Source organism: Strongylocentrotus purpuratus, unplaced genomic scaffold (assembly GCF_000002235.5).
Source record: "Strongylocentrotus purpuratus isolate Spur 01 unplaced genomic scaffold, Spur_5.0 spur5_scaffold_9, whole genome shotgun sequence".
NCBI classification, from domain to species: domain Eukaryota; kingdom Metazoa; phylum Echinodermata; class Echinoidea; order Camarodonta; family Strongylocentrotidae; genus Strongylocentrotus; species Strongylocentrotus purpuratus.
The window spans coordinates 5,355,745-5,416,692 of record NW_022145615.1 but is presented as its reverse complement, the minus strand read 5'-3'; the positions used below and the strand labels follow the sequence as shown (position 1 = coordinate 5,416,692).

General features: G+C 37.0%; 3 protein-coding genes across 3 annotated transcripts in view; all 3 read right to left on the bottom strand.

Moving 5' to 3' along the window:
* Window positions 1–795: 795 nt before the first annotated feature.
* LOC590654 (tyrosine-protein kinase CSK) lies at window positions 796–25,168 on the bottom strand. The gene is made up of 13 exons (XM_030977312.1): window positions 25,058–25,168; window positions 15,644–16,067; window positions 11,723–11,857; window positions 10,478–10,578; window positions 9,855–10,074; window positions 9,054–9,159; window positions 8,205–8,270; window positions 7,551–7,653; window positions 6,725–6,809; window positions 4,149–4,222; window positions 2,916–3,111; window positions 2,353–2,439; window positions 796–1,859 (listed from the first exon to the last, which is right to left on the bottom strand). Exons 2-13 carry the CDS (start codon window positions 15,650–15,652, stop codon window positions 1,689–1,691), a joined length of 1,353 nt encoding a protein of 450 aa, XP_030833172.1. The 5' UTR covers window positions 15,653–16,067; window positions 25,058–25,168; the 3' UTR covers window positions 796–1,688.
* A 7,848-nt stretch (window positions 25,169–33,016) lies between these two features.
* LOC100889271 (G-protein coupled receptor moody-like) lies at window positions 33,017–34,141 on the bottom strand. Its single transcript, XM_003723789.3, has one exon. It carries the CDS (start codon window positions 34,139–34,141, stop codon window positions 33,017–33,019), a length of 1,125 nt encoding a protein of 374 aa, XP_003723837.2.
* Window positions 34,142–57,415: 23,274 nt separating this feature from the next.
* LOC589257 (neuroblastoma-amplified sequence) overlaps window positions 57,416–60,948 on the bottom strand; it is a 54,205-nt gene continuing 50,672 nt past the window's right edge. Inside the window, exon 58 of the mRNA XM_030977029.1 lies at window positions 57,416–59,877. Within this exon, the coding sequence (XP_030832889.1) occupies window positions 59,602–59,877 (276 nt within the window). The 3' untranslated portion in view covers window positions 57,416–59,601. The remainder of the gene's footprint in view (window positions 59,878–60,948) is intronic.

Below are 60,948 nucleotides of genomic sequence, written 5' to 3'. Positions count from 1 at the left end.
CTTTATTTATAATAAATGTTCATCAAACCTAGTAGCACAGATGGGATTAAAAGCATCTAACACTACATCTGAGTATGGAATTAATATATATTTCTGAGCAGTCTGTGATAATTCTTGAAATTAACTTGACCTACAATCCAATATTGATTACAGAGGTATGGATCCTATTAAACTAAACCCTAGATCCTGTCTAATCATTATCATCATCGTTTAACATCTGTTTTCCCCTCACTGTGTGGTTGGATGTTTCAGTTCCCTTATGGCCCTTTTCAAAGCCTTCCAGTCTTTAGCATCCACCTGGGTGAGGCCAGGGACCCTTTTCACAGAGCCGTTTTTCAATGACAAATGACAAAAATCAGTGACCAATCTGCTGATAACCAATCAGAAGCAAATATTGAACTGGCTTATAACAAAAACTGTCATTTGTCACTGATGACTAGTGCAAGATATGCCACAGGGTTATGATTCATCTAAGTTACGATCAAATTTGAATTCGTCGTGCATCCGCTTACAGTTGAGTAGACAGGGGTGGTTTGAACACACAAACACAGCAGCCACTTTCAACTACATAATTAATTGGATAGAATGCTGAAAGGTTTTACTGAGTGATGATTGGGAATCAACTGATAGGTCTCCACATCTTTGAAACAGTCAAGTTGTAGAACAAATAATCCTGTCAATACAGTCATGATGATTATATAGCACTTAATACCATGACGATTTCTCTTTGCACTTTACAGATATTTTATTACCCCGTCATTGGATTCAGGCTTGCCTGCTCACAATGTACACACATTCTCCACTCCCTGGGGAGCATTCCAGCCAGGCACCAATTCACAGAATCTCACAATGCTGAGCAAACTACAATACTTTCGCATCCTACCGGGTATCCATTTAACACTGGGAAGAATGGTATATGTAGATGAACGTCTTGCCAAAGGACATTAGTGCCGGGCTGGGATTTGAACCCTGTATCTTGTGATCTACAGTCTGGTGACTTGTCCACTAGACCACAACACCTCTATCAATCTACATGTATATGGTTGGTGGTAGAAACAATAATTCTACAACAACTACGTGATACATGTATGCATAACCATTCTAGAAACACTATCATCACAAATATGCAAATGACCCAACTACAGTAAAATGCCCATTGACTTAAATTCCATAAAAAAGGGAAGATTTGAAGGTCATTTGATTATCACACCTGCAATAAATAAACACAACTCAGATACACGGATTGCTTTTTAATGTAGAAATGGCTTTTAAAATAAAATGAGTGTGCATGTGCAATGCCATTTTAACCAGGTCAATGTTTCAAACTCCTTTTTCCATTGTGACCGAAATGTCCTTGTATAGAAACGTCCTGGTATAGAAGCGTCATCCTTGGCCATAAACTTTTGTCACCAGTTTACAGCACGACACCTTTGCCTTAATACCACTAATACTATTGTTCTGCAGTTTGAAATGTAACTCTTCAGATGGTCTTTCAACATCAACAAATCACCTCTTCATTTTAAAAATTCAACCTGTAAGCAATTCAAAGACATGAAGTGCTCAAATTCAGAGCCGACATGCTTGGATGTACAGACGAAGCTAGCGAACAAAAGCTGTGCAGGGAAGCGACTACAGCATACAAAAACATTCCATGAAATGTCTGTTTCTTTGTCTGAACGATCACGATCTCATCGAGACATAAAGAGGTTGAGTTGAGAGCGTACATGCTTAAACGTCGGCCGTTTCTTAGGATTGATATCCCAGCAATCCTTCATCACCTTGTACACATGGTCGGGGCAACCTTCGGGCGACTCCATCCTGTAGCCCTTCTCCACATGGGCAACTACTTCAGATAAGGGCTGTAGAGAAGGATAAGAAAAAAAAGACAACTGTAAGAAGTGTAAAGTAGTTGCGAAATTGGCATAGCAGGTTATATTAAGTTATGTATCATTCTCCTGTTAGTGCCACATAAAAATAAAAATCAGACTCATCGCTAGATGAACAATTCATTTCAACAAAAGAATTTCATCTAATAAGACTAATACAATAAATATGAACTTTTCACTACACATGACATACACTATAATTAGCTGGTGACTGATTCAACTAATAATCAAGCATCTTTAGTATTCTATTAAAGCCCCGCTGCACTACTTATAGCTACATGCACCCTCTATATAGCAAACAATGCCTAATTGGTGCCTGTTGGTCCCCCATGATCCTCTTTTTCTTATGTTAATTGAGAGCTGATTTCATGAGATAACCACCTGTCAGTGACCTTGCAGGGAGGTCTAATTCCCCTGGCCAAACTAGAACAGGTGGGCTATAAGTATTTAGACTTTTATTGCTTACCACACGTGGATATGGCACTCTGCCGAATGAGTAGAGCTCCCACATGAAGATACCGTAACTCCAAACATCAGACATGGAAGAAAACTCCTGGAGTAGGAGGAAGTGGAACAATAATCATACAGTATGTTTCAATGCCAGATAATATGAGAAATCTTAGTAGTCGCTTAGTCCCTCTCTGGTTATTGCCTAAAATATCCGATCCCCATTCATAAAGGCTTGTTCAGAAATGACAAGGTAAAATGCCACAAAAAAACCTGCCATGGTTTTATTTACATGTAAATGAATGACAACTGCAACAAAAGTCGTACACACACTCACTTAGCTCTGCGTTTCAAGAGCTATTAAAGTGAATTACAAGATAGAGAAATGTGAACAAATAGGAAATAGTCCGATATAGAGCCATTTGAGTTTCACTGAATTGGTTTCACTAAATTTGTTTCACTTGGTCACAACATGCCATATATGCTTTTGTTTTTTCGCCATATTGTAACCCAACAAGCACTAGCACCAGGTTGTCCAAACTCTGTATATAAAATTGCTCTGGTCCCATAGATTCAACCTACCTTTTTCCTAAGAGCCTCTGGGGAAGTCCACTTGATGGGGAACTTGCCTCCTTCTTGATTGAGTGTGGCCTCTTGGGATAGACCAAAGTCGGACACCTTGGCTATGTCCTGTTCCGAGACCAGGATGTTCCTGGCCGCAAGGTCCCGATGGACAAACTCCTTCTCCTCAAGGTAAGCCATACCATTGCACACGTCACTGAAAGCAGAAAGGATGGAAAAATAACATGCAAATTGATTATGACTTGCATTGAATTGAATTGAATTTATTAACAACACACCACAATAATGACCGTATATGAATAATCATACGAAGAATAATACAAAGAATGATAATAAAACAAGAATGCATTTAGACAGAGATCTGCATACCATTAGAGTGAAGTTGTTAATGGGAACTAGAAGTTAGCACAAGTGCTAGTCAAGCCTAGTTCCATTCTTTGGCAAGAGGTTGTTATTGTCCTTTTTTTGTTTGTTGTCTAAAGCCTTGGTTGTACATGTCATAGTAACCTCCCCCACCCCATCCCCCCTCCCCGAAAAAAAGCTACGGCAAATTAAAGTGACGTAGGCAAATACACCTAAGATTTCTATATCTTCTTACACACAGGTAACTGAGCATGTGCAGTGTCCTTTGCCGCACAAAGATGCCATTAATTTACAATTAATTTTTTTTTTCATTTTGTGGTGTATCTTTTAAGTGGTCATAAGTTGGCAGGTGATCTTATTGAAACAATACATGGGACACCAATAAAAGAAAAGATGATGGAATCATAAAAGTTATTTTGGTACAGCACTGGTCCAATTACAACTTCCTGATCCAAAATACTTTACAGTGTAATATTACACAACCAATGGATTTAATTTCAATTCGTTACTTGCAGTGCATTTTATCTATTCGCTTGGGATCATTCCAGCCCTTTGCTATCTTACAGGTAGGCTTAATACACTGGCTAATTTAAACCACAATATCTTCCCATCCTATAAGGTAGCCATTTATAAACCCGGGCAGAGAAAAGCAATGTAAACAAAACTGCCTTGCTGATGGATCGTTAAATGTACAGTCATATCTGCTTTAGCGACCACTTGTGTAGTAAGACCCCCTGTCTATAAGGACCGCATTCCTTTAATATGGTTTCTCATTGAAACCTGTACATAAAGACCACCTGTCTAACTTGAGGACCACTTTTCATGTTTCCCTTGAGTGGTCTATATCGGTGTCACTGTATATGTACTTACCTGGCAAATTTAAGTAGATGTCTTGCTGTGATTACATTTCTTCCTCTCGATCTAAGGTAGTCCACAAGATTACCCTATAATGGAAAGCATGATTAACACATTAACACATTTAAACTATGCACAGCCAGGAATACATAAAAGTCTTTATCTACATTATTCATGTGAATACGTTCAGTTATCAACTAAATTATTCATACCCTTAACAAGTTTTGTAATTGTTCATGTATGTCAAAAATTGATTTGTACCCATTTACATGTATGTTTCTTGAAAATATGACATATTAAAGGTACTATGTCCCATTTGCAGGCCAAAAAAATGAAAAGGTTAAATTCCAACGGCATTTGAAATATAATACTAATTTAGAACTTCTCTGAAAAAGGTAGGGCTTGAAAATTTCTTCAAGTGGGAAAACAAGGACTATTAGTTGTCAAATCGACTTAGGAGCTATAGAGCCAATAAGTAATAGTCTCGATTTTCAGACCATTGTACCGAATGGTCATTGGTTTTATGCTGCGCAAAGATTCAATCAGTTTAATTTTGGCCATCACAAGAAGTGGGTTATTGATGTAGACAAATGCTCATGTACCCTTTACAGCTCATTTTGTGTATGTTATTACCAAAGAAGAAAAAAAGCCAGTCAGTCACTCAATAGTGTCTGACAGTGAAGTCTAGCAAGTAAACAGGTTCCCTTGCACAATTTGAATATTAGGACACTGCTAACGTTTAAATTTCACAGATAGGACAGACATGACATATCCATAATTCCTGCAAAGTTCTACAGAATTTGAGGTTGGCTGGAAAAGGGACATACCTGTAGTATCTTTAAAGCCTACATCTAAAAGTGTTCAACACAGGCCCTAATTCAGCCAGTCCACCTTTCAAATGTATGTAAACGTATATCTACATGCACTCTGTTCAGGTCATTTATGATCTTGGAAATTAATGAAAACGGAAATTCAATGTTTTCTAATTGAAGTCCTTTTCTGAGGAAATAATCAATGTCTCACAAGGGGCACTCATACAACAACTTGATTTTAAAAATGAGATTTCCTGCATTTTCAAGGACTGTGCTCTTTGAATCACGTTCTTACATCTTCTTGCATGTCATTTACACTACGCATCTTGAACAATTTCAAGTACTATACTATAGGCTAAATAATACTCTGGGAATAATCGTGTATAGCATCATTTCAATGTCCTTGTGTAAAAATCTGGTTAAAGATTTTGAATTGAACGAGCAATGCTTTTCTTAGATTTAGACACAAAAACAATAGAAGAAACAAAAAGAATACTTTTCAAGTTTTCACAGAAGGCTCAATATGCCATCCTACTATATATCCATAGAACAGGTCGCTTCAAATAAAACAAGAGTCCTCATTAATAAGGATACCTACAAGTAAAGTAAAATAAGCCTAAAGTACTTCTTTTCCCTCTCGCTTCTTTAGGAGAAGAAAAGGAGGAATGAATTAAGAAATATATACCAGTATGTATGTATGTATGTACATGTATATAGGCCCTGTATATTGGAAGAAAAAATTTCATATTTTATGCATAAATACTAACAAAAAGCCCACTTTAATGTTTGCTTACAAATAGTGATAATGTGATAAGATGTGTATAACAATTTACTTGAATGGATTGGAATTTTGGTTTAGGAGCGCCCCTGTATGATGTGTCTCAATTTAGTTTTTTCCATGTTTCTGAGTGGTCTAGGCACCGTGCGTTTCAAAATAAAAAGATCACTGCGCACGCACGCCGAGAAGCCTGGTTCAAATCGGGCAAAGCTAGATTTCCATGCAATCGAAACCGGGCTGACCAGATTAAACGTTTAAAAAAAGCAGAAATACAAAGTTGTAAACCATCCAGAGACTTGTTACTGATTAATTAATTATATCATTACAAATTGTTGTTCTCAGTTTTCTTTATGGATAACTGATTTTTTTATAAAACTGAAGCTATGGCGTATATATTCAATACTGAATAAACGCCATTAAACTAAACAAACAACAACAACAACAACAAGAGAAACTCAATTAAAATAAAGAAATGTGTAAATATAAAAAAAGGGAATATGCAACTGATGATGTTCTTTGACTCCTGGGAAAATGTGCTTTGAACCATTACTATTAATACTAATTATAATAACAAAGCAGATTTGTATAGTAGATAGCCCTCTCTAGTCCCAATGTACTTTAGACATAGAGAAGGAGACAATAGTATAGCAAAAGCAAGCAATAAGATATTCCTAAACTAATTAATCAACTTTAATTGATGTACCAACAAATATCGCAGTCCTATTGTATGTTTCATATCGAGGGTTCAGTGACAAAAAGACTAAAATCCATATTTTGCCAAAATGAGTATTTGATATCAAAATGTTCAGAAAAATGTGGATTTTCCAGGAAACACAAAGACTTAATTCCACCCAACACCCCATTGAAGTCAATAGCTAGTGAAACATGGACTTAACTCCTTAAGGCCCAAGTGCTCAGTGACACATAAACTACTTTTTCTCAAGATGGCAAAAATGGAGTAACGTCTCTGTGTCACTGACCCCTCGGTATTTTGATCTTACCTTAGACATGAATTCCAGGACAATATAGAGAGGGTTTCCAAGCACTACCCCTAAAAGCTGCACCAAGTTGGGATGTTTTAACGTCCTGGAGAAAAACAAGGCAAGGACATTTCAAACAAAGGAATTACAGTGTAGGAGTAATTTTTGCTAAATCATTCATACATCTTCCACATACAAAATTAATAACAAACTTGCAAGACTCGCAAGTAAGCAAGACTTTTTCTTTGCTGTGATTTCAAGTGTTTATTTTCGTTGAGCTCATGCAAATAACATCAACTTGAAAAACTTTACCCAGCATTGTACTGGTTATTCGAAGCAACCCTGGCACAAGTATGGGGAAAGTCAGACTTGTGTACACTACGCTTGTGTATGTGTGCATTGACTAATCTATGCATAAAGTGCTTTCACCTTCATTTGAAATGCTTAAAAACCTTTGAATCTCTCTTCAAGAGAAATTGATAGCTTCAATAGAGTACACCGGCATGAACTCCACCAGAGCAAAATACTTTTTTTGTGATTGATGGCCTTTAACCCAATATCAACTAGAGATTTTGTCAAAATGCCCTTTCACCTTTCTGGAAGATGTTGCAATATTGCTCTCATTTTGACATTTTTCTGAATAATATGAAACGTGTGCTATTTTTCTATGCAGAATCCTACTGTAGACATCATAAGGATTAGGCACGTATAACATTATTACGGAAGACCCTAGAACGGATACTATAGCGCGTTGAAAACGGACGAAAGCGAACGGGCAGTTTTGGACGGTTTAGTTGTTAAAGGGTTAATCCACATTTGGGCGTATGTTTTGAGCCTGGATACTCACGTCATGACGGAGGCTTCTGCCAGGAATGCTTGTGCGGCTGTACTGTTATCTTTGACTTGCTTGATGGCTACCTTCCTACCTTGGTAGGTCCCTTGGAGCACATCTACAAACAAAATCAAGAGAAAAATAAATAAGAGTTAATATTAACTCCTTCACATATTAATCAGTCAGAGTTATCAAACACAAGCTATAAAAAAACAAGCCTCCATTAAGCATCCATCAGTGGCGAAAATCCTCCAACGACAAGGAAAAACGCCATAAAAACCATTAATATACATTTAGAAGGTTATTTCATCAGGTGTCATCATAATCCAGGGGCCATGTTGGTGTGAAGGTTAACCGTTATTAAAGGAAGTGATAAAGTATTAATAACTTATCTGTGATTTATGGCCAAATTGTAAAAGGCACTATACCTATTCATTCAACCGGTTATTTCATGTTTACTCTCATACCTACAATACATAAAAAAGAGACCTAATTGTATTGTGCATTATAATTTAAACACGATACTGAAACAGTGTCCAAACAATGTGACTTGTCTTCTGACTGTATAAAAAATGTATTTCATACAAAAATGCTTAGAGCGATCAAATGAGCCCTTGTGATTCCCTGAAAGCAATATCATGTTAAATTTATTTTGAATTTAATACTTACCACCAAAATTTCCAGCTCCTATACATGAACCTAGATGGATATCTTTGCTGTTGATGGCCCAGCCACCTACAAAATACACATCAGATTACAATAAATAACAATCACATTGTATTTGCACTGTACCTGCAGAGGTAAACCATATATTTGCTGAGTAAACACACTATTGACTTTGTCAGATAGGGCATGACTGAAGAAACTACTCAAAAGGTGCATGTACGGGTAGATACATGTAGTTGTCAGTACCGGTATGTCATTATTACTCAACAGGACATCATTTCTCATTGCACAATGCTATCATATTTCTCACTTCTAATCAAATAGAAATTATGTAAAATCTAACAACTTAATTCAATGATTTTTCTTCCTCCTTTCATTTAATTTACCTGAGATTCACATGCAAACAGTCATTGAACAACTTTTTTTTTAAGGACAAAAATAGTAAGAGTGGATAGATTCAATAATGATTTATTCATGACTCATGCATCATTACATTCCCCATGAAGAGCAGCTCAAGGATGGACAGATCATGTCTGAACACAATGAATTGGCATGACTATTGGCATGGCCATATGCTCATGTAGGCAAGCATGAAGCTATCATTTTGAGGGAGATTGATAAAATGGGTTTGTTCACCAGGACAGTGCAAATTGTAACACAAGATAGTCCAGAATACCTTTATTAACTTTTTCTTTTGTACACATACTGTACATCCCTCAACAGTGCATGATTTGACAAAACTTGTCCAATTTGGTATTATTTGTGTTTGTATGGGTATAAAAGTTAATCAAAACACACAGCTAAAATCTGAAGTTGTTCAACTTATAATGAAGAATGATGTAATGGGCTTACTCTGTATAAATGCATTTGAGTCGACCGATAAATTGAGTTGTCCCCCTTTCTTTGGTATAGATTTGGTCAGCCTTGCACACAAGCCGTCTGCTTCACTTTGGTAATGCTACAATATAGAATGTTAGTAGATTTGTTGGGATACCAGGGGGGTGATTCACAAAGATCCTAAGTTGAACTTATCTCAATTAAGACTTAAAAATTACGGAAAGCCGGTAGCATCTACAAAAATATTTTGTAAAAGTTATTTTAAAAGGCATACCCGGTATAAAAGTGTTGATTCAAATCATTTGTATTACTATTATCAAGGAGATTTCATGTTCTTGATGTGGAATTTATGAAAAGTCTAAAATACTTCAATTTTTGCTTTTGAATGTATTTTATGTTAAGGTTACAAATGGCTCTCCATAATCTTTAAATCCAACTAGAGTTAAGTTTGACTTAGGATCTTTGTGAAACACCCCCAGAATCACATAAATGCACATGTGGGGGTACTATAATTCAATTAGTTGAGAGTAAGACCAACATTTGTTGATAAACTTGCAAACACTAATCTGTAGTTACCACAGGACTGGGTAAGAGTTGTACAATAAAACCATGCTTTAGGTGTATGCATTAAACTGCAAATGAGAGAGATTTATCTTCCAATCAATTTCACCCAGAATGTATTCTAAAGTAAATACATGTCAACCTAATCAAACTAGTGTTTCATTCAAGGCAATATGAATATAATCATTTATCTTACAGCTACAGAGCATTGTAATGTTTTCTTAGAGTGGAAAGGGGCGTAAAACTATCACTTACCTCTACAAGCTTAGTGAGATTCTCAAAGAACTCTTCGCTGTCGATGGTGAGTTTGTTCTTCTCGTAGATGACCCTGTAATGTTCGACCTTAGTTAGGAAGGCTACACACAGTGTGTAGTCCCCAGGGTAGTTGGTGCTCTCTCGCACCAAGAACAGACCATCCTCCCGAGGCTGCAGAAGGTCTTCTGCTTGTTCTCTTGTGATTTTACCATGGAACCATCTAAACATAAAAAAACAAATAAGCTACAGTGATGGTGAATCCAAGTTTAATTTATTCCAATTATTATGATAAATAATAATATAGCAAATAATTGTATCAGATGTTTAGATTGAAGAAACTTATTTGATCATTTTAGTTTCATAATGGGGTGTCGCCTACCTGAGTGAAAACCTGTTCTAGACAAACATAGCGTTTTCCTCGACAAATTCGAAAAAAAGCTCTCTTTATCAAACATATGTCTGAACGAAAACCACTTGCAGAAATCTCCTTGAAGCAGATGATGATAACAACAATGGTAATAAATATTTAAGAAGGAACACAAGCTTTTCGTTGTCCAACAATATTGGATGGAATATCAAAACGTACATGTAGTGCTTATGGCACTGAAATGGTAATAGCTTACGGCATAGTTTGTAGTTTGACTCCTTCTCGTTTCTTGACATAGTTGGCTGGTATCATCCCTTCCGAACCTTGTTCATTCTTTGCCTTGTACCAGTTAGGATCCTGTAAAGTATCAATAGAAAGTACATACAGTACAATGAACCAAGGTTGTTTTTTTTTCATGGAGAACAAGGAGGGCGGTGCTCAATAAATAGTTTATTTTACACAATTTCCATCATTAAAAAAAAAAATCAGAGACATTAGTGGCACAGCAGGAGCAGGGGGTATTTTAGTAGTGTCAGGGGAGGGGGGGGGGGGGGCTACTCTCATTTTTTAATGTTGAATACAATGCTCTGACATAAAAAAATCTCTGACAATGCTTCATTGGTAGAAGTGGTGTCAGGTAGGAGTACAATCATCTGCGTTGTAAACAGTGGTAGATGTACTTCCTTGTCAGAGCTGCATGTGTATATGGTTTTCAATGATAAGACAAGGGCAGAGCATGGTATGGATATAGACATGTAATAATCAAACTACATGTACGTTGTTACAGCAGTTTTGAGCTATGGTACACAGGCTCCCGTTATTTCAAGCATTATACAGTTGTATATGTCTACACCTTTTCATCATTGTGAACATGACACATCATTATGTTTAATGATTTTGAATTCACGATGCCAAGCGCAATACATTGAAATGAAACCGATAAAGAAACAACAAGGAAGAAATACTCTAAACGATTTGTTTCAGGGCAGGTCCAAGCTATTTGGATTGTGACGTACAAATGTAGGAGACATTCAGAGACTTTAAACAAGAAATAACAACAGATGAAATTATTTATATGGCTATCTGTTGGTATGAGTCTGTGGCTATTATGGGCTAGTTCATGTAATTATTATTGATGTAATTAATGTGCTGCATGGCATACGGTTTGCAGCGTCCCGTACGTCACGCAGCACATTAATTACATTAAGAATTAATTAAAGAATTGGTCAGAACTAAAAATTTCCACAAATGAACTAGCCCATAATAGCCACAGACTCGTACCAAAAGATAGCCATATAAATAATATTATCTGTTGTTATTTCTTGTTTAAAGTCTCTGAATGTCCCGTACATCACAATCCAAATAGCTTGAACCTGCCCTTCAATGTACTAAATAATGTACAGTATCAGTACATGTATATACTTGTAAGTCACAACTAATACATACATGTATATATTCATTACATGGTTTTAAAGATTTGTCAAAGAAATAAACTAATCACCTTTGTTGCTTTGATAATAGTTATGACCTCTCCCTTCCTGAAGGAAAGGTCATCTGCTGTTGTTCCTTTGAATTCAAACCTAGCCAGACACTCTGTCCCTGGCAACCAGGACATACCTGTACTATTTGTATGTGACTGCAAGATGAAAAGAAAAAGGAGAAGGGAAAGATGTAAACAGTAGGGCAATTCCAAGGTAACGGAAGGACACTCAGACAAGATTTTTGAACTTCAGGTTCATACTAAAAGAAATGTTTTATTAGTATGTATTAAACTATGGGGAACAAAATGTGTTTCAGTCAAGTGGAAAGCTTCATCAACTTCACAAAGTTTGGATAAACACTAATTAACTGGAAAAACCATGTCCATTTTTATGTCCTTCCGTTACCGAGATAATTAATATGCACATTCTTAAACTACTTAACTATAATGACAATTTTTGGGGGGAGAATTAAAGGCACTTATATAGGTATTATATCTGTACTGTTTCACATCTTATACTAATAAAACAGTTCTTTTAGTATGAACCTGAAGTTCAAAAATCTTGTCTGAGTGTCCTTCCGTTACCGTGGAATTGCCCAGTATGTGATTACAGGATTAAAACAAATGGATAGAGATAAGCATTACACTCTAAGCTCGTCTTTATCAACCTGAGTTTTCAAAATAGCACGTTGTTTTTAATGACATGAAAAACTCGAGACAAATTGGCATTTCACTGATGATTCTGTGACCTCATTTGCCTCACTATCCACTATTTGTTTTCATTACATGTATATATTGATAATGTAAATTTCCAATTTTCCCCCTAAAAATCTTATTTCCTCACACCAGCAACCAGGATGCACTAATATAGAGTAATTTTTTTTATTCTGTTAAATCATGAAAAATGTGAATTTTAATAAACTATTTATTTGAAAATTAATAATTATGAAACAGTATTCCAAAAATACTATCAATTTTTCAAAGTTAAAAAAAGGTTGTGAAATATCATGCATGCAATATGATACAAATCATATAACCTGGGCAAAGGCATAGGGAAATCAAGTTCTTGGGGATAAAAAGGGAAATTAATGGGATAAAAATAAGAAAAGCAATTGATATATAGTGAGACAATGAAGTCACAAACTGATAAACAATTCCACAATTTGTGTCATGAATTTCATTGTTCCATAGTTTTTCATACTTTAAAAAAAAATTCATAACTTCCTTATTAGTGATCCGATTTCCTCAAACATTTTTTTGCTCTGTTTCTCCTGTTTTTCTGCATCTATTGAAAGCAAGCTTTTTTTGGAGTGGACTTAGCCTTTCAAGATAGAAAGAAACGGGAAGACCTCTTCCTCTCTCTTTATCCCTCCCTCCCTCCCTCCCTCCATCCCAATACAATCAACATGAAATCTCTACAATTGTTGCTCATTTTCCTAGAATTTTTGATTTCCTGAACAGGTGTCTACAAACAGCGTTCTATTTTTAAATATAACTGAGATGGTTAAGATTTCTATAATGTATTGATGAATACATCATATTGATCTATTCTTTTTGAATGAAACTGCGAATCGTAAGGTCATAGAAACTTTGAAGACAATGGATTTTAAAAAAAAAATCTTTGGAACATGTGCATGTAGACCTAATGTACAGTGTACATGCACGCTACCTATACAATGTACATACTGTTTGGAACATGTGCGTGCGGACTATGTACGCTATCTATACAATGTGTACAATATGTATATTTGTGTTCTGCATACAATACGTATGCTTGTTATATTTTGTACTTTTATCAAATATAAAAAATATACTTTTGCAATGGTTCTGGCAAAGTTATTAAAAAAAAATTTCCCATGTTCATGTACCAGATTATCTCAAAATGTCACATTCCAGTTCTTGATTTTCAGAGAGTATTTTTCACAGATCAATGTTTACCAGTCACAAAGAATGTAACTACCGGTAGATATCGCAACAAAATGTTACATGACCCAAGTTGAATTTGTTTATCTTGTCTTCAAAATAAAATATACATGTACTTCACCCCACAGTCCCCATAAGATAATTTAGGAAAGTTGAAAATGCACAAATATCTGCATAAATTCCTCAACACTGCAATAAAAGCTTTCTTGATCTCTATTTTTTTAAGGTCATATTTGTGTACAATGCACATTATAAAATAGAGGGCAAGCCTGGCATATTTTTCACCCAGCATGATATTTACACACCACCAGTCTACCACTCTCAATTCTCTAACATCAATGTTTAGGGTCATGCAGTATTAAAGCCTGTCCTCATCAGCTCAAGATTGCCAAATAATCTGCTATTTCTGATTTGGAAAATAAGCCTGAAGTTACAAATCGCATCTTAATCAGCTTGAGACTTGACCTTGAAACAAAAAACTCGAGCTCGAGCTCGAGAAATTAGCTCAAGATATTTTGCTCAGCGTTCGCACATAGTGCAAGTCTTCGGACTGGCGAAGTCGCACTGTACGAATAGCGGGATATCTTGCAAACTAGCCCAAGATATCTTGGGATGATTATCTCGACCAAATATCCCGCTAATTACAACTGCGGGCTGAAGAGGACACAAATTAGCTGGATAATTTTCGATCAGGATAGTTAAAATAGCGGGTTATTTGGCAATCTCGAGCTGATGAAAACAGACCTAGTGTATATAAACCAGGAAGATGAGGAGGGAATTCACTCAGCATGAAATACCACTCATATCAGGGCGATACTTGAACAACAAGATAAGGAGAATCTTCCATCCTTGAGGCGGGCAAATTGGCAACCTTGAAGACAGAAATATTATTGCAACGCTCGGATGATTATTGGCTTATCACTCAGTAGGCAATCCGATTTCAAGTGACGGTTCAGTTCATAAGGTGTAACCGGATAGCATATGAGGCCAATATATCTAATTAAAAGGGATCGGATATGTACATGTCTAGGTATTTGTTTATGTTCACTTGGGAATCGAGTGGAAAACGCCCTATAGCCTGATGTTGCAAACACTGCATGTACCTGTACATGTACATGTACATGTATGAATAACATTAATGCAAATGATATTGTTTTATTTACACAGTGAAATAAGATCCCATTTAAAAGCTCATATACATTTCATTTATCACCATTGAAAAATAATGATCATGTGATACAAATATATGTAAATCTTTGGCATTCAAGATACTGTACAATGCTATGGAAGTATTTCCTCCTTGTATTAGAAAGTGTGTTGGATATACTGGTAGCAGGGTCTGAAATTCAGAAAGGCTGGTAATCACAAGATTCCATAATAAGCTAAGATTATAAATGGAGAACTCTGGGCGAAACAACATTTCTTAAATGATAAAAGCAGAAAACAAGAAGAAGAAAGAAAAAAGAGTGTAAAATAACATAAATTATGCACATCCCTTGTCCATTGGCATACTTCCTGGTCTATTATTTTCTACTACATAATGTAGAAATGTATAGAACCCATTGTTAGCTTTATTTTTGTTTTATTCTTGATGTTTTAAAATAAACCCTTATCATATGACTAAGAACTTTAAAAAATGTATATATTTGCATACATGTCTGCAATGTACTAATACTACAGCCCATTCATTAAAACAATGCAATCCCATTGCCCAAAGCATCACTGGTCCTAGGCATAATAGACCCGTTTACCAACATATTACAAATGTGCATACTCGTAAAACAAAAAATGTTCTTGACCTAACCTGAAAACTTGCCCAATGCTTGCCTGACATAGCAACATGTAATATATATATGCAGACTGGATTCTGAGTATTATAGTTCACATATTACTAACAGGTTAATGGAACTTGTCACTACTGTAGGTCCCCGGGAAAGAACCATCTATAAATTGTAATAAGTTAGTAAAAGAGTCTATTGGTGAAGTCAAGCCTAATGACAGATGATAAGAAATACTTACATTTGACATGCTGCCTGCTGCACGTCTGCGATGGCTGTCACCGCATCAAACTCCAGATGGATGCCTCTTCTGTCACTCTCCTCCGTCACTCATGAGCCCAGCTCACTCCTCCTCTCCCTTCTTCCTCTCTCCTTATCTCTCCTTCCTTGTCTTTGTTTCCCTCTCCTATCTCTCGTTCCTTATCTTCCTTTCCCCGTCTCCTTATCTTTCTTTCCCTCTCTCCTATCTCTCCTTCCTTGTCTTCCTTTCCCTCTATCCTGTCTCTCCTATCTCTCGTTCCTTAAATCTTCCTCTCCCTCTCTCTCTATAATCTTGCTCCCTGTCTCTGTGTCCTATGAAGCACCCTCCTCTGTTTCCCTGCAATGCACCTAGAACGCACTCAACTTTCGGGCTTCCAGGCACAGCTTGTGATCATCGAACCAACCTGTGTTTGAGGAAAGAAAATAAACAAGATGGGATAAGGACGGAGGATGCGGTAGGCATGACAACAGCAACATTCAGGTTTCTGGTGAAGATTTTTTAAACTGTCCCTGCCTATAATATTAAACAATCTTTAAATATATTTTTGTAGATACTAGAGTGCTTAGCGTGACTATTAGTGTGCTTTTAAAAATATTATTTGTGACTACCGGTACATACATGTAATTTATGGCATGTCAATACAGAAAAAGAATCCTGGTCATATGACTGCACATACATGTACATGTATTGAAGACAGACCAACGTGTTTCCTTTAACTGAAGTCCGAAACAGATCGTCCAATTATGCACAGATCAGCAATATCAATCAAGTACAGATTGCGTGTATGTGTCCAATTAGACATCCAAATTCAAAGCTATTGCAGACTGTATTAGATAAATGTACTTGTGGTTAGATGTGTACAGTGTAGATATTAACATCTTTTTATTATCCAACTGAACATATTTTAGTAATTAGTCACCAACAAGGTTTCCCATGCTAAATTACTGTACTTGAGACAGGACCTAACAATGATGTACAAAACATGTGGGTACTTGTATTTTAGGGCTTCATTTTCTCTAAAAATTTAAGTACCGGTAAATGATAACTCAAAAAAAGGATATACATGTACAAGTACTTAAAAAACATTTTAAAAAGGTGTTGTGTATTTTCAGAACATACATGTAGGTAAACATGAATATTTAACATTTAAATCAGCCACAAAAAAAAAATTCAACAATTTTTACCCTTCAAGCTGCACTGCTAAAGCTATGGTAATTATGCTGCATTATTGAGCGTTTTGATAAAGTACATGTAGTGCTAGGCGCTATATAAGCAAATATAATTATTATAAATTCATTTAACAAACGAAAAATGTACAAAAACGTCTACCTCATGTGAACCTTCAGAAATCTAGCGGAAAATTTTCCAGAAGCCGGAAATCAATACATGAGCTGACCTCACTAACTTTGCGCATTGATTTTTGGCAAAGCAATATAATCGCTCATTACGGGATGGAGATATCGACAATTTATGACAGGCTGCAATCTCCCAGTGGGATTAACCTCCATCTCAATGTAAATTATACTGCACTTGTACGTGATCTGCTTCTAATACAGACTACCGGTAGTCATCTTATTAGCATCGATGGGCATATGATTTTGAGTGTCGGTATCCAATCCATGTGTTTCTAGTATTCATATCATATGGGTCAATCACATGGTTCTATGCTTCCACCCTTTTACACATTAACATCTGGGGCTATGAGCCTATGACTCAGAAAAAAAATCAAAGTTTTAGACAGCACAATACATCTACAATAATACAGAAAAAGACACATAATTGGAGGGAATTTATGCTGTTTCGATTTTAAAAAACATTGGCAGGAAAAAAGAATGATTCGTCTTTCTCTTTTATACCATGTTTCAGTAATATCAATGTATTAAAACATGCTTATAATTACATGTACATGTACAGTGTGTATCCTTTTCAAAGATATTTGTGTAAAATTCAAAAGAAATATCAAAATGAAATAAATATACTATGATCATGACAACTGCTTCTTGCAAATATCCGGAAGAGGTGTTTTTTATTACTAAAAGCAACATTTGTAAAAACAATGCATCGTAAATGTAGAATCTGAAGTACATGATTGACGAGAGAACGGATGGTTGTTGATTAATCGATATTGAAATACATTCATGTATGTGAAATACAATGTATGTTTGCAAAACAAAACACTTTGAATTTGAAGTACAGTTCATGTCAGGTCTTTATGGAATTTAACAATTGATGTTGACAAAACTGCAGTTTTTTGCAATGCCTCCTTTCACACATTCACCTCTAGGGCAATCCAACATTTTCTCCTGCGATAATCACTCTGCACTCCGCATTGCCAAAGACATAGGGTTAGGGTTACTGAACTTCAATTAGGCTTTAGGTTATGTTTAGGTTTAGGATCAGCTTACAGTCAGGCTTTGGTATTGTGGGGTCCAGGACTGAAGCGGTCATTGCGGTTAGTGTAACAAATTGACCATAGTCTCCATTGTCACCAGAGCATGTGTGGTAACATACAATCTAAAGTTTATCTACAGTGTACACATACATTAAGATAATAGATGTAGATGGACACATACCACCAAGCAATTAACTCTAATTGGAAAATACATTAACTATACGTCAAGTCTATAATCAAGCCCCCACTATAGAACAAAATACAATGGGTACAGGACATGTACATGCATTTGTTAAGCATCATGTACATGTAGATTTGCAATTTTAAATTTTAAATTTTAGCAATGCTAAATGGTCCACAGGCTCTGTATTTTTGCATTTCAATTGACAAAGGTTTGGGTTAATTGGAAAAACAAGATAATGAGGTATGTTCATGTATAATGTACATTCAAACCATACTTTTTGTTTTGTTTGTTTGTTGTTTTCTTTTCTTTTTATATGCATATTTTTTGCTGCCTTTTGCAATTTTTTCTCAGCTACTATTTAAAGGTACTATGTCCCTTTTGCAGCAAACCTTAAATTCTGTAGAACTTAACAGGAATTATGAATATGTCATACATGTCCTATCTGTGAAATTTAAATGTTAGCAGTGTCCTAATATTCAAATTATGCAAGGAAACCTGTTTACTTGCTAGACTTCACTGTCAGACACTATTGATTGACTGACTGGCTTTATTTCTTCTTTGATAACAACATACATAAAATGAGCTGTAAAGGGTACATGAGCATTTGTCTACATCAATAACCCACTTCTTCTGATGGCCAAAATTAAACTGATTGAATCTTTGCGCAGCATAAAACGTATGACCACTCAGTACAATGGTCTGAAAAATCAAGACTATTACTTATTGGCTCTATAGCTCGTAAGTCGATTTGACAACTAATAGTCTTTATTTTCCCACGTGAAGACATTTTCAAGCCCCACCTTTTTTTAAGGGAAGTTCTAAATTAGTATTATCTTTCAAATGCTGTTGGAATTTGAAACCTTTTCATTTTTTTGGCCTGCAAATGGGACATAGTACCTTTAATATTCAAAAGTTGACTATTACCTTTAATCAGACTCGAATCAGGCTAGTGAGAGCCTGGCTATCTATCAGCTGCATACATGAATGTGTGAGAAAGTGGTTCTATTTATAGCGGTTAACTCACAACCAGGAAGTATTGCACGAAGAGAGACAATTTAATCCAAGCAAATTGAGCACCCATTTCCACTCCTGATCGTGTTTAATCCAACACATTGCATCGCCTGCTCGAGGAAGGATGAATGTTATAAGTGTCTGGAAACTCGAGATCCAAATCAACTTGAAGTAACTAAGTGTGTAGCTTTACTTGACAGTTCTTAAAAGTCTCCTGCCAAAAAAGTATGAATAATGCATATTGACTATGTACATGTATACATGCTCAGTGTGAACATTTCTATGTAAGGTCAAACTTTAAATTGTGCTATGGTGTATTAAAAGGAAATTAAATATATATATAACAAACATTAATTACATATTTTCTGTTGACCTGCCCCCATCCTTTTCAATGACATTATCTAGTCCGAATGTTTGTTTTTTGTAAAACAAAAGAGATAAGATTCATACATTTGAGTGAACTTTCTTGTAATGTACAAGTTAAATTAAATAAACACAGCTCTGTCTTATATTATAGCCAGTTACTGTACCCTTGCTTCCAGTCAATCAAAAATCTTTGTACAATCAACAAAGTTGCAAATTACGTGAATTTAGTGTGTACAGTAAAATGCTGTGTATCAGTAGTTGTGCTCTACATGTACATTAAAATCAAGTATAGAGATTGACATACTTTAAGTCAACTTAAGAATGAACCTACTTCTTTTATTCAAATTATCCATTGATATCCAACAAAAGACAGTATGTATGCAAGAAAACAGCTTTTATTTGAGGTACATAACCGTTCATGCAGATTTTAAGTATACACAATGGCAGACTCTATCAAAATACTTTGAAGTCATTGTTGCCTATAAATACACAAAAGCCATTCTTTGAATGCCTTCTATACAATGAAATAAACCTTTGATTAACTGGGCTAATTGGATACTTTGTGAGTAATGGACCAAAAATTTGCTCAGTCCTATTCATTGATTTACAGGTACTACATGTACATGTATGTCATACCACTAGAAGGGTAACCTAAAATTTGAAACTATAAACAGTATACAAGTACTCTGTAAAAGCATCATGCAGACTTTATTATATTCTATTTTTTATCTCAAATCAGAACCTACAGGTATGCTTCACATTTATCCTTGTTGATGTCATCTCATATTCAATGACATTATTTAAACAACAACTACTTACTGTTACTTTGTCATGTACTTCATATCTGGGCCCCTTCTTATAAAGAGTTGCGATTGATCCGAACCAACCGCGGATATTAAATGTAGCAAGTCCTCTTATCAACCGCAAGCTTGCAGTCTCCTATCTCTTACCTACAGAGTTGTGATAAATATCAACTCTTTATAAAACAGGGCCTTGGTCATGGCCTATTTGCAAAAGATCATTCTACCTGGGTGAATCAAGAACTAACATGTACACTGTACATGTAGTTTCCTTACTGCATTCATTACACATTATGTACCCAGCTGAAGCAGCAGACCTCAAATATCATGAAACTATAGGTTGGGCAGGCGCACCCTACAATAATCATAAGTATTCAATTGTTACAAATAAGAGTTCTACCCACACGTTCCTTAAAGTTAATCTATTTGGAACAAATTTATATAGCATTTGGTTGGGTCAAATTTTACCCAACTATTCCCACTTCATTGTTTCCAGCTCCTTAATTGCATATCTTTAAAAATCCTCACCCACCCCTTGTGACTAGTCCATCACTCAAAACTTCAAATACCTGAGAGGAAAACAGCAGGCTGTTACCATGTACATCCAGCTTTAGTTTGTACCTGTATTTAATCTAAGGTACTGTAAAGCAATCCCAAAACGTTCCAATATGATACATGTAGCTGTAAACTAGTCTACTGTAACTTGCAAACAATGGACTTTCAAGGAGGCGTGATAGCTCAGTGGTAGAGTAATGGTCTCGTATTACATGTAGGGACATGGCAAAACTTTACCTGGACCACTCAAAAAATTATTTTAAAGGTAAAGACCAGTTATGGTCATGCGATTGCATTGTGAAAGAAACGTTTTTGATTAGATCAGAAAAGGTTGATCATCTAGCATCTAGCATCTGCAAGGTTCTGGAATCATCAAAATGATAAGAAATTTGGCCCATTCTTCGTAAAGTTACAAGCACTATACACAGAAAGACGTATATGGGGCTACCCTATATCTCTCACAGACCATGAGAGAAACAAATTTACCAAATATATGAATTAGTAGCCGTTTTCCCTGCAATTTTTTTATCATCATGTATTAAACAAAACATATTCTTTCACATGATTGGTAATGAGAGCTTCCATTTCATTTTTTGAAATTGGGGCGTTTCCAATACTGGTCTTTACCTTTAAAAGCATGGATTTTTATTATGAGCAAGCTGTTCAGCTAAATTTAATTCATCATGGGCATAGAGATTTTCAAATGTGAAGAGCCTAATGAGTGGGCATATGTGCACCTGTGTGATTCTGTATTATTCAGCTAAATCTTCTTCCTTTTAATCACTGCATAGTTTCGCACTGAATTCACAGCCTTTGGTATTGACTCCGTACACAGTATCTGCCATTCATCAGCACCTTACAAGTTTAGTTTCATATGTCTGTAATTACAGATAAGAAACTGGGAAAAAAGTACATGTACTGTACAGGCAATAAGGAAGTAAAGAGCGAGAAGAACAGATTGTGCATGTGGTCACCGAAAGCCTTTCCCTGATTAAATAAATGAGGCATTTCACCATGTACATGTATCCTTATTGATTGCCTTAATGACCCAATTAAGACCGGTACAGGGTGTATGTAAATTTGTCACAACTAGTATGGTATTCCTCTGTTAATATTTTCTTCTTTTAGATTGTACTTGTACATGTATTTCAGAAGTTGTATTTTATCTGTAAATTCAAGAAGAATTAGCTTGTAGCAGAGATGTTGAATATTTCCCAATAAGCATTATTTATTTTAATAATCCTCAATAAAAACTGGTACATGTACCTTTGAGAAAAAGAGAAAATGAGACATGGAATATGTGGTCAAGGGTATATTGAATTTGTATTTGTTTGTTTGTTTTTGTCTCATTTTGTTTAATTCAAGGCTCTTTTCCAATCCACAGATAATGATGTAGTAACCAGTCAGTAACCCATACTGAAGAGGAAAAGAATTGGATAAATAACTCAAAAGATAAGCATTGGCACTCCTAAATCGGCAACAATATTATTTTTGCTTTTCTCTTACTTCCTTCAAGACTTCCTGTAAGTTTAATATGTATCATTTTATATACTCCCCAGGGTGCGGAGCATGTGAACTACCATGTGTAGAATAGCAATTGAATCTAATGACAGGCATAATCATAATTGCAATGTAAAGCACTTTTAACTGTATGAACACAGCATTATTAAGCGCTATACAGATGTGACTATCGTCATTAAATTATATGTTATAATTGTGATATTTGTTTGCGTCTTCTTTTTGTGACTTAATGATTGCCATACTCATAAATTGGTCAGACATAAATATAGACATTTTCTGAGATAAAAGTTTCATAATATTTTTTAATTCTATGACTGAAAACTGACGTTGCTAACTGAGACATTTCACACGAGGTATTATATAGTTTGAAACATCACAGAAAATGACTACATTAATTTGTACACTTTTCTCTATGGAAAGATTACTTTGAATGCAGTCTGACTCAAGTCCATTACATTATCATTGTTTTTAAACATTTCACAGCCATGAAATGGTCTTCTTGTGGCTGCAAAATCTGAGTGATGAGGAATTAAGGATGAGGAATTAAGGATTAGCATCAGTGTATGTGGAAAATTGCATGTACATGTACATCCATTTCTTCCTAATTACTAGAAAGAATAATTAATCTTGAAATAAATCCTCACGATTCCTAAAATAAAGATAGCCTATTGTCAACAAAGAATTGATATGTACAGGCTTTTCTGAGGGTACCACTGGTGTCATTCAGCAGAAAATCCACAAAATGTGATATATTCTTTTACACATAAAATTACAAGTTAGTATGAGGAACACATAACAGTACTACAGTACATGGACAGTGACCTTGATTAGAAAGTTAGATAGATGGCTAACTCATCCATCACCAGGATAGTAGAGTGAAGTTACTACATGCACATTTGAAAACAAGTTCTACAAACATCTACCGAAACCAGAAGCTTTTGCACATTTTAATTTTTGAGTGGTCCAGTCTCACAAGTGTTTGAGGCAAGTACAAAACAATTGCATGATAACACTTACTGTAATCTATTGTATGGAAATCACAAAACTAATTCGACTGTGGTCAAAAATTTATGTTATATTGTGTATACATGTAGTAATATTGTGTATAAAAATATGTAGTAACATATTTTTTTGTATCTTGGTTTTATATTTTCTGAAGATGACATACTTTTGTGGAAAAAATCCGCGTAAACAAGGATGTCTTCATAAATGCGAACAAATCAGGTTCTAAAAAATGTGTATCTTTTTTTCTTTGGCGCTCTGCGGGTGTAGGGTTCCCCGATCTGTGCGCTGGCAATCCAAAAAAACGGATTCCGCATAATGAAATACCCCCAGTTCACCTTCTTTTTTATGAGTTCTCCGTCTTCTCAAGGATTTATCACTCACAACATGAAAGTCTCTGTACAAAGTCAATGTGAAATGCATCAAGAAAATCATTACAGTATCCGTTTTTCACTTTGCTAACGCGCGGATCGGATATAAGAATCGTCCGCAAAAAAGTGGACAATCCTTATTCTTGAGGACGCATATTAAGGCTGCGACAGGTAGTCGAATGCTCGAGTACCCGCACGGTTGACAACTACTCGGGTACAATTTCTCGTACCCGAATATTCGGCCGCAAAAAAAAAAAAAAAAAAAATGTCCAGGCCCACGCTTATCCGTGCCAGGGAGAGCGGCAGCCGCTGGCATGTTTCCAAACTCACCTTTCAGAAACTGGGACCAAATGTCCAGATTTCTGTTTGGACTTGGAGGAAAATGGATTATTCTGCCATCTTTGGTTTTTAAAACAGCATTGTTTACTGTTATTATTCTTATTAAATCGGCGCCTTCAACTGCAACTCGAAGTAAAATTGCATGCATTTTTTGGTGAGGGACCTGGGAAACTGCCGAGCGGTATGGTAGTGGCAAAAAAAATCAAAAATCAAAAAAATCAAAACATTTTTAAAAAATCAAATTTTTTTTTAAAATTTATAAAAAAACATGGCGTCCGAATATTCGAGTATTCGCTTGTGAGCCTGGGAGTGTACTCAGGTACCTTATTACACTGTTGTGCACAGCCTTAAGGCATATGTCAGCGTTTACGACGACAATCTTATTTTATGCGGATGATCCTTATTTTTAGACCAGCGCCTCTACTGTCAATATTTTAATTTTCAAAATTTTGTTCGCCGAGATTCGAGGCCAGACCAAGTCAAGGCCAGGTCTAGGCCTAAGCCATCACAAAGACAATTTCTTCACAACACGACAACAATAACCTTTTTTACAATGGCAGTGGCAGATATATTTAATAACAAGTCACTTTTTGGAAGGACCTTCCCTTCCGCAATGGCTAAGAATTTAATTTTGGTAATTTTGGTCACGCATGCACATCAGTCATAATAAAGGCACCCACTTTACAGCACAGAAAATCAAGCACATGGGACCAGGCTAACCCTTTTCTACCTGATATAGAAAATTACATTGCATGTTTCACGATAATGCTACCACAAAACAATACAGGCAACATTAAAATGATTCACATATTATTAAAAATATCGAAATATAATAATGATTTCAACTCTTACCTTTAGTATGAGTTCTAAAAGGTGGATTTTGATTGAACTGACTACTGGGAAGCCGGAAATATCATCAGCCCAAGATGTTGATCGTTCACTGCAATCGCGGGTATCGGTTAGTCACGACAATGCGTATTGTTGATGTTCAGTGCACCCATCCACAAATGGAATAAAATATAATTTAAAGAAAAAGAAGAAGACAAAAATAGCTGCTCTAAATTGTCCTGAAACCAAAAGGACCTTCCCCTGGACACTCCCTATTTCATTTGACAATATAGCCCTAGCTACTTCGGACAACTATTCTATTCGAAAACTACCTCCTGTGAAATTCAAGCATCCAAGCATCAATGATGCTATGGCAGGGCCACACGTCCAGATAATAATTTTTTTAGTAAGACATTTTTTTTTGTATACAGGTGAGACAGGGACCAGCAGAACACCCCTTTCCATCGAAAAAAACAAGTGGCTAAGGCCTAGACTAAAATCATTCGCAGGGGGGGGGGGTGGCAAACTTAATTAGCACCCTCCCCCACTCTCTCTCTCTCTCTCTCTCTCTCTTCCTCTCTCTCTCCCTATCACTCTTTCTCTTTCTATATCTCTTTCTCTATCTCTATCTATCTATCTCTATCTGTCTATCTATCTCTCTTTCTCTCTCCCTCTCTCTTTCTCTCTCTTTATCTCTCTCTCTCTCTCTCTCTATCTCTCTTTCTCTCTCTCTCTCTCTGTCTATTTCTCTTTTTCTATCTCTATCTATCTCTCTCTCTCTCTCTTTCTCTCTCTCTCTCTCCCTCTCTCTTTATCTCTCTCTCTCTCTCTCTCTCTCTCTTCCTCTCACTCTCTTTCTCCCCCTCCTATCACCTTTTCTCTTTCTATATCTCTTTCTCTATCTCTATCTATCTATCTCTCTCTCTCTTTTTCTCTCTCTCTCTCCCTCTCTCTTTATCTCTCTCTCTCTATCTCTCTCTCTATCTGTCTATCTCTCTCTCTCTCTCTCTCTCTCTCTCTCTCTCTCTCTCTCTCTCTCTCTCTCTCTCTCTCTCTCTCTCTCTCTCTCTCTCCCTCCCTCTCTTTCTATTTATCTATATCTAACCATCTTTCCATCCAAAATAATATGTAGTTCAGAGGGCTTTGGAAAAGTGAATATGTGCTGAAAATGTCAAGTGTCTTACCCCTCTACGATTAAGGTTATATCATTTTCCTATCCTTCGTTTCTTATTTTTGTTGCCCCGCCCCCGCCCCCTCATTCCCGAGATTCCGTGGTTTAATTACGACTCACTCTTTCGTGACATTATTAGCTTTAAAAACATTATTCAAAGATAATTTTGTATTAATTTGTAAATAAATTGAAGTGTACCAATTTTTTCAAGACAAAATAACTAGCGGAAGAATAAAAACAGTGGATGATAAAAATTGAGATTTTTTTTTTGGTGTAATTTGTATCTCTCTAAACGATGCTTTCAAAGTGGTTTGAAAGTTAATTCAGTCTCACTAATATTCATTAGCTAATATATTCAGTTTTTGTGAGGAAAACAAAAAGAAATCGCTGCACATACCCATATGATTTCGCCAAAGCTCATTATCCGAGATCATCCTGGTCATCACAAAATTACAAAAATATTTACACATTTCGACAGTCTTCGTTTTATTTATCACAACTTTGCTTCTTACAACGCACTTTATGAATTAAGTCACAATCGAAAATTAAAATACACAATAATTTCACTGTAGACATGATAAATAAGACAGCAAAATCATGAAATTGAACAGCATTCAAAGTTTTTCCGAAAAAAACCCACGAGATTCTTTTAACTACATGTACATCGAATATAAAAAATAAATATTTTCTGTACAGTGTTATCACTGTAGGATAATGATGTAACTTCTATAACTTAGTATGTACAGACATTGGTATAGCCATAGGAGTGACCTCCCAATCAGATATTGGGGGAGGCCAAACAAGAGAGAAAGGGGGAAATAAGGAGGGGGAAATAATGAGAAAAGGAGATGCCTGGAACATTGCCCGCACCCGCCCTCTAATAAGCCTTGGAATTTGCCATTTCATTTTCTGAGAAAGATCAATGCCCCCCCCCCCTTAGGCCTTAAAATAAAATCAAAAGATGTTGTATTGCCCTTTAGGTGCCAAAACATGGCAAAACATCCTTCTTCTTTTTTTTTTTTAACTTTTATCTTTTTTAAACTCCCTCTTTAGGCTTATATTTTTCAGTTTTGAATGCTTTTTTACATTTTTTTTCTTCTAAAAAATGGTTTTAAAAAAAACTTTGTTAAAAAGCCGACCGTAGATTTCAAGATTTTGCGGCCGGTCGCGAAGGGCAATACAACATCATTTTTAAGGCCTTATTCTAACGCCCCTAAATGGGTTGACTCTGCTACGCCACTCTATACATGTACAAGAACAATTTTCACCTTCCATTCACAAACTATTTAATTGTTCCCTACTATATCTTTATAATTATTATCACATACAGGGCAAGCCTACCCTGTTGATTTTAATAGAAGCAGAAAATTAGAGAAACAGGTCCGTGAGAGTTTTAGCAAATTCCAATTAATAAAAATAATTAAAAAGTTATGAATTGTTGAAGTTACTATCAATCAATTGAATAAAACTTGGCAGCACTGTGACGTATCTCACGAGCTCCTCTCCCATTTGACCTGTACATAACATTTGATGAATTTAATGAACTTTTAATGTCTTCGTTATTGATGACTGAATATATTTATTTCATACAGGAATTTGATGGAAACATATTCCTAATATTTTAGTACAGAGCAAATAGGAGAGCAACTCGCAAGATACGTCACAGAGATGTAAATTTGTGTTTGATTGATCTCAACTTAAAAAAATCATAACTTTCTTATTCTTAATCGGAATTTGCCCGAGCTTCCACTGAACTGCCCCTCTCGTTTTTCTGCTCAGTCTATTAAAACCAACTTAATATCAAGGTGGACTTACCCTTTAATGTCAGATTTGAAGAAATGGTACAAAATAATCATGAGCCATGTGTAGGCCTACCTGATAAACAATACACTTAGTCATCTCGTTCGTTGTGAAGCTCGTGTCATAATCTGAATATGGAATGACACGTAATGATTATTTCCTTTCTTTCGTTTTGGTTGTACATTTCTTTTTATCTCTTGTATTACTTTGTTCATAGACGATATCTTCATTTCTTAATTTTCAGTTTGCTTGCATGTTTGGTTGACTATTATTTGTTGGATTTTGCAGTTAGTTGGTCGTAACTCGGTCAGATACCCCCCGCCCCCCCCCCAATAAAATACGGTCGGACAACGCCCATACTTAATTACTTAATAAGATAAGATCCTGAATCTTTGGCTTCCCGCTGTCGGGACACATCCTAATGCATGCGTGACACCCATGGATGTTAGTATTGCTCATTAAATCCTACAATGATATTTACATCCCGCATGGAATCGTTAATAATAATAATAATAATAATATGTCTTGTTCACCCAGGGTAGCCTCATCAGTATTCATACTGTTCTCCCTGAGGGCCCTGCAATCATATTATTACTTCACGCATCATCACGGATCGACACATAGTTACGTCCCATATCAAAGGGGGAATTAATTTTGCACTGAAAGATGTAGTTACCTAGCAACCCTTTTCAATCAGCCTCGTGTGTTACTTTCTTCTTTACGTCAACTTGCGATAAACAGGAGAGTCGTCCTAACAATTTGAAAAGATGTTATTGGGATATGGAATGTTGGATCCATGCAGTTGGCAGAAATATTATGTCTCCCGAACAAGCGAATAAAAGTGGACCATTGTTTGTCAACATTTGCTCGTAATCAATGACAAGTTTCCTTGCTTTTTAGATTGCTGGCAAGTAACAGGGCCTTATAAATCAGTTGAATTTGCTAACGGGTGCAGGTAGTTATTTAGCCGAATTGCAGATTAGAGAAATGATTTTCTTATTTTTTCGGGATACACCTACTATCAGGGGCGGCGATTTCTTTTCATGACCGGGGGGGGGGGGGGGATGTAATGCGAGAAACGAGGGAGGAGTGACGTAATAAACAAAAACAATTTTTTTTTTTTTTTTTTTGGGGGGGGGGGGGGTAGAAAAAAAATCCGCATCATCACCGCTCTTACATGTTACATGCAGGCCCCGCGGAACGTTTTTCAACGTGGGAGTGGGGGGGCTAAAGTATTTGCGAACAGATAGATCAAAGCAAGTGGGGCGTAAATTGGCGTGGGGTCCAGGGGCAAAGCCCCGGCGGGGGTCAAGGGGCGGAACCCCATGAGGCTTAGAGTTTTTAGGCAATTAATAAGGGTCAGATGAGCATATTTTGGTACCTTAATTATGACACTTGCATGGAGGTCACTAATCGGAGTGGGCTCTGCAGGGGGCGAAGCCCCCAGAAGCTCAGCGGTTTTAGGCATTAAATTACGATCAGGTGAGCATCCAGGGGCCGCCTTAGGCCCTTGGTGTGATCTAGGGGCGTAGCCCCCGGAAGCTCAGGGTTTTAGGCTTTTGAATATGGTCAGATGAGCATCCAGTGGCCCGCTTAGGGCCCTGGTGTGGTCCAGGGGCGGAGCCCCCGGAAGCTCAGGTGTTTGAGGCATTTATTTATGGTCAGCTGAGCAACCAGGGGCCGACCTTAGGGCCCTTGGTGGGGTACAGGGGACAGAGCCCCCGGAAGCTCAGGGAATTACCATGCCATTTCAGCAACATTTGTAAATTATTCACTGGTATCGAATTAGAAATAAACCACGTTCGAATTTTATCGGGAGGGGGATGGGGGACTGCCCCAGGCCCGAGTGAGTGAGCATAGTGAATGAGAGGGGTGAAGGGGACGAAAGTGAGTACCCCCTCACAGGTTTTGAAGTTTTGTTGTATTACAAAATTATATTCCTTGGCAAAACTATAGTATGAAAACAAACAATGTACCTTTTTCACACTTCACTTTTCTACAATATTTACTTGTACATTTTGAAGGATATTATGCGAGGGAGCATAGGAGATTGCATTTTTATTTGTCTAAACGCTGCACTCTTGGGCCCTCCAAAGCCTAATAGTGTGTTGAAGTCTTTAGTCAGTTTTTGCTGTACATTATTTTTTTGCACTTTTTCAAATTTTCCGGGGGGACGATCCCCTCCTACAAAAATCGAGGGGGAACGTGTCCCCCGTCCCCCCCCCCCCCCCCCCCCCCCGGGATCGCCGCCCCTGCCTACTATCAACATTCCTGCTAGAACTTTTTGCATTTTCAAGATTTTATTTCTTAGATTTTGTCCGTCACCGATAAATTTATCAGACGGCTGAAGCGCTAAGTGTTCATGATCCCAGTTTAAATACAAAACAACAACATTCGTTTTAACATTATCATAACTTACATGATAACTCATAGCATCATGATAACATTGATAACATTCAAAGCACCATATAATTTGAAAATGTACACCTGATGGCTGGTGCATAAGGCTAAAATTTTTACTCAGAAGGTTCAACATAATTTTTTTTTTAAAGAACGTAATAGTATACATGAGATGGAAAAGATAGAACACAACAATTAAGCAGTTAAGGATATAGCAGTGAATAATTACCAACTTGTATCGAAAGTGATTCAAATGAAGTGATTTAGAATAATAGAAAAGAAAACCATAGACCAGGCAATATACAGAAAATCAGAGTGAGACATTTTCAGTCTCGTTTGCTGAAATCCAAACTGTCAGCATTAAAAGGAAAATCCACCCTGATATTAAATTGGTTTTAAAAGATGCAGGAAAATGAGATGAGGTCGTAATGTTTGAGCAAATTCCGAATAAAGGTGAGAAAGTTATGAAATGTTGAATTTGTGATCAATCAAACTCTAATTGGCAACACTGTGACGTATCTATACAAGCTCGTCTCCAGTTTGCTCGGTACATCAGATTCCATGAACTTTCATTTTCTTAGTTATTGATGACGGAATAGATTTTCTTTTTTTACATATAGGGGTTGTATAGAAACATTTTTGCAATAATTATATTTAGGGTGCACGTATGATTGGAATTTTTTTTGAGGGAAAATAGATATTTCTGATTTTGTTGTAGTATACATAGCAAATGGGAAGGGACATCGCAAAAATTCCCACTTGCCACTGCCACTTCATTGAGAAAGAGAGAGAGAGAGAGAGAGAGAGAGATAGAGAGAGAGAGAGAGAGAGAGAGAGAGAGAGAGAGAGAGAGAGAGAGAGAGAGAAAGGGTGGAAGTAAAGAGAAGGCGGAGAGAAAAGAAGAAAAGAACTTTAGTGAATCATTAACACAAGTTAAATATGGGAGGATGGTGGACAATTTAGTAAGTGAGGCTACGCACTGTATTGATATAATGTGCAGACGAAGTTCAACAATTCACAATAGAGACAGCACAGTGAGTCAATTGACTTCGTTCTATACAATTAGCATCCGGGGTCCGGATGTCAAAGTTAGAGATGAATGGAGGAGAGGCCGCTGGAAGTCGAAGAAAAGTGAAAATAGAAGCAGAGAGAGAGGGTTCAAAGATAAAAGAGATCGAGGCAAAAGAGATAAAAGCTAAACGTAGACGTTGCGAGCACTTTTCCTCTTAAATTTATGTTTTTTACGAAAATAATATATGTTACGATCTAATGGATTTAATATCGAACTTAAACATATTATTATAGTATTCCTTTAAATTGCAGTAGAGTGTAAATATCATTGGAAATAGCATTATTGTCATCATATTCACATAATTATATAAAAAGAGTAGTGATCTCGTGCATTTTGTCCAATGATCTGTAATGGCAAAGGACTTCTAAGTTGTGCTTTATTTCAACGTTTCTTCTTTCCAGGGGTGAGTTCTCTGTTGCGAATATGACTAGGAAAAAGTGTTATGACATCAAACACAAGAATTGATATTTCTACCCCCAAAAAATACGATAACATGTCGTTTTTCTGAAGGTTCATCATTCCGCAGTTTCGTCGGGCCTATATTTCCGATAATGAAACAGGGTTCATAATTTCAAAGGCTCAAAATTCCGAAAATGACAGTGACCCCTGGAAGTTTTTTTAAAGGAATTATGACTATTCGAAATATCGAATCCTATTTCATTTTCAGAATTATGAAGCAACTGGTATGGGAAATTTGTGTTTCAAATCTTGCCTTCGGACAAAACAAGTGCTTCCCAGAATTACATTAGCAGTAGACTTTTGACACCGTGCCATTACTAGCTGACGTATGAAAACAAGAAACAAGAATCACATCCTTAATAACCCAAGAACATGGGCGTTTCCTTTCCTGCGATCCAATATTTTAAAGCACATGCAGGATAACTCTGGCAAACTCTATCTAATTTCACTTCCACTTAAATAACTTAAAAACAGTACTTACGAGAGTCCTTTTCAGGACTCCCCAATCCCCCCCCCCCTTCTCTCATAGGAGGCAGACGCAAGCTTACTGTATAGTACCTAATATGATGCAAGTATCAATTGCCAAAGTTTGGACAATTCACATCTTTGGTTGAGATGTTTAAAACGACATCCGGGCGGATTTTTGCACTGCCAGTATCGCTCAACAGATGTTATATGATATAGGCCTACATAACCGTTTACCGAAAATGATAGTATCATAGGCGAAGCGATGCTAAGTGAAATAAGATTTCGCCATTTTTAAATCCAGCACTGATATTTGGAGTTCACGGTGCACTAGAATATAGAAGTTATCAAAACCTTTTGATTCCGTCGACGACTTTAAAACGCAATTCTGTTTAGACATGTCAAAATTGCTCTCCGATGTTAACAGATATGACATAACATGCCAAAGACAACTAATGAGCATTCGCACTCTCATACAATATCATGTCTTATATGGTTTTCGTTTCTCGTTTTCTTCTTTCCCTCTTTCATGTTGCAGCAAATATGGACACATGTGGTGATGCGCTCTAATGGCATAATTAAGATCGCGTGATCATGCTGATCTAATAATATGAAGTTAATGTTCAGGTATCGCGCCAAGGAGCGAACGTACCCATGGTAACGGCTCAGGAATGGCTGAAAGTCGGAAAGTCAGCATGCACCTGAGTACCTCATTAAAGACAGGATGCTTACTGGCGTATATGAAAGGATTAATGGCACTATTAGCCACAAACATGATTCCTGCGTACCACGGGTACACCCCAAGGTTGTTAAGGGCCAGAGCAAATCCGTAGGGTATGATGCAGAGGAAGAAGAAACAGACAATGTAGAAGAGATTCTTGGTGATATCGATCTCTCTCTTGGTGACTTTGATCTTGTGCCGACCCCCTGCAGGTGCGCCTGTTTCCATGGTGTTAACATCGTTGTTGGTATGGTTTAAGCTATGTGCTACCGCTTCGACTTGGTTGACCTTCCCTGATGGCCCAGCTCGGCTACCATTAACATGGTTCTTCATGACAGATACATGTAACCGAATAAAAATATAAATTGTGATGTAAGATGTGGTTATGATGGTGGTTGCGATGAAGATGGTGATGGCAGCAAGGATCTCGTAGATGTGCGCATGGTCATCCGATGTGTCCCACACGCATAATCTGAAGTACGGATCGTAACCGAGCCTTCCGAACCCAACGAGTTGTGGAACTACGAAAGCAAAAAGAGGGACGACCCAAGATATCACTGCGTAAAGCAAGTTGCGTTTCTTGGAGAATACCCTGATGTATGTTCTCTTTGAGCGGGTGATGAGAGTGAAACGGTTTATAGCAATGAGAGCTAGAGAGAGGACCCCGCAGGTGAGGGACAGGATGGCCGACCCACCGACCATTGCGCAAAGGCCACTGTTCAAAGGCCATCCATGCTCGCTGAGGATCGCAACGGCTTGGAACGGCAGTCCGAGACACGTGAGGAAATCGGATAAGCTGAGACTGACGACGAACACGTTGGTGGGTGTCTGAAGTCGTCGCGACATTGCGACGGCGAGGACGACGAGGCTGTTGCCGGTTAACCCGATGCCGCCAATGATGCAGAAGAGGCAAGCCACGGCAGTCCTCTGTGCCTTGTGAGTAGTGGCAGGTTCTGTTGGAGGGATTTGTGTCGTATCGTTCATAGTAGAGAACCAGGTTATGATTTCAGTTGTAGCCATGGTTGTTCAGCCAATCATTCTGAAATAAAGGACAAAAATGTTTGTTAAATGACAGTCGAAAATGAATGTTTAATTGTATTACATATATATTGTGATAGAGGAATATTGAGACATTTTTTCTTCTTAAGTGCACTCTTCCACCCTGTAAATGAATTAATGCCTATACTTACTTATCTACTCATAATAAATCGGGTGCCAATGACTATCATTACCTCATCACATCAAGTATTTTTTTCTTCAATTTTCGCGAAATTCATCTACGGTGGAACGATTGTGAAACTGGGCAAGCAAGACACAAAGAACTTCAGAATGATTCCAAAGGCTCATTAAAGTTCTTGACCTACCAAAGAAAAGTAGGTGGTAATGCCTTCCTATGTGGAAAATTGTGGTTAATTCACCTTCTATTCTAACCACCTGAATCCAATCCAATACGTTTCCATCGGTCACTCTCATCGAAGCTTTCGTAATTTTTTTCATTGCTTATTAATCAGTGATGATTTTGAACGAATTGCTTGGATGAAGTCTTTTCTTAAGCAATAGAATTTCCTCTACTTATCGAGTCAGGTCAGTGGAGCACCTTCATTCCTCCCTGGCACAGAATGTAATCAATCTTACTTTATTTGCCGTCTTTTTGAGGTGGGAGGGTGACCTTCATAATTAAAATCTGATCGTCCGGTCATTGTAATAAGTAACTACTGCAAGGCAAATCTCAGTTCTCAGAGGTCAGCATGAAGTAAAGAAATTAAGACAACGGGAGGGATCATAATCAGAAGGTTCATCCATTGTCTGGTGTTTGAAAATGTAGGCCTGTTGCATGATCAGCATTGTCATTAGAAAGACAATGAGCCTACATATATATATAGAGAGAGAGAGAGAGAGAGAGAGAGAGAGAGAGGGGGAGCGCGCGCGAGAGAGTGAGAGAGAGAGAGAGAGAGATGTGAGTTGGTCTAGCGGCCCGTTCACTTGGTCTACAAACTGGCTCAGGCGTTCGAGACTGGATCACGTCTTTCGAATGGCGACGTACGCTTAAGATAAGTCCCCAATAAGACGTAAATAATCATATCTGATTGATAAAAGTTTGTAAAAATCCAATTAAAAAATAATATAGATTTTTATGACCGAAGTGACGAATAGCGTATGATAGTTTTTCTAGATGTACATGTCTTTGTCTGTTTACAATTCATTCTCTGTCACTGTTTACATTTGAAAACAAATCAATAATAAACATCCTAGTACATAAGTGTTATAATTGTCTTTTTGCTGGCATTTCTTGACAAGGCTAATGTTTTTTCCCACCTGACGTTACCAATTACGTCAAAAATAACCCTGCCACTGGCTCAGATCAAATATAAAGGAAATTAAGTTATGATTATCGAAGTTTAAAAATTTCAAGACTCTATTATATTTTGTCTAATTTGAAAATACCTTGGGTTTGGCCAGTTGAGTTGAGTTGAGTTTGAGTTTATTTTATTTATACACGGTAAAAGCCCGATACAGTTCGCAGACTGGTTTCAATCAAGGCCGTGTTGATAAAAAGCAACATAATCATGACATATAAACAAAAGTAATATAACACTTACAAATTTACAACCATAACACAACAATATATAGAAAATAAGCTAAAAACACTTAAGTTACCATCGTAACACGTAATGTGAAAGCAAAAGCAACAGTCACGTAGGGCCATAAAGAATAAATGGAGGAAGACGGAGAGAACGTTGTGGAAATTGGGACAAAAAAAAAGGTTAAGTAATTATGGCAAACATGTAATTTATGAATCCAAAATGAATATCCTATGACTATGTCCGCTGGTGACTACGATGAAAACTATGAATTGGAGAGATTATGTATTTATAACAGATATATTTATAACGATGTCAATATGATGATAGCCAGAACAAAAAGTTTTGCCATGATGACTTATTGGATGCACCACACGCAAACAGAGTTTGCATACAAAGGATTAAATCAAAGTTGACAGACACTCTACATTAAAAATAATACTGTCGATCAATTACAGATCAGATATAGTTCTTGGTGAGGGAGAGAGGGACAGAGAGAAGGGAGAAAGAGAGAGAGAGGAGGGCATTAAGATGCGTAGGTCCGCGATACCCCCCCCCCCCATGACGAAACGAAAATAGCAACAAAAAAAGAAGAAACAATAAAATAAAGGGAAAAGATGATACCACCCTTCCACGCCCCCTTTTACCTCCATTTTGTTCTCTGATATGGAAAGGAAATACGGTGCCTCCATGACAACGAAGCCCCCTCATTGAAGTAGCTCGGCGTATTGCTAATAACTTTATTTACCATCCCACCCATCTTCAAACAACATGAATATGTCACAGGCAAACATATTTCTTACGAGAAACAAAGTGTCAGAGCATAAGAATAATTATTGTAATAAATCAAAAATAAATGATAATAATAATGATAATTATAAAAAAGAATAAGAATGGAAAATAAACTGGCCGAAGTAAAAATGACATTGTACAGCCTGACTTCAATTCAATTCAATTCAATTGATTTCGCAATATGAAAATCAAAGTATACAAAGTAATAGTAAATTTTAACTATATTTACAGAGGTTATATGCGGGGCTTTCCATGAAGGTTGCGAAAAACCTGTGAAGTTGAGTCGCCCATATTGACTTATGTTGAACAAATTCAAAGGCATAAACTGTAGCGATGACAGTTTCAAACTATACACTATCATAAATTGTAGGAACAAAGCTTTTTAACTTCACTCACTAAGCTTTATTTCCGACCTTTTGACAGGCTAGAGTACAATTTTTGTGGTATATAACTGGGTCGCTGAAAAGCTGTTAATATCTGTGAAATTAGAGTAAGAAAATTGCAATCAAACCACCATCAATAATGAATTCGTTGAAATGTCCAGCTATATTATACGCAGTTTCATGGCTGCCAAATAGTTTCTGGCCTTTCCTCGTACCAACACGCATTTAGAATTGATTGGAAGAGGCAAGATTAATTACGAGGGATGAAAAAGGTGGTTAATCGTACAAGCGATAAGAAAGAAAATGATATAAAAGCCAAGTAAGACATTGTATTATGCGTTTGGCTGAGCGCTTTTTTCTTCATTTCTACGACCATTTTTAATTTTTTTCTCATGGTATTGACTCATGGTATAGGTGCGTGTTGAAGGTAACAAAGCTACGGGGTCACCTTTATAAACGTTTTCAGAATTTCAGGTTCAGGATCGAGGGATTGTTGATTCTGATGTTTTTTAGTAATGTTAAGGGGTTAGGATATTCTTCAATTCAATGTACATGCAACGTTTGTATTCTTCCAGGATTTATGTTTCTTTTCATCGGGTATAACCGAATACCCGATGTAATGTATAATTAGAGACGTAGACAATGATAATAAATAAGTACTTGATAATTATGATAATAATATAGCGACGATGCCACGATGGGTTATTTAACGCTGATATCAATACCAAGGAAATGCTCAAGGCGCCTATTATTCAAACTATATACAAAACAACCATAACTTGTATTATCTATCTATGGATCATCAATCAATGACTCAAACTTGCAGTGTATGGCACGAGGGGCTATACTTTTATTCCAGGTACGCCCACGGTCAAGAGAGGATTTCCATCTCTGTGATCATCTTTTTTTGTCAATACATTGCAGCCATTACGATGGACATTATGCATGAAACCACAACTTATTTGCGCTTAAAAGCCGTCTGGAAATGAATTTGGCAATATTTTCAATATTTATTCAACGATAATCAAATTTATTTTTCATATATTTGACCCCTTACAAAGCCGGGTTACATGCCTGAGTTTGCTTGACAAGCGATGTATATATAGCCAAATCGTATTCTCTTGAATTCTCCTTCTCCGCGCTTTCTTTATCTTTTTTTTTTCTCTTCTTTTTCTTTATTCTTCTTCCGTCTTCCTCATTTTCCTTTTCAGGAATAACGTCGATTTTGTGAAAACCCAATATTAAAAATCGCTTGACTCTGTAATTTCAGATTCAAATCATTTTTGATATTTTTAATAGATTCAAGTGTCTTTCTTCCTTGCTCGCTCGCAACAATTATATACAATTTAAAACGCAAAGAAACGTAATATCAATTGCTATACAAATGTGATTATAGTTATTATTTAGAAAGATATATAATATTTGTTTTAATAATATTTGGGCAACGAGGTGCCCGAATGTCCTATTTCACAGCTAAGTGCCAGAATATTTTTTATCTTATATGTTGTATTTAGAAATTACATTTTTACCACGCTCGTTCGCTTTACTCACTTTCAACATTATTTTGGAAACAGGATAATTTTGGGCTACGAGATGACCGATCATATCCTCATATTAGTGTATCGAGGTGAAGCGAAACTATTTAGCGAGACTTTAAATAAAAAAATGAAAAGCTTTGTTCTAATGAATCTCGACTGAATTAAGGTCCCGATTCATTTATTGTCACAAAATTGATTCATTGCACGATCGCAAACAAAAATCTAAATATCAACCTGAGTCGATTTCAATGTCCTTGTCCATCATCAATTGAAATGTGCGTACGTGATAAATAATAACGCATTCTACGTCATTCGAACATGATTTATACAGGCAATATACTATGGAGTTGATTTCTCAATCCCTTGCCATTGTGCTCCCGTCGCTCTAAGCAACACGTTCTGCCATCTGAAAGGATAAACAGCATAACAACATCTCATGTAGTTAATTAGCGAGTCAAACTATAGAAAGCTCTCGATCCCTCGTCAAACTATAGCCATTATAACATGTGGCGGCATTAGAGGCGCAACCGGACCGTGCCACCCCCCCCCCCTCCCTGAAAACACAATCAGCATACCTTACTCAATGTGTGATTTTCGGTCTTGTGTCCTCTATTTACACACAATTCTGGGTCCATCCTGAAATATGTGAAACACACCGTTAGTATACAGCTACACAATAAAATGCCCTCTCAATATTATTGTGTGATTTTTCGGAATCGTGTCCCTTTTGTACAAAATCATGGATTCTTCCCTGAAACACGTAACTGGTGAAAGTGTGAGGACTAATTAATCCCGCACCTAGTTATATAATGAGGTAAGAATGTCCACATCCAAATTTGCACCTGGTTTCATCCGCGCTCCGAGAACCAAGTTTTATTTTTTGTTATTTAATACATTGATGGTCGCTTGCAACCGTACAGTATGATGAAGTTGCTTTTGTCATGTTCATAACACAATGATGGATCTCTCTTTTAATGCCTTTATTTTGTGCAATATAAGTTCAATGGGAGGCTTTATAATAGGGGACATCTTGGACCATGAACGAAAATGGAGGCTTCAATTAAACAAGGAGTTATGCTTTAAGATACCCCCATCACAATATGGTTCATTGTCGAGAAAGTGATATGATAAAGCTTAGGTTTAGGATAAGAGTTAGAATTATCTAAGAAACCGAAGTTTTGTTATGTCTTGGCTTCATCAGCAAAGTAATGGTCAAACTAATGGCATATGGTCAACGTATGTTGTAAGGTATTCTAAAAAATTAATGTCCAAAGTATGTCTACTTATAGTGAAATACTGGCAATACATATATAGTTACGCTTCTATCATCAAAGACACAATGGAAAACTCTATGATATTTAAAAAAAGATTTGTTGGACGCGAATTGAACATTCTATCTAGAACAAGGCTGCATAGACTTCTATAGGGCGATTTCAGGGGCAACTTTAAAATACCACCAAACGTTCGTAGGTTAACCAACGCTTCACTGATAAGCCAGTTCACAGATACAATATATGCGCATGGCCAGATACAGGTCATTTGTACCAAAGAGGTAAAAACCCACAGAGATGAATACTGGATATACGCTCTATGATACGCAGGTGGAAGTATTCTTTTCAAGAGGGCAAACAAAAGGTATTCATGAAGCACATCTAGGACTTTGGCAGTTATTATTCTAAGATGCTCAAAGTGGAACTTCTCCATTGTGTAAAAGATCTGTGGATATTTGGGGTCATTATTTTGTATTATATACCTCATTTTAAGATTCTTTACTAATCCTGTCTTCTGATTGGTTGAAAATGCAGTCATGTTCTTAACCATGCCCGCTAATTGAAATTCATAGTCATTTTCCCCGGCTCTACCGGTTTATATCCATTTTTCATAGCACTTTTTCCATGGCTGTGAAACGTGACGTCATTTTGCTGCGATCCCCATTTTGGTTTACGTGTTACCGTATAAGTTTCTTTTGTGCGATGACCGATGCGCAATACCGTTAACGGTGTTTGAGTGCAATTCGATTTTGGTCGCTGCATTCAGGCGACGAATCTACCAATCCACGCAGCGCAGACGACCGATCGCCATTTTGTGTACTAGTCTCGATTATTATTATTGTTGGTGTTAATATTCATGACTTCAAAGAGATGGAAACCTAAATGGGTGAGTCAACATTTTCCTTTTTTTTCGGTATATAAAATATATATTGACTGCTTTTAATATTCGAGGCATAGTGGTTTCTATAGGGTCGAGGGAAACTCACAACCTGCTATGACCCCGCGGCGCAAGCGCCTTGGGGTCATAGCAGGTTGTGAGTTTCCCTCGACCCTATAGAAACCACTATGCCTCTCAAAGCAGTCAATGTATCCTTTCTATGTACTATCAGGTTATACTATGTGTACTATCTGTAAACTCCCTTATAGGCAATAAAGCTAAATCTAAAGACTTAAGTATCTATAGGTAACCCTTAAGGGAGATGTGAGTTAATCGAGCAGCACATTCACTTGGTCAGCTCACTGTCTTCGCCTTCAATCTGGCTCAGGCGAACCCGGTTCGAAACTGAGTCACGTCTTTCGAAAGGTGACTTTAAAGGTCTGTCCCCAGACGTTAATAATCTTAACTGATCGATAAGCCTACACGTCTGTAAAAACCCAATTTACACAGTAACCCTTAATCTTACCACGGGCCTACTCTAACCCTACAGGTGTTGGGCGTTCATGTATATTGGTGGCGGATTCCAAAGTTGAGCCCATTTTCAATACTATTGTCATGAATGTATACCCCATAGAAATCATATTCGGATTACGTTCAAGTCCATAAACCCTATTGGTGGGGGATTCCAAAGTTGAGCCCATTTTCGATACAATTGTCATAGAAATTATACTGGGATTACGTAATACGTTATCGACATACATCTCAGTAGATGATCGACAAGGCCATTGAAATTACTTGGATATTATGTTGATTTTCTGAAAGATTCATTGCAGTAGGATTTTTGTCTATTAATCAATTTTGCTTTGGAATCTACGGCAACAAAAAACACTTAGTTTTAATTTCAAGCAAAATATTAAGTAATGGAAAACGAATGAACATTTTCAATAAGCCAGGATTTAATTCCTACTTCTGTTAGTTAGTCCCGTTATCAAAATCTCTAGCAGAGTGAAACAAATGAATTTCGTACCACTTTGGAAACGTTTCCCAAAATATGTAATTAAAATGAATTAATGCAATAAAATTCTTTATAGGCTACACAATTATTTTAAAGGCTTTAAAATAAACTGTTTTTGATAAAGCGGGGCACGTCATGCTGAGTTAGATGCAAAGGCTTAGCTTTTCCAGTATTGATATCACTGATCAATCAACTAATTATTTCAGTTCTGCTTTTCAATAGCGTTATTTCCTGTTCCATATACCATGACGATTATCATTGATAGTGATTTGATTGACGGTATGGATTTTGTTGATAATATTACATTTTCGCGAAGGCTGTATTAGTTAAGGGGCACATTGAAATGTTAACGTATTTATTATACAGTGAACTGTAAAAGCGTATGTGATTTAATACCATGGAAGTTATAGCAAATGACGCATGAACTCTATCGGAAATTAAATGCAAATTTGTTTGATTCTTTGGCTGTTTTTTCTCTTCCTGGCTTGATTTTTTAACTTGTTTGAAACGATTTACGTATGATTTACGTCAATACCTCGCCTTAAAACTCAAAGGCAAATAATTATAAATTCAGTCTCGTAGCGTCTGAGAGGGCAGAACCGTATACGGCGGTAACTAATACGTTAAAAGAACTCGTTCGTCATTCAATAAAGAACGTGTTCTGTCATATTAACAGGATAAACTCCCGGGATAAACTGATCTAAATTTGTTAGTTTTGTTTGAAATCTGTAACACGGAGACTGGTTCGTGACTCTCATAAGCACGTATCCAATTAGGCCACGACACAAGGACATTCAATGTATATTTGATTTGAATTTTAGTACTCATGTAAAGAAAAACTGACAAGCTAGCGAAAGATGATTGTATGCAGAGCTGAGTTTGAACAGGTTTACTCCAGATATGAAATATGATTTGATATTGCTCTGTATTGTTACAGTGACAACACAGATTGAAGATATTATTGTAGTATTATAAACAGAATATCATGCATTAGTCGGTTTGAAAAGAAATCACTACGAATAAAGGATATGATATGCCATTGCTCTGCATTATCATAATGTAATGCCTGTTTTACTGACAGATGGCTACACATTGGTATAATATAGTCCAGTTATACACATTTTTGGAGGGGAGGGGACGTTGCCATAGAGGTATACCTTTTTACATGGTGTGAACGGTTTGCATATTGTATCGCAAAACTGAAAAGCTAGCATATAAATCACAGAAACACTATCATCACAGAGACATTAATGGAAGAGCCAATTTGAAGAGCCCATACAGCGATTCAAACTTTCAAACATTCATAACTTTCTCATTTTGTTGTCCGATTTCATTCAAACTTTCACCAGTCTCCTTCTTTGATTTGTTTCTTTTCTTCTAGAGGAGGTTGTCATCAAGATTGTGTTTCCCTTTAAAGGGATCTCTATCATAATTCTAAACGAAACGGAGTATTCCAGACCTAAGGATGTCATCTCACGGCGCTTTGTATCCAGTGTATGATGTAACAGGCTGTAATAAACACTATTATAATGGGTATCTGTAGGGATATCAATACAGTTATTATTGCAGTCCACACTAATTTCTTTCAAAAATGCATGGTTGCTATGGCAATAACTGTCGTCTGAAAGCTCATTACTATTTGTTTTGTATTTTAATATGGGAGTGACTTTATTCCCTTAGGCCTGATTAGAATTACACGTTCGTAGTTCCGATTGATTATTCTAATCCCATTTTACACGATGGAACTTTTTCAACTCAAATAAATGGCATTTTCATATACCTCTCAGATCAAGACAAAATACTTCTTACTAATTTAATCAGACAAATTTACGAATGCGAGACGGCTGCGTAGTCAGTTCTCTTACACTTTCATAATAATATTAAGTGGGTCGAAACCCTATCCATCGAATGTGCTGACGAATTGAATTGGAACAGTATACAAATAATGCACTGCAGTGAGGGCACTAGTAAGAATTACCCACACAAGGTACCTTTGGAACAGTCTAACATGCCCGAGGCGATAGCCGAGGGTGTTGTGACTGTTTCAAAGGTACCGAGTGTGGGTAATTTTACTAATGCTCGAACAAAATGCTGTGTATTATTTGTTTTATAAAATTATTACGTTGATGGTTGTTAATTGATAAATCGCCGTCATCTCAGTCAAAGTCCGTACATTACTAATTCTGGGTCCACATCTACGACTGATCTAGACCTAAATCTAACTTAGATATCATGCATTTTAAATTCCGCGGCAGCCATTTTCGTGAGTAAAAGTAATACGATAAATCTCAATGATTGCGATCGCAAAACATGATCGCTGATGACCGGTCATTACCCAAATTACGGGTTAGGCAAAATAAATGCCTGGTCACGTGTAGGCTTTCAACCAACCATTTGATTAGGATCTACGTCATCATCTTATAAACAACACTAAAGCCCTGAGACCAACAGCAAACGAGACCGATGGTCCACGAGACTGACAGCACACTAGACCCACAAGGGCAATCACAACCAATGAGTGGTGAATAAATAAAGACCGACATTGTCAATTTGGGGGCCGTTTGAAAAGTTCTGTGAGGGGCTACGAGACCGATAGCCCTCTCATGGATGGTCTCATGGATGGTGTGACAACTTTATGTTTTTTGTTTGTTCACTAGACCACCATTGTTAGTCCCGTGGGTTGTATGTCCACTTTGGCATCCCTATTAAAATATTACATCCAAACTTGCCGACAGTTCTTTCCCTAATCAGTGCGCTGACAACATTTCTAACTATCTTTTGATGGAATTATTCCCGCCCACATCTCTCCTATCCAGGGTACACAACGTTGACACAGCGAATCAACATCGTCGATGGATCAAAATGAAAACCTTCAGGGAGCGAAATACATTCGATTTGTGCATTAGATTTTTTGCAAAGGTTACGGGAATTAGTAGGGCTTCGATAAATAGTATGGAAATTGCATGATCGAAAACCCTGGTAAAACGTTGATATGTCTTACATTCAACTAAATAAAACGTAAGAAAAGAAGTTACCGTGGGAATAATATCCAGATTTGCCCGGAGGCTAAATTTTCACTTAGCAGTATAACAATTTTAATCGCGAATGACAGATAATTACGCTTTTAACCCCTCTTAACGGGTACTTTAATGCAGATTGTATTACTTTATTTATTTGTATATAGTGGATATAGCTAGAAGCTCAACTGCAAGCTAAAAGCCTGGTTTTATATGGGGTCATTTGAAAAGAAGTAGACTAAAATGTTAAAGAGGTTTCAGAGTACAACGATAAAATAGATGACTGCCATTCCATTAGCACGATTGTGCTTATTATCAAAACAATTCCTGAAGGAGCATATCAAAATGATGCCACATTTTTGGGGAATGACACTTATTCACTTGTGTGACTTAAGTATTCCTCCATTTATCACGAAATGTGGGAAGAAGAAGCTGTAAATTTTTACCATTACAAGATATTCTGCATTACACTTATCAAGCAGAGGGCGGCTGTGGACTGCAGTACCCCCCCTCTCCCCCCTCCCCCCTCTCCAAAAGTAAAATCAATCAAACTAAGAGAAACATACTAGTTTAAGTAAAGGCTACATACAGCGTGAAAGTTGCGTTATTTCAGTTTAAGAGAGAACTTGCATGCTGTATATTGTAAAAGGTAAATTTAAAAGGTAATTTTTTGATATTATGATGATGATGAATCAACATATTTCGTCAACGCGACCCCCAAAAAGCTCTATAATATTCGTATTTTGGACGAACCCAATTTTCGTACTTTTCCATGACACGCTTTATAAGTACAGAGTATGATAATGATAAATGAAGAGGGCATGTGTTTTCTTTATACACATGAAAATATTGAAAGCAGAAATTAGATACCGACCCTGAAATCACACCTGCATCGTTGCTTTATTAAGGCCGGGAAAAAGTACCTTTACAATGGTGTATCCAGTGAAAGATAGAGCCGGCATCCGTTTGTTTCAAGCACACACAAGAAGAAGGAGGAGGAGGAGGAGAAGGAGAAGAAGGCGAAAGAATAGGATGAGTATAGGAAGAGGAGGAAGGAGAAGAAGAAAGAGGAAGGAGGCGGAGAAGGAGAAAGAGAAAGAGGAGAAAAGGAAGAAGGAGGAGGAGGAGTGGAAGGAGGAGGAAGAGAAGGAGGCGAAAAGAAGAAGGAGAAAATGAAGAAGTAGAAGAATAAGGAGGAAGAGAAGGAGAAGAATTGAAAGGAGGATGGGAAGTAGAGGAAGAAGGAAAGAAAGGAAGAACAACAAAAAAAAAGGAGGAGAAAAAGAAGAAAAAAGAAAGAAAAATGAAGAAGAAAAGGAGAAGAAGAATGAGGAGAAGGGAAAGGAGGGGAAAAAGAAGAAGAAAAAAAGAAGAAGAACAACAACAACAAGAACAATAAGAAGAAGAAGAAGAAGAAGAAGAAGAAGAAGAAGAAAAAAAAAAGAAGAAGAAGAAGAAGAAGAAGAAGAAGAAGAAGAAGAAGAAGAAGAAGAAGAAGAAGAAGAAGAAGAAGAGGGAGAAATAAAAAAATAAGGGAGATGAAAGAAAACGGAAAAGAATCCATAATTCATAATTTGAAATAATTAAGTTGCACGACAATCTAAAAGAGGATTTAACACCTGTTTTTCTGACGAAGCCTTGAGATGAGATGTAAGAAATAGCCCGCGGTCGGAACTTTAAAATTGCCGGTCACGTCATACACGTGGGCCGTTGGTCACGTGTGTTGTAGCTGATCTCGAAATGTCAGATTCTTAATTTAAATCTCTTTAAACCACTTTAAATGTATCTGATGAATTCTTTCATTTTGCTCAAGTTTTCCCAGAAAAATATAAATCATAAATAATTATGCGTTATATGCGTTTTTAATCATAATTACCAACAGTCATTAAAATATCTGGTGAATCATAAATCCAAACACTCCTAGAAAACTATCCGCGTATTTTACAATGGGTTATTCCGTCGAATGGGCCAAACGCAAATCTCTTTTAAATAGTCGCTTGAAGTGTTTGTAAAGAGAGTGGATGAATACGTCTTCACTTTCGATAAGGGTAGTATTTAAGTAAGTGATAGGCATCTAGCGAGAAATTAGCACTGGATAAAGAAGCCATGGTTAAAGTGTGAAACGATAATGTAACTGATGACACCATGTCGTTCCGTCATATCCGTTGTAAAGGGGGTTTACTAATATTATTATTATCAGTGGCTTAGATCCTTACTAAAACCATATTGTTCAGGAATCAGGTTAGGAGGGGGTGCTCTACTCATTCATCCCCTTCACCCCCCTGAACAATAGGTATTAAGTAAGGATCTACGCCTATTCACTCACCGTAATTGTTGTTATGACTACATAGCTATGTTTGTGGGGTGAGTTAGTGTGGGTGCGTATCCGTGTGTGTTTATGTTGAATGATTATGATATTATTTCAAGTTCCAAAGTTGTTTTCTTTCTTAATTTGTGGAGAAAATGTCAATTCTCAAGGGAATATAATTTGGAACGTTTCACAATTTATACTACTGAAAACCGAAATAGACAAAAAAATACTTAATTTCAAATTCAATTTCGGATTGTAATTGTCTTACATATTATTTGGTGCTTGGTATCGCATACTAATTAAAAAAAAAGTCGTGTAAAGGTCGTAACAATAGTCCTGGGCCCCGTCTTAAGTCCTCCAACCAATCGCAAGTTTGCAGTCTCCTATCTCTTATGTTATGTACAAAGTTGCGATTGATATCAACTCGTTATAAGACGGGGCCCTGTACTCCACATTTGGATGCCATGATGCCAGTGAACCGGAACTTTGTTTAACCTCATGGCCCCCTGATAAATGAATAAATAAATATATAAATAAATAAATAAAACAAATAAAATATAAATAAATTTTTTGAATTTTTTTAAAAAAAATTAGTAAGAATTGTACAGTTAAAAACAAACTTGTTTATTAAACTCGTGCCCATCTTCTCTCCGAAAATCTCGAAATCACCACTATCACCACTATCCATATATGAATAATGTATTGGCCGCACCATTTTCGATCAGAGAAAACGTTTTTTTTCTCTCTAAGATTGAAAATAATGAATAATATTAACACTAAAAGACTATTACAAAAACAAGCCCTTCAAAAAACAGATTCCCCAAATTCCCAAATACGATACTACTGATGTCGATGAAGATTTTATATATTCACAAAGCAACACGACTATCCATTCATCATAAATCACTGTTATGTTTAACTCCACTCACCTATTAAATCAGAATTTTACGTTAGTTTCGGTCTTTCCACATCCATGACTTTTACTCAGTCGCCAGGTTTGTAATATAACACTATCAAGTACAGTAGTTCCACATCTAACGCAGACAACCACTGCTTTTTCGTCAAAACTCAAAACCGGAACTGAAAGCAATTATTGTTGTACTCACGTCGTCTTATAAAGTATCCCCGTCAAGATTATAGCTGTCAGGTTAATTGCAGTTAAGTCACTTCCCAATATTTGGGTACATGTCAAAGCGCGGGAAAAGAAATCTGACTCGGAGGTGAAATCAGTCAATACGGATGTGTCGTCTGCTTCCACTTCGTTGTGTACACTGAATGGACACGGTGAGAGTTTTCTCTCCTTCGTTCGAAGCGACGATCATCCGTAGTCCTTGTTTAGCCTGATTCGTCCCAGTAAAAAAGTAAGAGAGTTTGGTCACGTGATGCACAATCGTGAGAATTGTATAATTTTGGCTCCTATGCATTTCAAATACTTGAAGCGGGGTTATATTAGGATTTCGCTATTTGAGGAGGTTGCAATTATTCAATTTGTCATTGGCTGGTTACAATTTTGTTTAATAATTTGGTGTGGGAAGGCAAAGCCGTGTAAACTCAAATCTCTCGTACACCTCTCTCTCTCTCTCCCCCCTTCTCTCTTTTCATCTCGCTCTCTCTCCCTCCCTCTCTCTCTCTCTCGCCCCCTCTCTCTCTCTCTCTTTCTCATTCTCTCTCATTCTCCTCTCTCTCATCATCAACTTCAATTGTTATTATTTTACTGTAAACAATTGCGATATTTACCCCCTATTCTTGTATGGCAATTCCTCGGGATTTGCCCGAATACAGCTGTTTGTCTTATTCCTAAATATTATTTGAATGTTGTGTTTGATTTATAGCCTAAAGGTGTTTTTCGACAAGACGTGTAAAGTGTCAATAAGAAATAATTTTCAGAGGGGTCGGCATTATAGAGTCGATCGGTAGTAATTAAAACCTAATTACGAAACATTCATCTCGTGTACAAGATAATTGCTCTGTTTTCCAAATACCTGCAGTCCTTATCTCAGGAGACCTAATGGCAGTATCTAGTTCACGATAATCTCTTGCATGGGGCAATTAATAATATGTTCGTTATTGTAAAAATAATGATGATGATGCCTGCATGGTGGTGGTGGTGGTGATGGTGGTGGTGGTGGTGGTGGTGGTGTATTGATGATGGTGATGGTGATGGTGATGGTGATGGTGATGATGATGGTGATGGTGATGGTGATGGTGATGGTGATGGTGATGGTGATGGTGATGGTGATGGTGATGGTGATGGTGATGGTGATGGTGGTGGTGATGATGATGGTGATGGTGATGGTGGTGGTGATGGTGATGGTGATGGTGATGGTGGTGGTGATGATGATGATGATGGTGATGGTGATGGTGATGGTGATGGTGGTGGTGATGGTGATGATAATGATGATGATGATAATGATGATGATGGTGGTGATGGTGATGGTGATGGTGATGGTGATGGTGATGGTGATGGTGATGGTGATGGTGATGGGGATGGTGATGGTGATGGTGATGGTGATGGTGATAATGATGATGGTGATAATGATGATGATGGTGGTGATGGTGATGGTGATGGTGATGGTGATGGTGATGGTGATGGTGATGGTGATGGTGATGGTGATGATGATCGTGATGGTGATTGTGATGGTGATGATGATGATGATGGTGATGGTGATGGTGATGGTGATGGTGATGGTGATGGTGATGGTGATGGTGATGATGATGATGATGATGGTGATGGTGATGGTGATGGTGATGGTGATGGTGATGGTGATGATGATGATGATAATGATGATGATGGTGGTGATGATGGTGGTGATGGTGATGGTGATGGTGATGGTGATGGTGATGGTGATGGTGATGGTGGTGGTGATGGTGATGGTGATTGTGATGAGAACATGTTTTATAGCACCGGTATTCGCTTTATACCTGATGGACCTTGTGTTTTCTTTTTTTCTCTCATCTCTTTGGGCTCCTGAGAAATTATTCCAAATTCAGGGGGGTAAATTGAGCATTTTTCCGAATTTAGGGGGGTACATTGAGCATTTTTCCGAATTTAGGGGGGTCTCCAAGGCAGGAAAAGCCCGCGAAAAGCCCGCGAAACGGGGGTTCGGAAATGTCGGCAGTACTCAGATAGGGGGTGCTTTCAAAAAGAGGGAACAAGCATTATGCGTACCCTAAATAACACTAAGTGGGGGGGGGGGGGAGCCGGGTTAAATGTAGTGTAGAATTCACTCTCATTTGATATAATTGCCAGATTTATTTCTGGCAAACATATTCATCTGTTGCCCTTTGATGCGATCAGGCCTGGATGCGATATATGTCGTTCTACGTTTTGTTACAACCCATCGCGTTCATTGTTTTAAGGTTAGTTTTTAAAAACATCTTAATTTCGAACGTCTACTTAATAGATTGTTATCCTACTAAAACAGCCATGAAAGTGCTTTAATCGGTACATAATTATGTAGACGCCTTTTATAACTATTGCGGGTGCTGGTGGTAGGCTAAGTGATTTATTCGGGTGAGTAGTCTATTCGGTTACATAATATATACCGACGATCAGGTCTAATTTGTATAAAGTAGCAGTACACTAATTGAAAATTAAGATAAGGTTCTTTTAGATTGACCATTATTTTGTTGGCCCAATCTTTTAGGATTAAAGTCCGATTTTAATCAAGTAAAATATTGTTTGTTTTTTTCTTTTTTTAAATTTAATTATTGATTCGTTCTTCTTTTAAACCACCAAAGGGCTTAAACTGGGTAATATGGTAAAAGTTTTGGTTATGTTCAACGACAACTTTTTCCCTCATGAGAAAAGCCGGGCCCCCATCTCGTATATTATAATAGACCATTTTCGTAATGTAATCAAATTTAATGCACAAATCTTCGTTGATTTCCTTGTTACAAATTATTTCACTCACCTTTCAAGAATAATTATATTACAATGGTCACAATACGAATTGCATACACAAAATATTACTAGTAGGTATAGGACAAACATTATGGCTTGTCCTATATCTATAACAACACGGACTCTGTATGCAATTAGCATTATGACTACTGAATGCAACACTGTTTGTAACTTACAGTTGAATGAAATAATTTGTAACGAGGCACTTAACAAAGATTTATGCATTAAATTTGATTGCAGTACGAAAGTGGCCTATTGCACTCTCCTGATTGCAAACATTAAATAATTAATTTAAACAAAGCGCCTTAATGGTGCCATGCCAATGATTATCGATGCAGCCTTCAAACACCGGAATTGAACGACGCTCAAAGTTTCCTCATCTACAAACATGCACCATTTTACGGGCGATCGGATCCACCACTTTATAGGAAAATTTGAACTATGAACACCCTCGAATAGGCACCATGCGAATGCGAAGAAAATATTGATCAGCTTAGCAGACTATAATAAGGGCTGTGGCGGTGATTCCATTTTGTTTTTAGATAATTGCCTTTACTGATTGGAGTATAATAGCTAATGGCGCTAGGTATTTCTTTCACATGGAACCCTTTTGATCCTTCATGTGGTGGTGGTGGGGGGGGGGGGGGGGGGTGGGGGAGGGGGGCAGAGCCGCAATTGAGTGGGGGGGGATGATCGTCTAGACCACATCAAATCATACCCAAATCTCACCATATTCAGCCAATTTGAAAATACTGATTATTTCGATGGAGCCTGCGCCTTTTTTTAACAGAAATGAGGTGCTATATAAATGTGAATTGGGTTCATCATCATCATCCTCATCCTTATCCTCATCATCACCCTCACCCTCACCCTCACCCTCATCCTTATCCTTATCCTTATCCTCATCCTTATCCTCATCCTTATCCTTATCCTTATCCTCATCCTCTTCCTCATCCTCATCCTCATCCTCATCATCCTCATCATCATCCTTATCCTCATACTCATCCTTATCCTTATCATCATCATCATCCTTATCCTCATCCTCATCCTCATCCTTATCCTCATCCTCATCATCATCCTCATGATTATCCTTATCCTCACTATCACCATCACCCTCACCCTCATCCTCATCCTTATCCTTATCATCATCATCATCCTCATCATCATCATCATCCTCATCCTCATCCTCATCCTCATCCCCATCCCCATCCTCATCCTCATTCTCATTCTCATCCCCATCATCATCACCATCCTTATCCTCATCCTCATCCTCATCCTTATCCTTATCATCATCATCATCCTTATCCTCATCCTCATCCTCATCCTTATCCTTATCATCATCATCATCCTTATCCTCATCCTCATCCTCATCCTCATCCTTATCCTTATCATCATCATCATCCTTATCCTCATCCTCATCCTCATCCTTATCCTCATCCTCATCCTCATCCTCATCCTCATCCCCATCCTCACCCTCATCCTCATCCTCATTCTCATTCTCATCCTCGATTTCATCGATGCACCAACATCAAAGTGAAATCCAACCTTAATAGCCAACTTCACTTTAAATAAATAAAGTAGAGAAATCAGAGAACCAGATTGGTGAAAGTTTGAACAAAATCAGACAGAAAACGAAAAAGTTCATGAATCTTTAAAAAACTGTAATTACTATACGTGTAAGGCACTTCAAATTGGCCGCATCGGCAGTGTCACTATGACAAAGTGCCGGACAACTTTCCCGATTGTTCCAACACATAAAACGACTAAAATGTCGATTTTGTCATAATAATAATAATAGTTCAGTTCTTGTATAGCGCATAATACGTTATTATGAAATAACATCTCTATGCGCTTCCAAAGAGCTTCTAATTCATTAACCTAGCTTTAGCTCCGGTAGCCTTACCAGCGCACTTCAAGGAATAATCCCACCAGGTACCCGTTTACCTGGTACCCATTTACCTCACCTGGGTTGAGAATGGCAAATGTAGATCAATGTATAACATATATTTTGAGACGTGCCCCAAAGGAAGAGCCGCTTAGGAGAAAAACTTAAATTTATGATATTTATGTATACACATAACGGGAGAAATATCTGTAAGTACGTCACAGCCTAGTGACCAATTTGCAAATTTGCAATCCGCAATCGCAAAATAGTACTGCAACATTATACTTGAGTATTATCATAGACCATTACCATATCATTTGTTGCATCACACCAAAGCGACTTAGTTTAAATTCCAGTGAAGCGAAATAAGTCTGACATTTGATTTGCTTTCGCTTTGAACGGAGCTAGATACGTTTGTTCAAACACTCCTGTGTTTGATATGATTCGCATCCTTCTTTAATAAATAACTGTGCAGAAATCGTTTCGGTTCCTTTGTTTATTCATTTCATATTTCATCGTTGTCGAAGTGCACTTGCGAGTAATGTACGGGGAAAACCTCCAAAGTAATGTAAACGATCGATTACATGCAAACGAAGTATATCAACAAATTCATAGAAGGATTAGGACGAACGAATACAGTCTGGCGTTCTAATTACAGATGCACTATAAAACGGGCTTATGTTCTTTACTTCTTAGCCTCTCTCAAAAGATTATTCAAGTATAGAAACGCAAAGGCCTACAACACACTTCCTCCCAGGGGCGGATCCACGTAGCGATTTTTCCGGCCCGCCCCCCCCCAGCCCCCCAAAACGATTAAAAATAGGATAATAACCTAAAGTTAACCTTTTTTTTAAAACAAAAAACAAAAGCCCCCCCCCCCCAATTTATTCGCCGGTCGGCTGAGTCGACGCTAAATTTTGTATTAAGATTTGGCTCCTCCCCCTGTCGCCGGCTGGATCCTCTGCAGGCGCGGATCCGCGGGGGGGGGGGGGGGGGCTGACGGGTCAACAAAAGCAAAACATTTTTTTTTTTTAATTATCAAAAAAAAAAATTGGACAAAAAAGTGCCTCCTACCCCCCCCCCCCCGCTTATTCACCGGTGGTTGAGTCGCAACTAATATTTTCTCACGGATTGGGCCCCCCTCTTCCCGCCGGCTGGATCCGCCACTGCTTCCTCCTCATATCAAATCGTCCCCTAGTGTTAATACATTCAAATCTAAGATTGCAGAACTGTTACAGTACATGGTCCCCCCCCCCCTCCTTATCTTGCTATAATTACTTGTTTTTTATGACATTTTTTTTATTCTCCTTTTTTTTTCTTCAAAGTTCATTTACTGTTGTTCAGATATGTATTTATGTTCTGTTTTGTTTATGTAATTGTTCCAGACCCCACGGAAGACCAGCTTTCCCATGTCGGGTAAGCTGAGTGTGGGCAATCCACCGTATCTCATGCATTGTTATTATATTTTTATACAGAAATAAATACTTAATTACTACTCTCTTTCCATTTTGTGTCGGTCTGATGGTCGTATCGTCTGTGCGGCCGGGGTATACAGAAGTATCATGCTATGTTTTTTTTTTATGTAACACTGAAATGTGAAACAACATGATTGTAAGTGTAACAAATATGATAATTCATTTATTTGTCTGCACAAAATGTAGCGCATATTTTGTAAATCATTGTGTTTTCTGACCAATAAAACTTATCAAGATAAAATTAAAAAAACTTAGAACACCTTAAAAAATAAAGCCGGCTTATGATTATTATCTTACATAATGGACTTATCATTGGTAGGTCTATATCCCGCATCACTGGTCTGAACTGTGTACCCCGGCCCCCCCCCCCCCCGACCCCCTTATCAGACCACGAAAGAAAATTGCCCACTGGCAAAGATAGTTATCTTTTTAAAAAGTTGCTTCTGCATTTCGTGATTCAAATATATTGTATGTCGCATTAAAATTAAGAATCATGTAATTTGTATTGACAAAAAAAAAAATCACGATTGTGTATAAAGATTTATTCCCCCCCCCCCCCCCATAATTATGATATCGCCTAGTGACTGATTTGGCTGCCGATCGGTGAATTTTTTTTTCCGACCATAAATTACACACAAATAATCTTTTTATTGACGATGCCACTGTTTGCTCAAACTCCACCTTCACGATTTACGCACATTTCTTTTTAGTTTCCCGTATTTACCAACGATTCCCCGTCTTTTTAAGTTTGAATTAGAGCCGTACTTGTATCAAATTCTTAATTATCTTACTCCTACTTTGATTTCCCACGAGATAACGTGTCAATTTTACTGCCCTAGTTTTATCAGTTTTTTAAATTTATTTTCCTACCTATCTCTGCACATTTTCGCATACATTACAAACAAAACGTAACCTACTTTTAGTTTCCCAAGAGATAAAGTATAAATATTGCTGCCCCAATTAAAAACAAAAGAAGATGTTGTGTGTTCTTATATCACTTGTCCACGTCAAATAACTCCTGTACTTTTCTTCAAGGTTGTCACTTAATTCAGGCAATAATCTCTGCTCATGATCTTCTTGCGCTCTTCATTTCAATACTCCTCCTTTACATCTCTGATGGAAGTGTCTTCCCTATTCTTTTTTATCATCACATTATACCCTCCTCTCATGGATTGCCTTCCCTTTTCCTCTTTTATTTATTGTTTCCATAGACAGATCGAGAAGTGGGCCAGAGGGACCCCCTCCTCATCTTTGAGACCGAAAATCATATCGCTCACAATGAACAAAAAAATTGCCTCTACAACCCCTCCCCCTCTCGGTGAATGATTCTGGTAGACACTAGATTGGTAGAACGTAATGAAGAAATGTTGGCCTAAATCATAAACTCCTTACTGATGAACAGTGTGTAAAGACACATTTCGTACACGATGTTGTTATCGTTAAATAAAATAAATCAATGAAATTATTATCAATCAAAAAGCTCTGCATCTCGTTTGTTATCATCAAGCCCCCCCCCCCTTTCTCTCTCTCTCTCTCTCTCTCTCTCTCTCTCTCTCTCTCCCTCTCTCTCTCTCTCTCTCCCCCTCTCTCTCTCCCCTCTCTCTCTCTCTCTCTCTCCCCTCTCTCTCTCTCTCTCTCTCTCTCTCCCCTCCCTCTCCTTTTCTCTCTCTATCTCTCTCTCTCTCTCTCTCTCTCTCCAACCATCTCTACACCCCGCCTCCTCCTCTCTCCTATCTCACTCGTTACATATAAAAATACTCTATTTATATCCCTATCCCCCCCCCCCACACACACACACTCCCTATCATATTATTATCGATGTATCTATTTTGGATTCAATCTGATCATGGCAAGGAGGTGCGCTGGAGATCCAAATAAGAAATGCAATGAATAGGGACACCTTTCTCAGAGATTAAAGATACCCTTTGTGATATGAATTTCACCATGGCAACGCCGCTAAGGCTGTTATACTGCGTTTTTACTGCTGTCTATTTTGACCTCGACTATCATGGGGTACGGGTGATTTTTGACAGAAAACGGGATCAGCGAATATAAAAGAACGCCATAACGTAATGGCGATACGAGGACACTAACTGATAGCAAAAAAAAAAATATGGACGACATAGCTTGCCTCTTCCTCGATATACATTCACTTTGAGAAGACCACATTTCTATCCTAATCAAACATTTCAACAAAACATAGGCTTGGTGGCTTTAGCAGGTAGGTAGCTATGTGTGTCTATGTAAGAGAGAGAGAGAGACGGGGGGGGGGGGGAGAGAAAGACAGAAAGAGAGACGAATAGATCATGATATCGAGAATATTGAAATTGGGCCTATAGAAAATAGAGTACACAATCAGCCCCCATGCCATGGAATACAAATAATATACCACGCCATGACGATGTTAGTCTTTTGCGAGGAAAGAGGTGAATATCAAAACTAAATCAACTGATAGCTATCTTTTAATAACCATTGCCACACTTTATCTCTCTCCTTTATCTCAATATTTACTCCTATGCCAGTTTCTTTAACAAGTTCAAGTCATTTTGTTCACCTTCCTCGAATCACAGATTTCTCTCTTCGCACACTTTCATCTCTGTGATCCGCCCTTCTTCTTTCAACGTCTCCCACTTTTCTCTATTTTGTTCTATAATTTTCCTTTCCTTGTATATATAACTCTCTCTCTCTCCCTCAGCTTTATATTTTTCCTCTACCTATTTCCGTTACTTTTCCTTTTCACAATCTTCAACTCCTATAGAATAATTCACACAATGCCACACACCATCTTTCACCCCCCCCCCCCCTCTCTCTCTGTTTGCCCCTTTCACGCTCTCTCCCCCTCTCTCTCGTGTCCATGGCTCTGTTTCTCTCCCTCTCTCCCCCAGTTTTTGCATTTCTCTATTACTTTACTCCCATGCATGACAATCTTTCAACTAACACATCAGACAAATCCACATTCACCATATTCCCCTCACTTTATCTCCTTTCACTAGTTCTAAGTGCCTCTAATCACTCACTCTCTCTCTCTCTCTCTCTCTCTCTCTCTCTCTCTCTCTCTTTAAAATCCTTCCCATTATTTATCATCCAGCTACACATGATCTGCTGAGAGCCAAAAGGGCATTAAATGAATGTAAAATACAATAAACTAAAGCCCTTCTTACCCTCAACAAACATCAATTAATCTTTCCTTCAAATCCTTTTCCATTTCCACTCAGAATACAGTACAGGTGCACCCCAAAGCCAATACAATAGACGTACATGAATATTTAATGGCATTAGAGGGCATACATTTTTTATAATAATCTACATTTCTATTCCTGAATACAACTTAAAAGGTACAAAGAAGGGGAAGTGGCATGAACAAGGATTGGCAATAAATCTTTAATCATAATCTATAAATTCAATCCTGGGTACCACTTAGCTTGCAACCGAAGTTGGATAAACACAAACGGAAATCATCGATGTCATTTTGAAATAGGTCAGAAATTCTTGTTTCTATTTATTGCACTTTAGTTTGTAAAACAGGCAAAAGAATGAATTAACATAAATGAAAAGTAGATTTTGTCAAAATGAGGGCCCAATTCTATGCATTGTCATCCTAAACATTATACTTGGCATAAATTTATGATGGTTTCATGTTCACTTCAACATGCAATATTAACTCATTCAAATCCAGCACATTTTTTCAGGTTACCACTCTATCGGTTAACAATTTTTGGTTGATAACAAACAAAAAATTTAAACCGTGCACGCAGACCTCCTAAGTGACAAACATACACATGACCTTTTATCTGGACAGGTTGTATTTCAAAGATTGAATATCATTTTTTGTTTTTCATGGTTCAAGTCAACGATATATCATAAGTAATGTGGAGGGGAGGGGGAGGGAGAGGGGAAGGGGAAGGGGAGGGGGAGGGGAGGGGAAGGGGATAAGGGAGGGCAAACATAAAGATGTAAAACATTTACAATTGCAGTTATAGAAAGTTAAATTCTTTCTTTTAATATCTTTAGAAACATGATTGATCTGTGATTCTCTGCTCTCATACTGATGATACTGACTTCTATGAAACTTAAGATGTTACAATTTAAAAAAAATAGTGATTGTCATTGTTGAAATGTGTTTTTCCTTGATATCTACTTGCTTTCAGACTAATTCAAATCAAACAGCTTTCATGAATTAGCTCCGAAACTATGAGAGGAAAAGATACCTCATGGATATCTGTCCAGCTGGAATTTTCTCCTTCCAACAACACCGTTCTCATTTCGGACTTCAAAATTCTAATCACTCTAAGATTCATAACATGAATTATTTCTTAGCTGTGATTGTAAATGGTAGGTTCAGTAATGATTTCACCATTACTTATTCATATATTGGCAAATAAGTCATGCAATATATGAATCTGTCACAGATGAAACTTGCAATTATCAATACTAGAGATTTGAAAACTCAAAAGGGAGGCCTCCTTGTGAAGTTTGAGGAGTTATATTCAATCATCACACAGCTACAATGTAGTCAAGACTTAATAGAAAAGTAAGGAAACCTACTTTGGTTTTGGCCTTTCTATACAGGTTATGACTCATCATGAAGTGAAAACAAAGCAGGGGTTCCTTCTATTAAGTTTCTACATATGTGGTACAATACACACGTTCCAAAAGGTCCCTACAATTTGATTGTATGTCCATGTCATAATGAAATTTCCATAAAGCACTAAGTGCAGAGCTTTCAACAAGTTCCCTTTTTTCAGTGCACTTCATACAACTTAGTTACAGTTTACAAACAAATCTATATTTTGATAACAAGTTCCCTTCATTGGCAGTATACTTCATACAGCATAAGTTACAACTTACAAACCAATCTATACATTGATAACATTTTAAATGAATATAAGATAAAATACTGTTATAGGACATTGATTGCTCTCAGCAAGGAATTTTTTAATCAAGGTTCATACATTCTTTTGGTATTATCTCTCTTTTTATATGTATTTTATTTATATATGTCTCTTTCCTGTACACACCTCTATACAAGTCTATGCACATACCCTAACATGTACAATGAAGAAAAATGATTGAAAAGAAAGGAAATAATTAGATTTGTGCTGATCCTTCAGAACAAATCTATTATTCAGCAAGATCAAAATAAAGGGAATGCATAAAGAAATAACAATTGTCTCGCCTAATGATCTAATTTACTCTCTACAAAAACAAAATACCAAAGGAAATTTACCAAATCTTGAAATACAGATTTTTCAATTTCTCCATTATGACAAATAAAGTTAAATTATAAAATCTGTGATTGTAAATACCAGCTAGGGAAGAGTTTCAAACAAGATTTATCAATACTCCTCATGATTTAGGAAGGTAAGAATGTTTGCATTCATATACGTGTACACACAAATAAACGTCTTTTCAAGGAAAAGGGGTAAAACTTTATTTCTTAAACCAATACTTGACAGCTGCTAGAGCAGTATCCAGCGTCCCCAGTGCTGGATGAGTCGTGCGTTGCCGTAGCAACAGTGATGCTGCCTCGGGCTCATGGCCCGCATCCTTCAGTTGCCGGGCAATTTCTGTGACCTCTGACCTTTGACATGAAGTGAGGAGGAAGTCGGCCAGCGGTGGATAGTAAGGCGTTTCGGCGACTTGGCGAGCGAAGGATCGGGTGATGAAGAGTTGAAGGAGCTCTTCATCAAAAGAATCCTCAGAAAACTGGTAAATACAATCAGAAAATGACTCAATTTTTAATTTTTTGGACACTCTATAAAGAGGTTCACTCTAAACTATCTACATTTTAATGAAATAAGTTGTCTGGTATTGATCTTTATCATTAAATTTTCACTGTATACATTTCTGTAGTTTCTACCAATATGTTAACTGTTACTCAAATATAAACTTGATTCTAAAAATACAATTACAAAATATTACATTCTCTCTTTGTAATGAAGAACAAAATAAAGAAGCATTCAATAGGTAATTCTAAAAAGGGCACGACATTTAGAATGGAAATAGATTTGTCTGGAAACAAAGAAACACCTGATTACACATGTACTTTATAGCTTTCAATGACATTGGGAAGAAATTGATTACAGTTTTTTTTTTTACCACTTAGACAAACCAATAAAGACATTAAAACATTATAATATCATCTCTATAACAGTATAATATTCTCTTTATAACAGTATAATGTTCTCTTTATAACAGTATAATGTTCTCTTTATAACAGTATAATGTTCTCTTTATAACAGTATAATATTCTCTTTATAACAGTATAATATTCTCTTTATAACAGTATAATATTCTCTTTATAACAGTATAATATTCTCTTTATAACAGTATAATATTCTCTTTATAACAGTATAATATTCTCTTTATAACAGTATAATATTCTCTTTATAACAGTATAATATTCTCTTTATAACAGTATAATATTCTCTTTATAACAGTATAATATCATCTCTATAACAGTATAATATTCTCTTTATAACAGTATAATGTTCTCTTTATAACAGTATAATATTCTCTTTATAACAGTATAATATTCTCTTTATAACAGTATAATGTTCTCTTTATAACAGTATAATATTCTCTTTATAACAGTATAATATTCTCTTTATAACAGTATAATATTCTCTTTATAACAGTATAATGTTCTCTTTATAACAGTATAATATTCTCTTTATAACAGTATAATATTCTCTTTATAACAGTATCATATTCTCTTTATAACAGTATAATATTTTCTTTATATTATCTTTATAAGAGTATGATATTATCTTTATA

Excerpts from the sequence above, each read along its gene's own strand:
- LOC590654 (XM_030977312.1), bottom strand. Across the intron at positions 9,160-9,854 it reads ATCTCACTAAGCTTGTAGAG|CATTACCAAAGTGAAGCAGA; the intron begins GTAAGTGATAGT and ends TCTATATTGTAG. Across the intron at positions 2,440-2,915 it reads CAGAGGCTCTTAGGAAAAAG|GAGTTTTCTTCCATGTCTGA; the intron begins GTAGGTTGAATC and ends CTCCTACTCCAG.
- LOC100889271 (XM_003723789.3), bottom strand. The coding sequence starts at position 34,141 with ATGGCTACAACTGAAATCATAACCTGGTTCTCTACTATGAACGATACG.